The sequence below is a fragment of the Camelus bactrianus genome, chromosome 22, assembly GCF_048773025.1.
Source record: "Camelus bactrianus isolate YW-2024 breed Bactrian camel chromosome 22, ASM4877302v1, whole genome shotgun sequence".
Classification (NCBI taxonomy): domain Eukaryota; kingdom Metazoa; phylum Chordata; class Mammalia; order Artiodactyla; family Camelidae; genus Camelus; species Camelus bactrianus.
Window position 1 is genome coordinate 30,765,475 of NC_133560.1, and position 66,363 is coordinate 30,831,837.

Here is a 66,363-nt window from a genome sequence, read left to right on the forward strand (position 1 = left end):
TACCCTTTGCCCCAGTGACCCTCAGGGGAGTGCCTTGTCACAACCAAGACCCAGCTTGCATACCTGCCCATTCACAAGCTACAGACTTGGTTCCCGGCTCAGCAGAAACGTCCTTTTCTGCCCCAGGATCCACACCAGGAGCCCGCACGGCGTTCAGCCATCGCGCCTCCTTAGCCTCTTAAGTTCCGTGACGCTGCTCCCTGCCCTCCCCTTGTTCTCCACGGCCTTGGCAGCTTGGTAGGGTGTGTTTTGGGGAGGGAGTATTTTGTAAACTGTCCCCTAATCTGGGCTCGTCTGAGGCTTTCTCATGATCAGACCAGGGTTGCAGGTTTGAGAGCACACTGAGGTGAGGTGGTCGCATTCCACTGGGGGCGCTGACACCCTGAGGACATCACCCTGAGGTTGACCTTGACTACCTGGCTAAGGTGGGGTCCCCAGGGTTCCCTACAGGCAGGTTGCTGTCCTCAGCCCAGCCCACACTAGGTGGAGATTTATTTAGAAAATAAATTTTCATACAGAAAAGTAATGAAAGGGCCCACGGCCCATAATTGCACTACCTAAATAGGTGTTAACATTTAAAGAAAATAAAAGTCATAAATACGTGTGGATTTTAAAAAGGTTGAGCTATACAGAAAGCCCTATGAAAACTACTAAAGAGTGAAAGCTTCACTATCTTAAAAAAGGAAAGCTTTGGCCATCCCAGCATGTCTGCACATAGTTCCACACATGCACACCAGCCTCGGTGCTGACTGTGGCCTGACCAGGCCCCCAGGGCGCCCGTGCTGTGGGCACACCCCACTTCATGTCGCCCTCTTCTCACCTGCACCCCGGGAGACTGGCCATATGCTCTCGCCCTGAGCCCACGTCCCTCCCACACCTCTGTCTGTCCCTCCCCAGCTTGGCTCCGTGGGCCCTGTGACCTAGCAAGAGTCTCCCTGAACCCCTTGGTGCTGGAAGGGAAGGGTGGAGATGGGCCCCCACTTACAGGTGAGGAAACTGGGCTCTGGAGACAAGGGACTGACCACCATGGGGGGACCCAGCTGGGACAGCTCAGGCCCCCAGACCCTCTGCTGTCTTGCAGCTGTGCACACGGGCCGCTTCTGGGTCCTCTCCCAGCATTGATTTCCTCATCTAGGAAACGGGAGTGACAACTGAAGGGCTGTGATGAGGACAGGGTGGCAAGACACAAGGCAGAGGTGAGCAGGGGGTCACCCAGGCACCTCTGGGGCTAAGGTGTGAACAGAAACACCGTGGGTGGGGTGTGGGCCCCCGACATGGGGTCTCCTGCCTGCAGGTTGGCCAGCATGACCCCTAGATAGAAGCACAGATCCAAGGCCCTGATGGTCTCTGGGAGGGGGCACACCTGAGGCTCTAAGGGAGTGTTTTGTCTGGGGTCATGAGGCTTGTCCGGCACAGCCAAAACAGTGTCCTGACCTCTACTTTGCCACGGCTCCGCCTCTCCTCAATTATCACCCCATCTCCCTGCGGCTGCCCCCTTGAACTTCAGGCCCCAGGTGAAGCCACCTGTAGGATGCAGCCCCCACTTCCTCCACTTGCCAGGCCTGTGCTCACCCTCCTGTGCCACTCTGACTCCCAGCTGCCTTGCCCTAGCCTGTGAGCCCCTGCAGGTCAGGGCCACTGCCAGGATCTTGCTCTGGGCCCAGTAACATCAGTGGAAGGACTGTACAAAGGGTCCTGCCCTCTCTCTTGCCCTGCTTCTTCCTCATGTGTTGGAGGTGAGCTGGGGGTCTGTGGGGGGCTGCCTGCAAAGCACTTCCTGCCTTGTCCAGACTTGGGAGAGGCCAGGCACAGGGGCAAGCCCTGTGGGTGGAGATTCTGAGGCCCTTGTGAGCTGCTGAGATGGTGGAGGTTGGGGCCCTGTCCGGGTGGTCCAACCTCCCAGATCTACTTTCAAAGGCACTAGGGGCCTGGGGCGGCAGGTATGCTGACCACCAGTGCCCACCTTAATAGTGGTTGTCCCAGGTGGGCTCATCTATTAAGGGTCGGCGCTGCATTTCATCTCCGCAGCTTGAAGTCAGTACTCAAGCTCCCCTCTCCCTCACTCTGTCCAGCCACGTGGAAGGGAGGGACCCCAGATGGGGCTGGCACAAGCGAGAACCAAGGATGGTCAGGCCTAGACCAAGGGGACCCATGGGATAGTGGCAGTGGCCAGCTTGGGGACAGAGGAGCCGAACCAGGTCATATCAGCGGAGGCGTGGCAAGTGGGGAGGGTGAGTATAGAGTCCCGCAATGGGGTCTGGGCTAGAGTCACGGTCGCTGTCTACACCTAGCCCAGGGCAGGTCACTGAGCAGCCTGGAACCCGTGCAGAAAGCCCCCTGGAGGCCGCTCCGGCCACTGCAGGGCCCGGTGGCCCGCCTAGGAAGGGGCGGGGGCGTGGTCGCAATGGAGGAGCCACCCCATCGCCCCACATCCGCGCGCCCGCCACCTCAGGCCTGCGAGTTGGGCAGACCCCGCGCATCTGCGTCCCCGGCGTCATCGACATTAAACAACGTGGCCTGGACGTCCTCGGGGGCTTGGCAAGGCCCCACTTTCCCCCTTCGGGCCCCAAAGATCCCTAGTCGGCGCTGAGCATTGGTGTCCCCGACTCCCGGGTCCTGGAAGGACCGGGATACTCTGCCTCGCCAAAGCACCCCGAGCACGCGCTTTGTGACCCAAGTCCTCCTCACCTAGGGACTCCCGAGTGGGACGCAGAAAGAGGAACGAGCGCAGGCTCGTTCGACTCCGCCAGAGGGTTAGGCTCCCTGTGTCTCCGGGAGAGCGAAGGGGATCCTTACAAAAAGGAATGCAGGGGCGTGCGGTCAAGCAAGGCCCCAGGCTCGGGAAGAGGAGAGGGGGAAGGGTCGCGCACGTGGCCGGGGGGCGGGGCTGGCCACTTCCGCACCCCCACCGGGCCACGTGGGGAGCGGAGCCCTCCCCCACCGAGAACTGGGGCGCGCCCGGGCCAGGGTGGAAGCGTCCGGGGAAGGGGCGGGCTCCCGCCGGCCGCGCGCCCTAGCGTGGGGTGGGCGAGCCCGCGAGGAGGCGGGACGCGCGCCGAACAGGGAGGGGCGCGCCAGGGGGCGGAGACGTCCAAGGAGGGAGGGGCGTGTCGGGATGGGGCGGGGCGAGCTCCGGGGGCGGGGCGCTACCGGGGCGGGGCGGGGCTTCATGGCGTGAAGAGAGGGTGCTGCAAGAAAGGGACCGGGAGCCAAGTTGCAGGGGGAGGGGCGCGCCAGTGAGGTGGGCTTTCCGGCCTGGCACCCCGCAAAGAGGCGCGCTCCGGGAAGGAGGCGGGGGCGTGCTCTGGGACCAGAGTGGGCGCGCCAGGCGGGGCGGCTCCTTGGGCCCGGGATCGGGCCCCGCCCCCGGCGGCCGCGCGCGGCGGGCAGGGTGGTGGAGGGCGCGCCGGGCGGGGGGCGTGGCCGCGCGCCCCGAGGGGGAGTCCTCCGGGCGGGGCGGGCCGCGGCCACCCCCGCGGGCTCCGGTGCGTCAGGGCGCGTCAGGCGGGGCGGGGCGGGCCGAGCGCGGGCGGCGGCGGCGGCGGCGCGCGCCGGCCTCCTCCTCCTCCTCCTCCTCCTCCCGCACTCTAGCAGCCGCCGCCGGCCGGACGGGCGCTTCTCCCGCCGCCTCTGCTCCGCCCGCTCGGCCTGCGCCGCGTGCCCCTGCCTGGCATGTCGGCAGCCGTGGCGTGTGTGGATTACTTCGCCGCCGACGTGCTCATGGCCATCTCTTCGGGCGCCGTGGTGCACCGCGGGCGGCCGGGCCCCGAGGGCGCGGGCCCGGCCGCCGGCCTGGATGTGCGCGCGCCGCGGCGCGAGGCCGCCCCGCCCGGGCCCCCGGGGCCGCCAACGGCGGCCCCCGCCGTCCCGGGCCTGGGCTCCGGCGCCGCCGCGCCCCACCTGCTGGCCGCCAGCATCCTGGCCGACCTGCGTGGAGGGCCCGGCGCCGCTCCGGGGGGCGCCTCGCCTGCCTCCTCTTCTTCGGCCGCCTCGTCCCCGTCCTCCAGCCGCGCCCCCGGCGCCGCGCCCGCCGCCGCCAAGAGTCACCGCTGTCCCTTCCCAGGCTGCGCCAAGGCGTACTACAAATCCTCCCACCTCAAGTCGCACCTGCGGACGCACACAGGTGAGTCCGACCACGCGCCTGGCTCGCGCGGGGGAGGCCTCCCGCGCCCCCTCCCCCGCTGGGACCCCGAAACTGCGTGGCGCTTCGGGGGCGGGGAGGGGGGCGCGCCCGGGCTGCCGCCGCGCCGGCCGGGAGGGCGGGGCCTTGGTGGGTGGGGCGCGCGCGGGGGGCGTGGCGGCCACGCGGTCGGGTGGCGAGCGGATGGATGGCGGGCGCGGAGGCAGCAACAGGGGCCCGGAGCGCGGTGGGGTCCGCGTGCGGGATCCGCGTGCAGGATCCGCGTGCGGGATGGGGCTCCTGGGCAGTTCCCTTCCCCCTCGGCCTCATTTCCCTTCTTTTCTATCGGTTTCGGACCTGGGTGGTGGGCACCGTGTTTGAAGCGTGCAGCTTTGAGGTTTTGGTCTTCCCTTGGTTTAGTTTCCTGATCTGTGTGTAGAAAGGCAGGAGGAACCGCAGAGCCGCCTCCGAGGTGGCCGCAAGGATTCACCCGAGAAGGCAGCGGAGCGCCTGGTGTGGGGCCAGCTTGTGGGGGTGCCCTGCACGTTTTCCCCCTCTTTTTCTGTATTTTAATAAGGCGGAGGGCGGGGTTGGGAGTGCGGGTTAGAGCCTGAGTCTGGAGAGGAGGGGAACCCCTGAGGGTGTCACGCTCTCACCGTCTTTCCCTGCGTGCTGCTCCCCTCAACCTGCAGCGGGAGACAGGAAAGCTGGGGGAGCGGTTCGGCGACACGGTTGCGTCTCATCTCAGCCGGGGGTGGGGGTGGGGGCGCCAGGGGAGCCTGGAAGCAGGGAGCGCCGGCCGCCCTCTCACTGTCACCGCCTCTTTTTCCTCCTGTGGGTCCTCCCTCGTTTTCCTCATGGGGTCCCCCCGTGAGTCCTGGGAATTCTCTCTTGGAGTGGGGATAGGGCAGGAGAGGGTGGGCCTTGGTTGAGAGGCCAGGGGAGGAGGGTGGGCTGACACTTGGACTTTGTGGTTCTGCTACTTTGTAGCCCACGACCTACTCTCAGGGTTTTTTTCTCTGTATAAAGGGCCCAGCGGCCGCTTTCCCCTGAGGGGTCACATTGGGCAACAGGGCGTCTCAGCGTGGCTCCGTGGACCTGCTCCTGCTGTCGGAACAGGGGGAGAGGGTGGGGGAAAAGAAGAGTTGACCCTGGTGGTGTGGCGGAGACACGGGTGGTCTGACCCCTGAGAGCGGTTTGGACCCCGCAGTGCTGTGCTTTGTTTTGGGGTTTTTCACACTCTGTCCAACTTCTTGGGGCCAGTGAAGCCACTTGCCTCTATGGCTCCCAAAGGACACCTCCCCAGGGTATCCTGGGGTCCTTCAGAACTTTCGCAGGCCCCCAGGCAGTGTTGGCTGACCCCCTAAGTCCTTGAGAGAGAAAGAACTCCCTGAACATAGATGTCAGTGTTACTGTCTGTTTCTATGGGAAACTGAGGCCCAGGGGCTGAGTTGGGGTGTCCCAGTGATGACTGGGGGAGGGCAGGGCGCCATGCCCTGATGCCTTGCCCCCCAAGAGACCTATGGTTTTGGATGTGCTGTCCCGAAGCCCCCTTGATAATAACGATGCCGGGCCCTGGGGGGCATGTGGCTGCTCCTGGGAGTGGGAGTCCTGGACCCAGGCGCCCTTGGTGCTGTTTCTGGAGGGTTTGGGGCGCTTTCATGCTTAATGCTTGCTAATTCAGCATCTCTCTGTCCCCGAGGATCACCAAGCCCTGCCCAGGGTCAGTGGCAAGATCTTTTGGTTTTTCCAACCCCCAGGAGTGGGGGCAGCTGCTCTCATGCCCGTTTTGGGGGTGGGGAAGCCAAGGTTGGCTTGGGCCTCTCAAGGTTAAAGTAGTGTTGCCCACTGCTGGGGGCAGGCCTGGGGACAGATCTGAAGAGGTGTCTTAATTAGATGCTAGCTGTCTGCTGAGCCATTGTCCCCTGAGGGCCTTTGGTTGGGAGTTCTGTCACACATACTTCTACCCGAACTCCCATCCTGGCCTGGCCCCATTTTACAGATGAGCAAACAGGTACAGCAGGAGCCAGGCTGAGTGTGGTCCCCCATCATCCCTGCTCCATTTGGCACAGAGGTTGGTGTCGGGAGGCCAGGAGGGGCAATGGGGTCTCTTCACAGGGCCACCCAGCTGCAGCAGAGCAGGGCGGGCTGTCTTCTAGTCCCCTGTGTCTGGCCCACAGCCCCTGGCCCAGAATGAGCTCTCCTGCCTCCAGCGTGGGGCCGGGAAAGACTTGGAAGCTGCAGGAGATGTTGACGCGGTTGCCTTGGATACCGAGAGGGAGAGGGAGGGAGGTGGGGCGGGGGTGGAGGAGAGGCTGGCTGTCTACTTGCTCTCCCAACCTCCTTCATCTCCGGACTGTTCCCCCGCCCCAAAGCCCCCAGTGCCCAGCACCTTCTAGGGGGCTCAGGCCTCCTCCCTGAAGAAGCTCAGATCTGGAGGTGGAGCTGCTAGTCTAGGGTCTCCCCCTAGACTTTGAGGCTGGGTCATTCTTGGTGTGGGGCCTCCTGACCACTGTGGGGTGTTGAGCAGCCTCCCTGACTCCCACCCAATGCCAGGAGCACCCCCAGTTGTGACAATGACAGATGTCCTCAGACATCACGTAGTGCCCCCTGGAGAGTCGTGGGATCACTGTCAGTTGAGATGCCCTGTAAAACCTTGCCTAACCGTTTACTGTGTGGGAGGCACTTTGGGGATGACCGAGTCCCTGTCCCCTGGGACTCCCAGAATATTGCAGGGGGTGGTGACAGTAGCGGGATGGAGGAAAAGGCTTCCTGGAGGAAGAGGCATCTCAGCTTACACCATGGTGTCAGGTGGAACAGGGAAGGGTGTGTCCTGGGAGAGGGGACAGCACCCTGGCTGCAGGGGGTGGGGACAGGGCCTCGGGGTGTGGATTTGGAGGACCAGGCTGTCATATGAGGTGGGGAGGGGGCCGAGTAGGTGTCTGTTCTATTTAATCCCAAGGGCAGGGTAGGGGTGGGCGGGGAGGCAGGCCCAGCTTTGCAGAGGAAAATCCGTTTATGAGGAAGGGATTAGGGTCCAGGAGAGGGGTTGGAGGGGGAGCCCTGTGTGGGAGGGAGAGAGGTGGGCCAGTCCCCGAATTGGGTGGGAGAAGCCCCAGGACCTAGGGACAGGAGGGGGTGAGGGCGACCCCTGTTTGCTGATTGGGCAGCCCAAGGGGGCGGCTGGTGGTAGTGGTAGTTCTCTGCTGAACAGGCCTCTAGGAGGAGGGCAGATGGGGAAACTGAGGCCTAGAGGGGAAGTCGCCCCTGCACCCCCAGGGCTGTCTGAGTGAACAGACCCCGCCCCCCACCCCAGGCAGAGCTGTGAGCTCCCCTGAGGCCAGGTGGGGCTCTGGAGACTGGTGGCTTATCTGGGGGGCCAGAGTGGGCCAGTGCCAGGCCAGGACTGCCTCCCCACCTAACCCCCTCCTCCAGCAGTGGGGTGCAGCGCCTGAGCCCCAGCTGGAGGTGGGGGGCAGTGCCCTAACATTGTAGGGGGTGATAACCAGCCCCCTCCCAGGCTCCCTGATAAAGGTGGCCCAGATGGCCCTGGAGGTGGCAAATGATACCAGCTTGAGGAGCTGGCCTCAGGGGGGCGCGGAGCCTGCCCTCCCTCAGTCCTGTTTCTAGAATAGCCAGTCTCTGGAGGAACACACATGCTCGGGGGGCCTGTGAAAGCTGTGCGCCCCTCACCCCCAGCGCCGTCCTTGCGGAGGATGTGGTCTGGGTGGGGAAGTAAGCCAGGGCAGCTTGGGTTCTCCGGGAGGGAGGAGTGGTGGGGCGGCCGGTGGCCTGCTTTTTAAATAAACGGGGAAGCCCTAGCTCCCACCTGTGGGGGGGGGGGTAGGTTGTAAACCCGATGACGTACCAGCAGGCTAGCTAGCTAGCGGCTTCGAGCCACGACCTGCGTTCCCTCCCGGGGGCCGGTAGCCTCCCCAACGGGTGCACTCAGCACCCCGCAGGCCAGGCCTGGGCCCTCAGCTTTGTGGTCGAGCTGGGTACATCACACCCAGGAGAGGCCGCGTGCCCGGATAGGAAGGTCTAGAGCAGGGTCTGTGGCCGGGTGCGGGGGAGGGGGAGCCGTATACCAGCAGGGTAAGGAGCTGGCTCTGCAGGGAAGTCAAGGCCAAGGAAAAGACTTCAGCTTTGACCCTCAGCCCCGGGGGGCAGCTCGGGAGCAGGACACAGACGGGGCGGCCCAGGCACGAGTTGCTGGGCTACCCTACCTGTCCAGGCCTGAGCTGGGACCTGGAGCTAGGGGGATGTGAGCTGGAGATATTTTGAAGGGGGTACTGATCGGGTTTGCTGCCAGGTACCACGCGGGGAGGTGAGGGCTGTGGAGACGTCTGCCAAAGCTTTTGGTGGCAACAGTAGAGGGGTTGAAATGGAAAACCTACAGGAGGAGTAAGGACTGGGAGGGAGCTAGGTTGTAAGTCTTGGGTTTAGGGGGTAGCAATGACTAGGGGGTATTTAAGATCACAGAGCAGACAAACCTCCCACAGGCTGGTCCTTGTAAAGCCATCAGGATGGCTGGTCACAGGGGGACCCCCTGCCCTGCCCTGCCCTTGGGACCTCACCATCAATTTTCCATCTTTTCTTGGCTGCGTTTCTGTACTGTCTTTGGAGTTCTTTGCAGCCTGCTCAGGCCCATCTTCTTTGGGGAGCCCCCTGCCGTCCCCACCCGCATCTGCCACATGCAGCCCAGCCTTCCCCCAGCTCTCCTGGGGTGCTCCCGTACCTAGACCCTGCCCCTTGTGCTGCCCACCTGGTAGCTGGGCATTTGTGCAAGGCTTGGCTGCAGGCCATTCCTCCCTCCCCACTCCTTAGGTTAGGGGTGATCTTAGGAGATCACATCTGATCTTTGGCCCCAACTGCAACCCCCAGTCTAGGGAGGTGGTGCATTCTCCCACATGAAGGCCCAGCAGGCTGAGCCAGGCCTGGTGCACGGTACCACCTCCAGGCTCACCTCTGCCTGGTCTCCTGGCGTCCATTTTCTGGCTGTCCTGAGCTCACCTCCAGGCCCAGCCTAAGTCAGAGGGTCAAGTCCACTGAAGCCCCGCCCACCACACCCTCCTTAAGCGCTCCGTCCAGCCTGGTAGCCTGACTAGGGGCCGCACCTGGGCGTGCCGGGTCTAAGCCTCCGAAAGTTACCCCCACCCTCCCACACCCCATCCCGGCCAGTGGACTGTGAGAGGGTGGCAGGGCCTGGTATCTTGCAGGCATTCGCTTAACCTTGTGGGGGCAGGAGGCCTGTGCGCCCTGGTACCTGCCACTCACGTGTGCACGTGCGCTACCCAGCAACGGGGTGTGGGGCGGGGCTGGCAGGCGTCCAGCCCGGGAGGCGACCCCGGCCCGGCGGGAGCCGGACCACGTGAGCCGGGCCGTCTGGGGCTGCGGATGTCCCTGCCGCCCGCCGAGCTACGTGCGGCAGCTGTGTTCCCAGCGGCTGCAGGCGTCCAGCCCTTGCGGGCACTGGCTCCGCTCTGGCAACCTGCTGGTTGCAAAGTAGAGCTGCGGGGCCGAGGGGAGGGGAGGGGAGGGGAGGGGAGGGGAGGGGACGGTGGGAGGCGGGACCTCCCGGCTGCCCTAAATGGGGAAGTGAGCCAACTGCGGGGCGCACCAGCGGCGGGATGCCGTCCCCCTTTCAGCTTCTCCCCCGCCTGCGCCCTGCAAGATGGCGACAGGACTGCGTGCCCCTCCAAGAGGCGTCTCGCCCTCAGGCCCTGGGTCTGGTTTAAAGCCAGCAGCCTCGTCCCCGTAACTGGACTCCCCTCCTCCAGACTTGAGCTCTCAGGAGCTGTCGGATCCAAGTAGGGTGGGGTAGGGCTCCCTTCCGGGGCTCTTTTGAGCCCTGTGATTCTTTTGAGGATGCCCCCACTGGGACCCCTCACCCAGTTGCAGGCTCTGCTTTCTGGATTGTTCTAGGGGGGCATGGGGTGGGGAGGGGACAGCCCGAGGGGACTACAGGGACAGCCACCTGTAGTCTTGAGGACAGTCGCTCTCCCCCCAGCAACACAGTTGTGGCCTGTGATCTCCCCCAGAGGTGGCACCAGCACACCTGGGTTCCCAGTCTCCTGGGGCCTGCCCTCCCTCAGTTGTGAGCATAGCCCACAGGCGGCCCACAAGCCGCCTTCTGAGGGCCCGCTGCGCTTTGAGCCCTCTCTTCTGCCACGCTGGGGGTATGTGTGCGGCCAGGAGGAAGGGATGGGGGAGGGGAGGCTTTAGTCCAGCTCTGTCCTGGGTAGCTGGCGATGGCAGAAGCCCCTCTGAAGTCCACTGGTGCTCCTCTGCAGGTGTTATTACTGACACCTCCTCCCTCCCCGCCCTGCAGCCCTTACGGCTGCCGGTCTGTCCCCAAGGTCCCTGCCCCTGGCCCCTGGTCAGGTCTGCAATCCCCACCTCCCCCCGCCAGTGGCAGTGTTCCCTGAGGCAGGGTCAGCCCAGGTCACTGCAGTCCCCAGTACACGGTGTGGCCTCCCAGTGTGTAATTTATGAGGTACCACCCTGACCCCACTGGCTCCCTATCTGGCCGCCCCCCTTCCTCCACTGGGCTCCATGCACTGCCACGAGGGGCGTCGCCCAGACGGCTGGGCGTCCCTGCCCACGTGTCTACATTCTATTCACACCCCCTCCACACACCCTTCAAAACCTCTGGGCAAAACAACGCCAGGGGATTCCAGGGTCCTAGGTACCCGGCGCCGGGTCCGGAAGGGTGCAAAATCTGGGCTGCTCGCGGCCCCTGGGCCTGGGGCATGGCGGGGGTGCCCCCCGGTCGCCTGGGGAGACGTTGACAACACATGCTGTACCCGGCGTGCAGCTGGGTTAGATGAGGGTTTGGGCGGCACTGTTCTGGGGCAGAGACCCCCACGGGACGGGCGGGTGGGGACAGACGGCCCAGGATGGCGGCCGCGGGGGCAGGATGGGCGAGGCCGGCCTGGCGGTGGGAGGGGTCTGCGGAGGAAGTGGCTGGGTGGTGGCCCGCCCCTCCCCTCGCCTTCTGTTCCGCGGGGGCGGGGCGAGTCCGGCACCGCCCCTTCCCGCACCCTGACCGGGGGGTGTACCCGCCATGCCTTGCGTCCTTCTCCACCCTGGGAGCCCGGCCCGGCGTGGGGGTGGAGGTGTCCCTTCACCTGACCCTCTGCTCAAAGGGGGGCCACGAGGGTCAGCGGTGGGATCAGGCACGGGAAACTGCCCAGACGATGCTCCTGCCTGCGCCCCCGAGTGGTCATTTCCAGTAAGGGAGGGGGTTCACTGGGGTCATGAGCACCCAGGAGGCTCCAGAATGCCCCACAGAAGGGTAGAAGGGAGTTTCGCAGGGGTGGGGACAGCAGGATACCTTTTGCCTAAGAAATCTCTCCGAAAACTCAGCGTGCTTTCGTTCGGAGCGGGCACGTGTGTGGCCAGTACCGTAGGAGATACAGGTCATTGAGGTGGCGCCGTCCTGGGGGTGGGGCGGGAGGCGGACCTGGTAGAACTCGGTCTCTGTAAGTTCTTTTAACCCACGGAAGCTGCTACCAGTCTGTAATTACGATCAGTTGTAGGAAATGGAAGGGGAGAATATTCACAGGGCTTCACAAAATGAGTTGGGGTCGTTTTCTTTCCCCATTTACACGTTTAAATTCACACCCAGAATTTGGTTTCTGTAACGAGGTGTAGGGGCCTTTGAGACAAATGACCGGGACCCTTTGGGATCTGATGAGATGTCCCTGTCTCTCCCTACACTGATGGCTGTCTGTCTGTTCTCTGCCTCCTCCGCACAGGTGAGCGCCCCTTTGCCTGCGACTGGCCAGGCTGCGACAAGAAGTTCGCGCGCTCCGACGAGCTGGCCCGCCACCATCGGACGCACACGGGCGAGAAGCGCTTCCCCTGCCCGCTCTGCTCCAAGCGCTTCACCCGCAGTGACCACCTGACCAAGCACGCGCGCCGCCACCCCGGCTTCCGCCCGGAGCTGCTCCGGCGCCCAGGCGCCCGCAGCACCTCTCCCAGCGACTCGCTGCCCTGCAGCCTGGCGGGCAGCCCTGCACCCAGCCCGGTGCCCAGCCCGGCCCCCGCTGGCCTGTAGAGCCCTGGTCCCACCGCCCCGCTGGGCCTGGGCCTGGAGCACCAGCAACATGCCTGCTGTCCGGGGGCGGGGCTCGGACTGACCGCCAGCCCCGCCCCTTCCAGTGTACCCCCCCGAGGGCCCCCAAGATGTCCCTGCCTCTCTCAAGAAAACAAGGAGGGGGTCTGAGACTGGACCAGGTCATCAGGGCCTTGGAGGTTGCTCTCGGGAGGGGTAGCGGCCGTGTCTGTATATAGCCATGATCGAGAACTCTTCCCAGCCTTTCACCAGTGACCCCAGGTGGGTGGTGGCCAGAAGGCATTCCCCTCCCCCCTTCGCCACCTCCTTCCTTTGGGGGAGGTGTGGGCCTTGGGGGGAGGTAGCCCAGGAAAGACACCCCCTAACCAGTGTTCAGACTTGGTCCTCCCAGTCTCTCTCTCTGGGTTGGGATGAAGTGTGGAATGGGCCATAGGTGAACCAGGGGGTTCCTGTGGGCTTTCTCCTGTCCCGCCTGCCCCCTGGAACCCCTCACCCCCACAGAAAGCCATTGGAGACGTTCAGGGAAACGGGTGCGGCCTGGCCGCCCCCATTCGGGTACTCAATCTCAGGTGTCCATAGGTTCTGCCCCACTGCCCCTGGGAGGGGCCACGCAGCTTCTCAGCCGCGCGGGGGAAGGGGGGTGAGTGTGGAAGGGGGGAGGCGGTAGGGTTTCCATAGAGGTCCTGGTTTTGCTTCTGAGAGGGGAGGGGCAGAACAGGGGTTCTTCCAAAGAGCAATTTGATTCACTTGGGGGGATATTAGGAGATGGGAATGAATGCAGGTTTATTTATTTTCCTCTGTCTCTGCTGGTGGGGGGCTCTACTGCCCCACTCTGGGTGGGTGTGCGAGTGTATGAGTGAGAGACTGGGGGGAGCTGGCGCCACAGCGGCCCCCCGTGCAGGGGCAGAGCCCCCGACTTCGGCCTTGTGCAGTACCACGTGACAATCATTCCCTCTGATTTGGGACTTGGGACCACGACAGCCATTGGGCGAGGTGCACCCCTTCCCCTCTTCCAGGTGGGGGTAAGGAGGCCGGGAACCCTGGCTCCATCGCGCCGGGGCCCTTCTCCCCCACATGACCCCCGTGCAGCAGGGCCCCTGGACCGGTGGTCGAGGTCCTGTCCACACGGGCCGGAAGCAGGAGGGCTGATCCCCGAACCCCCTGGGATAGCTCAGTTTTTTTGGACCGGGTAGAATATTTTTTCAGGCGCCAATCCCTTCCTTGACCTGGGCCCCAGTGGGTGGTCTGTTGTCCTCAGGGGTTGTGGGTGTGGGGGAAGGGTCTCTGATCTGAACTTAGGATGGGGAAGGGTAAATGCCGTTTTGTACAGAGGGACTGAAGACGACCTCACCCTGGAACAGGAAGGGACCCAGGCTCCCTGTCTGAGACCCTGGGAGGGCCTACTCCATGCCCCACCCCTCCGGCCTCTGGCTGCAGGAGGTCTGTGGTATCCCCATTTGTTCTAGAACCTTGCACTCTCCCACCTGGGAGCTGGGGGGCTTGGATGGCACTGGCTCGGACCCGGACCGGCCCTGGCAGGATCCAGGGACGGCTTCCTGGGGTTCTGGGGAGGGAGGCAGAGAAGCTCTTTGGGAGCTGGGCTGGCCCATCTGTCCTTCAGTGGGCCGGTGGTGAGATGCCTTAGTTTGGGGATAAGGATGGGGTGCAGGGGGCCAGCCAGGGCCTTTTTTCCCTTTGTGTCTGCCCTCTTGATTGTCCCAGCCCTGGCCGGTGCCTGTCTGCAGGAGGTGGACTGCAGTCTAAGGGCCCAACTGAGAACTTGTCCCTGGCTCCTCTCCAGTGTCCAGGGGCCTGGAGGGACTGGTGGTCACTGGGACCTAGTTCAGCCATTTAGCTGGGGCCTCTCAAGGAGGGGGGTGCATGGCCCCAAGGGACTTGTGCTTCAGGGTGACCCCCTGCCCTACCTGGCCTCATCCTTGTATTTAATTAATTAAACAAGCCTTTTTTAAACCCGATTCCAGAGCCTGTGTGGTTTTTCCTCTCGCGGATCCAAGCCGGTGGGCCCTCTGAGCCCCTCTGTCCCCCTTGCCGATGTGGTCCTCAGCCTTCTCCTGGGGAAACTGAGGCAGGGGGCCAATGAATCCGGGGACCTGTTGTAGGTTTTGGCAAGGCCCCGCTGTCTGGGACGCAAAATAACGCCTCCCAGCCCTAAAGCCCAGGGAGGGGGCAGCAGCAGCGCGCGCCACAGTCCGGCGTCACCCACGCCTCGCGCAGCTGCGCCCCCAGCCCGCCTTCCAGCTCCGTTACCCGGCAACCGAGGCGCGGTGACACGGCGCCCGGGGGCGTTTACTGTCCGCCCCCTTCCGGCGGTGGGGGGGATCCCGCGCTCCTCCGGCCACTCGCGGGTGCCACAGGGCTTCTCCCCGGAGGGTCCCCGGACGCCTGGCCACCTCACACCCCCGCTATCCGAGCCCCGCAAGGCTCCGGTGCCCAGTCGTCCGGCTGTATACCAGCTCACAATAGGAAGGGGGCTAGGAGGGGAAGGGGCCTCGGGAGCATTGAGAAGCTAGTGAGGACCCTGAACCCCTTCTTAGGAAAAGTGCATCCCAGATTCTAGCGGTCTCTAGAGCCGGGAAGGCCGCTGGGGCTGCGGTGGGGGGACCGCAGACCCTCCCCACGGGTTTCCCTGCTTCTTGCGCCCGGGAACGCACCGGTCCCGCCACCTGGTGGTCGCTGCTGGTATTGCACCACCGGCTCCGGCCAGCCCCTCCCCAGGGTCCTGCCTGCCCTTGGGGCCAACAAGGTCGCCCTAACCTGGGCACGGGGCCCTCGCCTTAACTCGAGAATAGCTCCCATCTGGCACCCTCCTCTTGCTCCTGTTTCACCCATGTCCCCATTCTACTGGATTCTGGCCCGAAAGTCTGGAGATACTGCTCCCTAAACCCCGCCCCCCTCCAGCTCTGGCAGGCTTCTGTGCCCCTTTGTGGCAGAGTTCCTGGAATTCTGGGTCGACGCGTGCAGCCCCTCCCTTCAGTCCCTCTTGCACGCACTCGCATGTGCCCCGGAAATAGCTCCAAGATTTCCCCTCGGCTTCGTGGGCCTCCATTGACAGGCAGCCTCCAGGACCTCTGCCACTCCCTACTAGGTGCAGGTCCCCTTGTGTGCTGAGGACACCCCTGGTCCCTGCCAGCCGGCCTCGTCCTCAGCTCCAGACCTGAGGTGTTCTTACCCCCATCCCCAGTCTGCCCTGGCCGGCTTCCCTTCAGTCACTGGCAGCTCCATCTTTCCACGTGTGCAGGCCAAAATCTTCGGGGGGGTTCACCCTTGACTCCCTTTTTGTCTCACCACCCACATCCAGTCCATCTGAAAATCTCCCTTAAGTTCTGCCTTCAAAACATATCCAGAATCCACCCCCTTCTCCCTGCTCTACCGCCACCTGGTCCAACCTCATCATGGCCCACCTGGAACACACAGGCTTCTTCGCTGTTCCTCCCACACACCTGGTGCGGTCCTGCCCCGCGGCCTTTGTACATATTTTGCCCTCTGCCTGGAGTGCCCTTCCCCCAGATCCCTGTATGCTTTCCTCATTCCTTTCTTCAAAACAGCTCAAATCCCACCTTCCCCCAGGACTACGTAGACCACCCCTTTTCCCAGCCCCCTACCCTGTTCTACTTCCCCCCACAGTATTTTTCGCCTTGTATCGAGATACCTCATTTGATCGTTTCCTGTTGTTTGTCTCCATCTAGAACACTGCCCCCCTCCCCGGGTGGGGTTCGTTACTTTGTTCACTGATGTTTCTATTGCTGTGTCTGGCACATACATAGTAGGTCCTTGGTAAATGTTGAATAAATGACCAAGGTGTGCAAGCATAGATGGACCACCTACTAAATGCAAGTTCAGGGGTGACCTCACTTCACTTCACTACCATCGTCAGGGCATGGTCAGGCGTCCACCCTCCTGTTGGCAGTGGAGGAGAGACATCAGGACGCCCTGGGGTAAGGGGTTTCAAGCCCAAATGTCCACGGGGCCAGGGGCCTGAGGTCTTACCTCCAAGAGAGGTGGGCTGGGAGAGGGGACAGGTGACCTGCACAGACCACTCCCTGTTCACAGGGAGATCTTTGGCAATTGCCAGCTGGTGGACAGGCTGGGAATTGTAATTTTATGTGGCATCTCCCCAAATTAAAAAAATGGGCGTCAAACAAATTTACATCATTTTAAAAACTAGTACTGAAGCAAAAGTGGTTGGTACTCAGATACACGTACGCATATGTTCACAACCGCACAATTCACAATAGACAGAAGGCGGGAACTACCTGAATGTCCGTCAGCTAATGAATGGATAAAATACGGTTTAGGGCAGGAACTTTGTATACAGTAGGTGCTCAATATTTGGTGGACAAATGAGTAAATCGAAACAGGACTCCGCTGGTGGACCCGGGGATTAGACTGCTGGCAAGAGTCCAGGTTGGGGAAATTGAGCACTTACTGAGAATCAAGCAGGCGGAGTGGAGTTTCAAACCTGAACCGGGTAACAGGTGTGAGTTCCCGAGTACAGGTGAGAAGAGCCCGCAGAACTCGCATCGACAGGCAGAGGGCGCTTTGGGGAAATATGCTAATAAACAAAAATTAAATGCAAATAAGCCATAATCGGGACTTTGAGGGGCTTTTGTTTTGATCAGGCGCGCCTTGGACAGCCCGGGAGAAACCGGGGCCTGGGGCTTAAGATGGCGTTGCTGCCGCCACCAAGGGCCGGGCGGCGGCGTCGCCGAGGCTTCTGCAGGCCTCAGGCAGGGCAGCCCGCTCCCACCATCCCTCCCGCCGCGGCCGCCTGTCCCGGACCATGGTTCCGCGACCCGCCTCGGTCCCGCAGGAGCAGGCGTTTCTGATCAGGCGCACTTGGGGCAGCCGCTCCCGGGGTCCCTTGCGGCGGCGTCATGGGGGCCTCTGGGGACCTCGGAGCAAGATGGCGGCGGCGGCGGCGGGGTCCGTGAGGCGCGGGCGGCGGCGACCGCGGCGCCTTTGAGGGGCCCGGGGGCCCGGGCGGCTCCCGGCCGGGGCCCCGCCGCGGGACGGACCATGCTACGCTCCACCGGCTTTTTCCGGGCCATAGACTGCCCCTACTGGGCTGGGGCTCCCGGGGGGCCCTGCCGGCGGCCCTACTGTCACTTCCGGCACCGCGGGGCCCGGGGCCCCGGCGCTCCCGGCGGAGGCGGAGCGGCGCCCCCAGCAGCAGGTACTGCCCGCCCCCAGGCTCGGCTCTCCGCCCGGGCTTCCTTAGCCCCCCGTACCCCGCCCGGCCCTCTCCTCACACGCTCGCGAGCGAACGTCCCCCAAGCCGGGACCACCCACCCCGGGGCCCAGTGCAAGTCTCAGGACATATGTGAACCTCCGTTTCCACAAATGTAAAACGTAAGCATTGAGAGGACCTGCCTCCTAGAGGTGTCGCGAGGGTGGAGCTCGGTAACGCGGGCCGAGCGCGGCCGACCCTGGTTGGCAGGCCCAGGGCTTCTGCCTGGGGAACCGTTCCCGCCGCTTCCCCGGCCCCGAGTGCTGGTGGTAGCCCTTGCTTATTTCCACGCTCCTTCCCCCGCCGCGCCTCTGGTACTGGTCACCCCTGTTTACAATAATGGTATCAGTAGTGTCTGACTTAGGAGCACTACTGTATGTTGAGTCCCGTGCCAGACACGACCCGTCGCGGAGTAAGTCAGGCCCACTTGGCGGGGCGGGGCTTGGGGGGCTTCCAAGGAATGCCCTGCTTTTGGTTGGGCAGAGACCGACCGTTCATGGACCACACATCGCATCATTGGGGTGATGATCCGTGTCGTGGTAGTTTGGTGAGAGCCGTCCCGGATCAGGCAGTGCTGCTTGTAGGGATTGTGGGACTTGAGACATTAAGAACGGGGGAAAAGAGGGACATCACAAGGAACGGTTTGGAGGGAGGATTCAGTGTGGTGGTATTCCTGCTGAGTGGAACTCGGGCTCCTGCTGTGGCCTCTGTCCTTCTGGACTGGTTCTCCCTTCCCATCAGGCCTGAGTTCGCTATCCTATCCTTGTTTCTCCCTGAAACGATGATTTTCATCTTAGAGCCTTCCTGCTTCGAAGGAGGAGCACACTCACTAGGATTAAGTAATAGGACTGTTGGTCCATTTTGCCAGAAAAAAAAAAAGACAGTTTTTGCAAACTTCCACCATAAATTTGCTCAGACCACTGGCACCTGCAGCCAACTGTTTGCAGCGGGCCAGATGCACACATTCATTGTCTGGCTCCACACCTGCGCCGGGCCAGGGGCTCACAGCTGCGTGAGGCGCGGGCCTGGCCTTCAGGAGCCTCTGTGTCTGAAGGGAATACAGATGTGCCCACAGGTGTCTTAGCTTCAGGTGGTGCCTCACCCCTGCTCTGGTGGGGAAGGGAGTGAGCGTGGGAAGCCTTGCAGCAGTTGCAGTGCAGTTTTTTGACTGTTCTGTTTACTTCTGGGCGTGGAGAGTGGTGTTCTGCCGACTTCTGGGCTCCTCACCACCAGGACAGAGAGGGTGGGACTACCTTCCACCACTGTTGTTGGACTTGTCTCCAGGCCCACGTGTCGCCTTCGAGCCTTCTGAACTCTAGAGGTTTGATTTCTCTCCTCACGTGTTCCTCCCACGCCAAGTCAGTCTCTTGGTTCTCGTCTACATCACAGATGGCCAATTAGTTTCCTAAAGGACCCTTCTTGAGAGCCCATTTGGTGGCGTAGCCCTGCCTGCTTGACTTTGCTGCAGGAAAGTCGCAGCTGCCTACCCCTGACCCCAGTGCGTCTGCGTTTTCCTTTTGCAGGTGAGAACAAGCGGCCGCCTGCCCATCCCTGGCGGAGGGGGCTCTGCTTTCTTCTGGTAGAGCGCTGCCCGCCCTGTGGAAAGGCTGGGCCAGACCCCAGCTCAGCCCCTTTCTTGTTGTGGGGCCTCTCCGTCGCTATGTTTCCTCCTCTGGCATGCTCATGGGCCGCCCTCTGAGTAGGCTGGGGGAGAGCGTGTACCTAGGCCTCCCCCTCCCTTTCAGCTACCTCCTGCTGCAGATTTTGACAAGGCCGTTTTGCATCGGGCTTGATGGGACTGCAACAGTCCAGCCTTTGGCTGAGTCCACTTGTGACCAGATGTGCACAGCCTGGGCAGAGGTGCTCTGGCAAGGGTTGGCCAGACAGGGATGCTAAGGTGCTGGGTGATTGGCCGCCTGCAGGTGGGACATGGGGATCCTGTATGGCCCAGCTCCTCTGGCCTTGGGTCTCTGGCCTCCAGAGCCTTCCAGCAGGGTCTGGGGCTCGTGTCATGGCTGGGCAGGGATGCCCCTCCTTCTGGCCCTCAGATCCACCTTCCGGTGCTCCAGGATCGCCACCTCCGCACTGGGCTGTGGGAGGGCCCAGTTACTGCAGCACACCCTCAGGCATGCTGTTTTTCCGAGCCTTAAACTGTGGTAGGGATGATTGTCCCGTTTTACAGATGAGGAGACTGGGGCCCAGAGAGGGGAAGCCACGCACCTGTGTCCACATGGCCGGTAAGTGGGGGAGATGGGATTGAGTCTGGGCTGTCAGGCCCTTGCCCCCTCACCACCTTCCTGCTTGTAGGCACTTGTGGGACCCACGAGTCATGTGTTGGACTCGGAGTCCTGCCCTGAGGCTGGGAAAGGTGGTGTTGCCTGACTTGAGCACTGAGATGTACCAGAAGGCAGGAGTGGCCCCAGCTGCATGGCAGTGGTGGCTCCCTGGTCAGCCCTCCCACTGAGGTCTCCGATTAGGCCCTCAGCAGCCTTTTTGGTCTGGAATCCTGAAAACAGGCCTGCTTCTCCAGGGTAGCGCTAAGCCAGGGAAGGGGGTGGAGCCAGAGAGACCAGCGCTTCCCAGCAGAGGGTGGGCTTCAATTTATTTTCTCTGAGCTGACTTGGAACAGGAGGGTGCGGCGGCGTTAAGAGGCAGCCCCTGAGGAGTCCACTGGCTCTGCTGCCCTTAGCTGTCTTCCCTGTGTGCTGCACGCCCGCGGGTTTCACGTGGGGTGACTTCCCACTGCCCTGTTGAGTGTGCCTGCAGAGACCAGACTAAGTGTGCTTTCTTGGGTCTGACATGTGCTCTCTGGGGTGAGCTGCTGTGTCCCTTTCCCTCTGCCTCGGGCAGAGCTGGCACGGGGAGAAAACCCCAGTGGAGAGCGGTACTGCCTTTGGTGTCTGAAAACCCCAGTGGAGAGCGGTACTGCCTTTGGTGTCTGGAGGCCTTTGGTGCCCCGGGTGCTCGAGGGCCCTGGAGTGCTTTTGCTTGCTGGCTGTCAGCATGGTCTTCCGTCAGGCCAGCCGGGGTCTCTCACTTTGGCTGGGTTGGGAGCTCTAGGGCTGGTAGGAGGAACAGCAGAAGCCATGGACACAGGTCACTCTCAGCGGGGGTGTCCTGGGTGCTGGAGGGGTGTGGAGCAGCGTCCCGGGCCCCAGCCCCAGTGGATGCCAGGAGCCCCCCAGGTGTAACAACCACAGATGTCCCCAGACATTGCCAAGTGTCCCTGGGGGCAGGGTCACCCTGATAAGACCCCCGGTTGTAGGCTGCTTCTTGCTGAGGCCACTTTCTCTTTAAGTGTCAGCTCCCTGCCCCCGGGGAGCTGTGTGCCCAGGTGCAATGCCAGCCCCAGGGGGCTGGGGCCACCGAGCTTGGGACTGAAGCTTGCAGCCTCCTGGAGGACCCTTCACTGCCATTGGGTGGGGGGCGGTTCTGTTGTTCTTGACTTTTCTGTAAAGATGGGATGGTGGGGAATTACTGTAGACTTTCAGGACAGTGCTCTCTGTGAACATTATCAGCGCTAAATTTATCTCTTACACCAGGATGAGAAGAACCCAGGTTCTGGTGGTGGTGCAGTCTGGCCCAGACCCCTTGTCTTCAGGGGCAGCGTCCCAGGTGGCAGCAGCCCGGACAGGTTGTCTCCGTTCAGAGCCCTTTTTTTCTGGACTTGGAGTAATGGTCATTTTAAAAACATTGGTGAATACCAGAAAGTCAGGAGGAAAATGTGTACGTTGCCCCAAGTCCCACCTGCATCTGCCAGCTTGCTGTGCTCCCTCCCCGCCTTGGAGAAGAAGGGCCTCGTGTCTTTTTACCATAGTTGTGCTCCTGCCGCACTGATTGAGTTGAATGTTTTTGCTGAGACTCCACAAGCCCCAGCGAGGTGCGAGCCCTCCCCAGGCCTGTGGTTCCTACACCTCGTGGGCCCTCTTTAAGCACCTGGGGAGCTTTAAATCCCTGCCCTCTTGCCCACATCCAGGCTTGGGCCGTCCGACTAAGTGTGTACCTGCACGTAAAGCTGATTTTGGTACTTTAGGATTCTCTGCTTAGTGTCAGTCAGTAAAAAAGTGTCTCCCACCTTGGGAGCACAGAGTGCTACCTGGGCCATCTGTGGCTCTCACGACTTGGGGGTGCACCTGGCAGTGAGAGCGTGGGGGCCAGGAGTGCTGCTCAGTGCCCTCCAGTGCCCAGGATGACCCCTTCCCCTGCACACAGTTCATCCAGCCCCAAGTGTCAGTGGTGCCAAGCAAGACTGGGGAGCCTGATCAGTGTCCCAGCACCTGGCCTGCATCTGTATTTGGGAGCTGGGGAGAGAGCTGGCCAAGGCCTGTAGGGACGGGAAAAACCCTGAAAATCCCCTCTGGGTCTGGAGAGGCAGAGCAGCCCAAGTGCCCAGGTCGGGGTTGGTGGGGACAGCCAGGCCAGCTGGGTGAGCTCAGGGGACCATGCGGGGGCTGAACTGTAGCCCCACCACCACAGTCCTCAGCATCCTTCCGAGAGTACGTGTAGGCGCCACGGCAGCTTTCAGCCCCTGCAGGTGGAGTGGAGCCCAAGGGAATGCGTTTGGGCTTCACTTTCCATTGTGCGAGGAGCCTGGCCTTGGGAGGCCTGGCCTCCTGCTGGTCAGTATAATTGCCTGGGCCTCAGTTGTCTATTCTGTGAAATGGGGTCATAATGTAGACTCTCAACAAAGAGTACTTCTCTCCTGTCTCGCTCAGCTGTGCTGCAGAACATTCCTGCTTTGCCATCCTCCTCCACCCCCAGTCTGCCCTCAGATTCCCCTTTACAAAATGATTCCTAGCGACAGGCAGATGGTTTTTAAGCCTGGCGGTGGGTGCACAGGAACTCGGTTTGTTGTTCTTTCAGGTGTCTGTGTGCGGCAGGTAGACTTCCATTGGTCTGGTCTGATTCACAACAAAAAGCGGACGCCAAGTAGGAAATGCCGAGGGCAGAGGGGACTCTCGGGTCATGGAAGCTGGGAAGTGGTCAGGCCGACTCCAGTCGGAGTGCCACAGAGGTATCTCCCGGCCACCTGTCCGCCTTCACGGTGGCGGGCCCTCATGAGTTCCTGTGGCAGTCAGCCTGCGCCCCTTGAGGAAGCAGGCCCGTGTGCTGGCAGTTTTAGAGCAGTCGGCCCTGTGGTGCCCCGAGTGCTGAGGTTTTCTGTGAAGGGCTGTGTGGGCGGCAGGCAGGGGGCCTGCTCCCAGGCTTGCTGCTTTAGTTTGCTGCAGAACAGGACTGGTGGCTGATGGGGTCGCAGCACCTGGGTACTTGGGGGCAGGGGTGGGGGACTTGGCCGTCTCACAAGCTGTGGCCTTGGCGGGGATGAGCACTCACATGTGGAAATACCTGCGCCTCAGTGTTGACTGTAAACTCAAGAGCCTGCCCTGGGGCCCTCCGAGGGCTCTTCCCAGTCTGTCTGAATCTGGTACTTACCTGTGGTCCGGGCTCTGGAACTCTGGAAGTGAAGGAGAGGTGTCCAACAGCACAGATATGGCCCGGAATCCAGGAGAGAGAGTGGTTGGCACCTGGGGTTGCAGGGGAGTCAGGCAAGTGTCCCCAAGCAAGCAGTGACTGAGCTGGGCTTTAAAGGATGGGTAGAAGTTTGCCTGGTGGCTGGAAGCGTGACGGGGAGAGGGGAGCAGCAGTCCAGAATTCTGGGCAAGGAGATGAGCGCAGAGAAAGGCCCGGGACGGCCTCATGCTCTGCGGTTGTGAGGGGGAAGGAGAGGCTGACCCGCAGCATTGCTGCCACCCGCAGTGGGCCTGGAAGGGCTCCCTTTTTTCACCCCGACTTGTGACTTGTCCTTCTCCAGCACAGTCCCCGAGAGTGCCACCACAAAGACGGGAAGATGGGGGACTCAGGGCCAGTTACCTTTCCTGTGTGGCTGCTGGGAGCTGTCTGTCCAGCAGGGACTGTCCTTTCCGGTCACCACCGAAGCCTGTGTCTGTAGGAGTGCCGGTGCTCAAGGCATTGAGGGGCCCGTGGTTCGAGGTCCATCTTTCATTCATTCCACGAATCTTTGCAGACATTTGTACTGGTCAGCTCGGTTGAGGCTGCGGTGCAGAGAGGCCTCGGGGGGTCAACGTGTTGAGCTGACAGGTGGTGAGGGACAGGAGGAAGCAGCTGGAAGGTGACAGGGGAGGTGTGTCCAAGAGGCAGCGGGACCGGATTCACTTGGCGTATCCTGGTGTTGCTTGTCCCTGTGTGTCCCGAGACTAGATCTGTCCCTGCCCTGTGATAGTCAAACCTCACAGTTGCTTGTCCAGAGCAACCTCCAGAGGCTCTCAGAGACCAAGAGTGTGGGCACTGTTTCAGGAGAGGAGTGGAAGCCTGGGGCCCAGCCAGCTGCCCCCATCCCCGTGTGCCCTGCCCTGGCACTGTGCCGGGCCCCTTGGTGGGGAGCACAGGCCCCTGAGCAGCTCAGGCCCCTGGCTCCGCAGGGAGCATCCGGGAGGGCTGCCTGGAGAGCCACCGTGCCCTCCCACCCTGGCAGGAAGCTCACCCAGGCCTGAGTGAGGGGATAGGGCTGCCTCACCGGGATGGCCAGCGTGCCCTTGCCCTTCCCCAGTCCCTGCCTCTGGGATTGAGTAATAAAAGCCACCTATGGTCCTGTGTGACCCTGTTGCGCGAGCTCTTTCTTAGGGGGCAGGCAGCCTGGCAGCCGTGACCTGTGGCCCAGAGAGAGCCCCCTAGGTGGCAGCGGCTCTGGCTGTGGCCCCCTTCTTGCCTGGATCTGGCGGTGTGGTGCTGCCTGCCCTGACGCCCTGGCCTTGGGCTGCCTCCTGAGTTGGGGGTGGTGTGATGGCAGAGGGAGGCCAGGCCTCTGGGCCCTCTGGTGCAGATGGACCCCACACGTGGGGAGGAGGACTCCAGACCCTGCTTCTCTGGGCACAGCCAGCTGCAGCTGCGGGCGCATCTAGGACGCCCCCTGTGTGCACCCGAGCACCCGCTTGCTTGGCCATCCCAGGTGTCGGGGGTGCCCCGGGCGGTGCCGGGTTCTTCCCTCCAGAATGAGTGAATGGCCAGGTGCTCTCATCCCCGGGCTTGAGGCTACTTGCTGGCCTGTCCAGTGGGGTGCCCGCATGTCCAGGGGTGCGGGGTGAGGGCATCCCACGGCGGGGAGAGGGGATGCTCCAGCGGCAGAGATTCCAGGCCTGGAGGGAGGAGTGGCAGCTGGCCCCTCTGAGGACCTGGGGGCTACTCTGCCCTCTGCCAGGTCCCACTCCCCTAAACGCCCAAGGTACATGCGTTGAGGGATGAGTACCCAGGCCCTGGGAGCGCTGCACCTCCCGCCCTGCACTGGGGCCGAGCGGGGGCTGGCTGTTAACCGCGTCTTTTCTGCCCCGCCACCTTTCAGGAACGTCCTCCCTTCTCTCTCAGCCTTCGAGGCCTCTGCCACCCAGGCAGCTTTCTGGGGCACGGGTGGGTCTAGTTGCTCTGCACTGGCTGGTCCTTGTGTCTGGCTTATCTCTCATGCAGCAGGGATGGTGTCTGTTCCCTCATGGCCCCTCTGCCTACCCCCTGGGACTGTGACAGCCACCTGGGTTGGAGGCATCCCTGCTGGTGTCTGATCGGGCACAGAGTTGGGGCTTGACCACTGTGGCCCTGGGACAAAGGAGGAAGCCGGGTAGGGGGATGGTGAGTCTTCTCTCATCCTTCAGGAGCCAGAGCCGATCAGGCAGCGCTGGGTCTTCCTGTCTGGGTGGGGGAGGACTGACCTCTCACCGGCTGTGTGGGCCTTAGGGAGCTGCTCGACCTGGCTCAGCCCCGTCTCCTCCTCTGTGAGGTGGGCTGGCACAGGCAGGGCAAACCTGGACATTAAATGCAGGGAGGCCTGGGGGTCTCCGAGCCTGCTCTTCAGCTCGTTTTCGCTGCTCTTTAATCCTACGTGCAGCTAGAGCTGGCGGGACTGGCGTCTGTGCAGGTGCAGAAGGGCCCGGGGTGTTCTGTAACCAGGGGTCGTGGTGGGAGCAGAGGGGAGCAGAGGCAGGATGGAGCCCAGGAAAGGGCGGTTCCAGGCAGAGGGAACGTTTAGAGGGCGGGGAGGTGGCTGCCCAAGACTCGGGGGAGACCTTCGACCCGATACGGGCTCCGGGCAGTCCTTTCCCTGAGCACTGTGGCCGCACCGTGTTGTTCTCCCCCCGTGCTGGACGCCTGGCTCAGGAGCTGGCGATCAGAGTGTGTGTCAGGACCGGGTCACTGGGAGAGCTGCCAGCGGCACCAGAGCCCGGACAACTGTCTTTTTCCAGTGGGCGGGGCCGCTGCTCACACAAGGACCGGCACAGGGGTGGGCCTGGGGACGGGCTGAGGGCGCTGGGAAGAGGCCTCTGCCAGACTTCCCCTCCGAGCTGACCAGGGCCTTCCCAAGGGACGGCCCTCAGCTGACGGCTGGGCAGGCCCTTCGCCTTGCAGGTGTCCCTTGAGCTGGGCAGCAGCCAGCCCTTTTCTCCCCTGGGCTGAGGGTCTCTGCTTCTCCTGAGGGTGTCACCCCGGCACCTGGGCCTTCAAGGAGCTTTTCCAGTCATCCTGAGATTGGCTCCCTTTCTGAAAAACAGCCCAATTAACCTTGTTTACCAGAGGCACGCCTACCTGGCACAAACCCCGAAGGAGCACCTATTTGCTTCTATCCAGACTAGTCCCCGGTAGTTGGAAGGTGCTAAGGCACCCCCAGGGCCCTCCCTGGCCTCTCCAGGCTCGCCTGTCGAGTTGCTTGTAAGACATTTTCTTGAGGTGCTCCACCAGTTTCTCTTGGGCCCTTGAGGGACCCGCCCCCTGAGGAAGGGTTGGGCAGGGGCTCGGTGGCTTACAAGTACCTTCTCCATTGCCCCTTCCCCCCAAAAGCCTCTGGGGGCCTTGGCGGGGGCTCCAGGGGCTGCTGCTTCAGGGCCCGAGCTCTGGGCCTGATGCACTCACTTCTAAGCCTCGGGGGGTAGGGCCCGTGCCCCTCTGGCAGCTGTGTGCTTGATGTTTCTAGATCAGTCTGGAGCCCCCCAGCTGGTGACGTGGCCTTACAGTGCCTTGGGGAAATGGAGGCCCAGAGGGGGTCTTGACCTAGACCATCCCAGGGCCACCTAGGGCTGTTCCTTTTGCTTTTCGGTGCAGCTGGGTAGAGTGCGGGAGGCAGCCTCCCCCAGGACTGAAAATGTCACATGTTGGTGGGGCTCCTGGATGCTTAGCTCAAGGGGGCTGGAGCTGAGCCTGGTGGGAGCTGCACCCCCTTGAGAGTCTGAGGGCGCCTGGAAGGAGCGGAGCAGGCGAAAGTGCCCTTAGTCAGGCTCACCGGTGCCAGTCAGGCTCTTAGTTAGGCAGCAAGAGCACCTCTCCCCGCCAAGATGCCTGGCTGACCCCCCAAACATCAGCCTCTGCCTCTGGTCCCCCTTGGGGCCTTGGCAGCCCGCCCCCCCTTCCTTCCGTGGGGCTGGACCCTAGGGTGCCTCCGCACCGTGCTTCCAAAGCACAGGCTCGTTTGTGGGGGGATCCCATCCTTTCAGAATCTGAAGTGCAAGGTCTGAACTCGGCCATTACTTGAGCGGGGTTGGAGGCACTCCCGGATGACTTGTCTGTCGCCTTGGAATCTCTGTGAGCTGTTCCAGAGCAGGCAGTGGGTGGGAAAGGACCTCTGTCCATTAGCTCCCCACTGTGCCCTGTCCACCTCTCTTGGGAGCAGAGCGTTCCTTGCTGCTGTCCCCGACCTGGGGCAGTGGGATGGGGCAGGAGGGAGGCTGGGGAGTGACGTGAGTCGGGCTAGAGGCCCCTGGAGACCAGCAGGACCCCACCAGCCCCTCACTGGGCATGCCCCTTAAGTGCTCCCAACTTGCTGGCCTGGGCCTCTCCACTCTGCTCGGCAGCCAGGACTTGGAGGGGGCCGCTGGCTCCCCTGTTCATCCAGACAGGTGGGGGTTAGGGGTGGGTTTGCTGTTAGCGCCTTTGGACCCGTTGTGGCTCAGGGTGGGCTGGGAGGGGGGCCCTAGATCTTGCTGTTGGGGTTTCTAGCCTTCCCTCTGGACCTCTGCATGGTCTGTTCATCTTGAACCTTGCCGGGGCCGGGGGGCCGGTGACCATGTGTCCTGACCTGGGCCCCTGGCCTGACACCCTCAGCTGGGAGGTGGGGACATGAAGTGACTGCTCCCCAGCACCCAGTCCTGCTGGGCCCCCGTGGCCTTCATTGCTTAGCTTTACCTCCTCATCTGTAACTCACAGCCCTGGCGTGTCCTTGGTGGCACAGATACACACAGCCTTTCTAAGTATCACTTGAAAAAGAAGTTCCAAGTTAGAAGCCAGACAACAGGCCTGCAGTGGCCTTGCCCTCCCTCGGGCCGCCAGGCAGCCGGCTGAGCCCCGGCCCTGCAGCGCCCTGTTCTCGGTGCGCTCCCTTGTTCGCTGGGGCTTCTGCAGCTAGATGCCGCACGCTGGGTGCCTGGAAGCAGCACAGGTGTTTCCTCTGGTGGTTTTGGGGGTCAGAGGTCCAAATGGGGCTCCCTGGGCTACAGTCCACGTGTGGGCGTGGCTGGTTCCCTCTGGAGGCTCCTGGGAGACCTGGCTGCTACTCTGCAGCCACAGGGCACCAGGACAGAGTCACTTGTTCTGCACAGGTTTCACGGGAGTGTGCCCGGTAGGCCACGAATGATGAGCTGCGTTCAAGTTCTGGGGCGTTTGGCTATGGAGTGTTGTTTTTCTCTCGGAATGCTGGGCTTTATTTGCTCACTTTTTACTGAGAATTTCTGCGTTTCGGTCTGTAAGTGACAGTCTCCTGTGAGTTTTGTGGCAACTCTGGTGGTATCTGGGTTGCGCTAGTCTTGTGGAATTTACCCCAGAAACAGGCAGATCACATGAGCTACCTGTCCGCTGGGCGCCCCCTTGGGGCTGGTGTGAACGTTGGTGCTCACACTCTGTGGGCCACCACGCTGTGTCCTGAACACGGTACATTGTTTGGCCATCTTTTGCAGCCGTGGCATGGTACCTAGGCGGCCTTCTGCCTTGTCGCCTTGTAAAATGTGTCCTGTGCTGTGGATGTGCTGTCCCGTGTCCTCAGCAGTGGGTAGTCAGTGGTTTATGCTCTCCCGCTGGTACCTGCCCAGCCGGTGGGCTTTTCTGTGGGCGAGAAAGCGAGTGGGACAGAGTGCAGAGGGCACTACCCCAGACAGGGCTGCACACGCGTTCCCCGCTGTTCCGAGCAGGCTGTGTGGGGCCCAGCCTTCTGCTCGCCTCCCACCCCCGCCTCCTGAGCTTGGGAAGCTCTGCGCACCTCCCCCCGTACGCCCTGTGGCCACCCCCACCCCGGCTGGGCATCTGGACTTCCAAGGGTATCCCCCCACCGCCCCCGGCTGCAGGTGCGGCGTCACTGTGGGCCGGCTCTGTGGGCACCCCTCTGCCTCGCCCTGTTCCGCACCTCACGTCCCATTTCACAGTGGCTAAAGTCCCCGGGCTCCTGCGGCCTTCTCTGGGGCCCGAGTTCTGTGCCCCTCACTCCTGGCAGCCTCAGCGGGGCAGGGCCTACGTGGAGGGGCCCCCTGGAAACCTTGACTTGCAGGTAGAGCCTCGGTGGGGGTTGGCCGGAGGCCTGGCCCCTGGATGTTCTGCAAGGCTGGTTCTCCCCTCTCTGCTCTGGGCTTAGCCCGTGGGCTCAAGGCCCGGGATGAGGCAGTGGCTGGTCGCTGGCTCACGTGGCTGCTGCCTTAGGGCCTGCTCACTGCTGTTTTCTCCCTCTTCCTGTTTTAGGGCTTGGTTATGACCCGTACAACCCAGAGCTGCCCAAGCCCCCGGCGCAGAGGGAGAATGGCGCCCTGGGTAGAGGGGACGAGCCCCGCTCAGACATTCTGGAGCTGGAGCTGGTCAACCAGGCCATTGAGGCTGTGCGCTCCGAGGTGGAGCTTGAGCAGAGGCGGTACCAGGAGCTCCTGGAGACGACCCGGGAGCACGGCTCGACTGAGGCCCCCGCGCTGGCGCCCCGCGGCCCCATTGCCTGCCCCGCTGACGGCCTGGATGAGGATGCTTTCCCGCTGTCCTTCAGTTACAACCCTGGCGGCCGTGGCCTGTTCAGCCCCGATGCCAGCTACCAGCCCACGCCACTGGCTGCCTCTGCCGAGCCCAGCAGCAAGTACTCGCTGGCCTCTCTGGACCAGGGTCAGGGCCATGGTGGAGGGGGTGGCAATGCCCTGGAGTACGTCCCCAAGGCTGTGAGCCAGCCCCGGCGATACAGCCGCCCTGTCCACAGCAGCAAGTACGTGGTGGACAACTCCAAGCCCTCTACAGACCTGGAATACGACCCACTGTCCAACTTCTCTGCCCGCCTGCTCAGCAGAGCCAGCGCCAAGGACGACAGGGCCCCCAAGCGACCCAGGGGCTCCCTTAGCAGTGAGCCCTACACGCCCGCACCCAAGAAGACCTGCGACCCTTTCGGTGGCTGTGACGCAAGGTTCTCGGACTCAGAGGATGATGCTGCCGCAGCCCCGGGTGATAAGCCCACCACCGCCAGCCCCCCGAGAGCCCAGGTGGGTTCTGGGAGCAAGGCCCTGGGGAAGCCTGGCTCCAGGGCGGGTGCAGAGCCTGAGGAGGGCAGCCTGCGGGAGACCAAGGAGATTGCCGTGCAGTACGACGTGGGGGACCTCGGGCAGCCTCCCAAAGGCCCAGGTGGGCCGCCACCTGCCAAGCCCAGCTCCCCGGCCAGGGTCTCACAGGAGCACGGCAGCTCCAAGGAGGGGAGACCCAAGAAGAAGAAAAGTGGGGTGCTTCCGGCAGCCAGCCCCAAGGACAGTGTCCGGAAGACAGACAAGGATAAGGATGGAGCGCGTGGGAGGCTGGCCGAGAAGCCCGGTGTGGACAGGAGGGGCCCGCAGGCCAGCAGCCCCCGGCACAGGGCAGAGCGGTCCCAAGGGACCAAGAAAAAGCCATCTTCAGCCACTCTGGTGGCCAGCTCAGGGAAAGGCCGGCCTGACCAGCCGGGACCGAAACCAAGCCCCACACAGGGGGGCGCCCGCCAGCTGCCGGACAGGACAGTTAGTGAGACCCCATCAGGGAAGCTGGCAGAGCGGAAGACCCGCTCACTGGACGAGGGCACCCCCCGGGACACCCCCAAGCTGCAGAGGCGGGCCCTGAGCCACGCCGACCTCTTCGGGGATGAGAGCGAGGACGAGGACCCCGGGCCCAAGGTGCCTGGACTCCGGCCGCCTGCCCTCCCCAGCCTCAGCTCCAGCTCCGATTCGGACTCTGACTCAGACACGGACTCCAGCCTGGGCCTCTCTGCTGCACGGGGGCTGCCCAAACGCCTCAAGGCCTCCCCGCCCCCCTCGGCTGGCCAGTCCTCTTCCTCCTCCTCCCCCTCGTCCTCGTCCTCGATGGGGGCGGGTTCTGACGTGGACTACTCAGCCCTGGAGAAGGAGGTCGACTTTGACTCCGACCCCATGGAGGAGTGCCTGCGCATTTTCAACGAGTCCACCGCGGTCAAGACGGAGGACAAGGGCCGGCTGGCCCGGCAGGTGAGGGTCTTGCTGGGCTCCTCCCCGACTTTGCCTATGACTGGAGTCTCGTGTCTGCCTCTTAACTCGTTCAGAACTCAGGGACCCTCACTGGCTGCCTGCTGCCCCCTGCACCCCATCCAGAAAGAGGACGCCGGCTTACAACCCACCCCCACCATGGGGTTCTGCAGCCCCCTTCTGAGAGCACTCCCGTGAAGGGGTAGCGGCCTTCCTCAGCCCGCTCCCTTCCCCCCGCTGCTGCCCTCTGCCTCCTCCCTGTGGCCTCCTCCCCATCCTCCCCATCCTGGTCCCTCCTCTCCCCATGCAGCCCCCCTCCCCCCTCTCTCCTTTCCTCCCTCCAGCCCCCCCCCCCAAAAGCCCCCCAAGAACTCAGCCAGCCTCAACCTTTCTGGTCTCCTGCGCCAGTGTCCCCACCTCCGCCGGCAGAGGGAGCTCGCTGTAAACAGCACGCTGTGCCAGCTCCTGCACTGAGCCTGCAGCTTCTGAGGGTTCAGATCACAGGCTTGCCGCGGCCCTGCCCCTGGGTCCCTCCCTTAGTGCCCCACCCTGTTCCTGGCCCTTTGCTTTTCAGTTTCATCCCCTTCATTCTCATGATTCTGAGCCCTTCCCTGTGCCAGGCGGGTGGTATGTGGGCTGGGCCAAGCCTGCAGAACTCACTCTCAGTGGGGCCTGGAGATGAGCTCAGGGCTCAGGCAGTGCTGGGGGGAGACTTGGCTCCAGAGCGCTAAATCTCACCTGCGAGGAAGGCCTGGCACACCTCCTGGGAAGTCGGTGAGAGCCTCAAGTCACATGTCTGGACACGGCAGCCTGACCTTCAAGCCTGTTACTGTCTTCCCGCCCACTCCCGGCTTGGCCTGGGAGTCACATCCTCTGTGTGCCCCAGCGTTGGCATGGGGAGCTGAGGCCCCAGGAGGGAGCCTCGTTGACGGATGAACGTGTGTTTCAGCCTCCCAAGGAAGAGAAGATGGAGGACCAGGGGCATTCAGGGCTGACCACTCTGTTCCCTGGGCAGAAGAGGAGGATTTCTCATCTTTCCAAGCAAGGCAAGGAGGTGAGGTCCTCCTCTGGGGTCCTGGGTAGAGGCTGGCAGGAGGGAGAAGGGCTCCCATCTGCAGAAGCAAAGGCCCCATGTTCCTTTACTGATGGGTCCCTTTGGTGCTGCCCGTGTCCTGCAGAGACGTGCCTGGGACCCACAACCAGCCACCAAGTTGCGCTTAGTGGTGCGGGGAGCGTGGCCCGGGGCAGGGAGAGTGAGGGAGGGACGGCTCTCCAGCAGATACACTGCTAGATCCCAGCTCCAGAGTACACTGTGTGATCTTGCACAAGTGAGGTGTCCTCTCTGAGCCTTGGTTTTGTCCCTCGTGGCCTGAAGACAGGAGCAGTTGTCAGTCACTGGTCGGGGGTGGGTTGGTTAGTGTGCTAGCGCAGGAAAGGCTGGGGCAGAAGACAGAGCTCCAAGCTGAAGAACTGCAGGTGATCCAGTCATTCTCCCTCCGCCTGAGGGGGTTCTGGAAATGAGGTCTAGAGAAGATTGGATCAGCAGGATCTAATCTAGGGGCTGGGGATTTCCATTCACTCTGTGCCTACATCAGGGCTGAGGGCATTTGTGCTGTGTGATCTCAAGCAAGTGGTGCAACCTCTCTGAGCCTTGGCTTTCTCCTTTGTGGCCCAGAGACAGGAACAGTCTTCCATCACTGGGGTGGTCAGTGTACTAATGCAGGGAAGGCTAGGGCAGAAGACAGGGCTCCAAGCTAGAGAACTACAGGTAATCCAATCACCAGACCCCGCCCCCACAAAGGAGATCCTGCAAGATCTATCTAGAGAAGATTGAATCAAGCAGGATCTAATCCAGGGGTTGCGGGTGCCCACCCACCCTGTGCCTATATAGGGGCTGAGGGCCCAGCCTGGGTAGTCAGAAGCCAGAAGTCTGGAGAGCAGGGCCAGGAGGGAGGCCTGGGGTAGTGAAGCAGCATGATGAATTTGAGAGCCGACGCACCAAGCTGGTTCCCTGCAGGATACGTGCAGACTCAGGAGATGGTGCCCGTGCTGGGGGTGGCCTGCCCCTTCCTGGACCTGGGGTCCCTGCTGTCTGTGCAGCAGTTCCCCTGTCCTGCTGCCCCGGGTGGCCTGCTCTGGGTGCCCTTGATGTGCACCCTGCACTTGGAATTTGCCATCTCCCAGGCGGAGCCAACGAGGAAAGGCCCCACGCTCCCCACCCGGCCCCCGACTGCCCAGGAGGTGTGCTACCGGCGGGCCCAGCAGGCGCAGAGGGAGTCAGCCAGCTGGTTCCAGGCTGCCCAGCAGCCGGCCGAGAGGCCATCCTCTGTCCACATCTCGGCCCCAGGCGAAAAGAGAAGGATCGCCCATGTCCCCAACCCGCTCCTGGCTGCAGGTAAGGCCCATGGTCCAGCAGAAGGAGCCTGACCGTGGCAGTGGCTGTGAGCCCGGCCTGGCTGGGTCTCAGGGTGCTTATCTTTAAGATGAGGGTGGAAGTCTCCTGATTGCCAGCAGGAGGCGGGAGCAGGCCTGACAGCTCTGGGCCTCTGTGGGCTTGGGTGGCAGTGGTGGGGCTGGCTGTAGGGAGCCTGACAGGTGTCCTCCTCCCTCCCCCAGCTTGTTAGGCAGACCGGGGCCGCCCCACCTGCCTGGTCTTCGGGAGGCTCCTACCCAGGTGTGGTTTGCAGCCGGCAGGGTGTCAGTGGGGCTTGGGGGCTGTTTTTCTTCTTTGTCCCACCCCGAGGGCCAATTCCTGCCGGCTTGGGCTTGTCTGGAAGCTGGGCTGCACCTCAGCAGTTGGATGGGCGAGCCGCTCAGGGGTGTGTCTAGGGCTGAGGACTTACGTGTCTGGAGGGCTGGTTCACGTCTAGAGCCATCTGGCTTCTCTCTGGCGGGGTGGACCCTGCTGTCTGACCCGCTCCCCAGGGCCACCCTTGCTGCTGGTTCAAAGGCCCCTTTGAGGAACTGGCCCCGAAGTGGCGGCTGCACACTCTGGTCCTGCGAATACAGGCTTCCACTGACCTCCCTGGTTTTCCCTGGTGCCTAGAGCCTCCTTTAGGAAAAATTCTCCAGGTTCTGATCCTTCCCCTTCCCCAGAGTGCCTGAGGTAGAGCTCAGAGCCAGGGGTTGGTCAGCCAGGGGTTTCCTCGTGGATTTTGGCACAGGTTTGGCCCTGGGGTCCTGCATGGAGATAGCCCTGAACTGTGGACCAGGGACACACTCTCCAAAACCTCTCGAGTTGTCTGGTCGTCGCTGATGGCTTTGGACAGTCCTGTCACTGTCATCACTGCCCTCAGGTGGTGTGGCTGCTCTCCTGAGCCCTGGGGGGCTCACCTGAGCCCAGGGCCTTGTGCTCTAAATGACCCTAAAGCTCTCGTTCCATCCCTGGAAAGTGCACGTCCTTAGAGAGGACAGCAGTCGGCAGCTTGCTTCCCTCGTGGCCCGCGAGGCTGGCCCTGGCCCCGCCGCTCCGGGCCTCGGTCCCCTCGGCTCCTGTCCTTCCTCAGGGCTAGCCACCCCAGCACCCCTGCCCCGGAAGGGGGAACAGCCCTGCTGGTGGGCACCCTCCTCCCTGGGGCAGGAGACTGTTGGGTTTGTGACCTCATCAAAGGGAGAGGCAGAACCCAGGCAGCTGTGGGCAGGTCGGCTGCTCAGTGACCGGGCTGGGCCATCCCACAGCCTCTGGTCCTTAGCCCAGGAGCCAGGGCCTTTCTTCCCTCACACTTCAATGCCTCGGAGTCGGGGGCCGGAACATGTGGCAGAGGCTCCCCATGCCCTCTGTGACTCACTGGACCACCCCGGCGGCAGCCTTGCCTGAGCCGGCCTCTGCAGCCCTGTTTTCGTCTCCCCCATCTCGATGGACTTGCCGGAAAGCAGATAGAGCCTAATGTCCTTCCACAGCCCGCGGGCCAGGCCCCGGCCCTTCCCCCTGTGCTCTGAGATGCACGTCCTGCTGACGCTGAACAGCCGCGGCCGCTTGGTGCTCTGCAGCTCAGTGATGGGTGTGCTCTCCTCCTGCACTCACAGTCCCTGCCCCCTGCCAGCCCCCACAGGTGCCAAAAGGACCCTCTCGGCCAGCAGCAGCCAGCCTCCCAATGGCCCCGAGCCCGGCAGCCAGCCCCTGAAGACGCGCACGCTGTCAGGCATGGCGTCCAAGACCACCACCACCATCACCCCCAAGCGTGTGGCCCACAGCCCGTCCTTACAGGTACCGCGGCCCCCCACTCCCGCCCCCCAGCAGCTCCAGCATTTCTCCTGTCCTCCCGCTTGTTTTCTCTTTAACTGTAGGTTTGTTTCTTAGAGCCATTTCGGTTCACAGACACACCGAGCAGGGGGCCGCATGCCCCTCCCCTGCCCGCAGTTTCTCCCCTCCTGTCAGCACTGGCTGGTCCTCTGTCGGCGCCATGAGCCACTAAGGCCCAGAGCTTCCGGCAGGGTCTGCCTGGGGTGTGGGATGCCCGAGGGCTGGAGGGGCTGGAGGTGCCGGTGGGCGCACCAGCCTCTGCTCTCTGTGTTTCTCTAGAGTTTAAAGAAGCCCATTATCCCGAAAGAGTTCGGGGGCAAAGTCCCCACCGTCATCCGGCAGCGCTATCTCAACCTGTTTATTGAAGAGTGCCTCAAATTTTGCTCTTCTAACCAGGAAGCCATAGAGAAGGTGCGAGGCCCGGGGTGCGGCTGCCGGCTGGGGCGGGCGGGGCTGGGTGGGGCTGAGCCCGGTGTCTGCCCACAGGCGCTCAGCGAAGAGAAGGCGGCCTATGACCGCAGCCCCAGCAAGAACGTCTACCTGAACGTCGCCGTGAACACGCTCAAGAAGCTGCGTGGCCTGGTCCCCAGCGCCGGGCCCGGCGTCAGCAGTAAGTCACGCCCGGAAGGCCCGGGCCCGGGCCCGACGCAGAGCCCCACCCCACTCCGGGCCACCCCTGGGCTACAGGAGCCTCTCTGCAGCTCTGAGCCTGGTGGGCTCCTCAGACAAGGGCTCTGCGTCCCCGCTCCGGCTTCTCTTGGCCCCGTGCCCTCAGAACGGCCTCCCCTGGTCATTAACCACCCTCCTCAGTGAGCTCAGGGCCACCGCTAATGGGGGCCTCTTCAAAGCGCGAGGCTGGGGCGGCTGGCTCTGCGCCAAGTGTGGGTGGTCGCTTCATTAGTCCTCTCGGAGGATGCATTAGCGCTGCGGCCCGCTCTGCCCCGCACGCTCCTCCGTGCTTTCCTGCTCTCGCCTTGCCAGCTCCCTCCGCTCCCCCACCCCCGTGGGCCTCACGCAGAGCCCGAGAAGGCCGTCAGATCTTGTGTTAAGTTCTTCCCTTCCCCTCCAGGGGGTGAGGACCCCGGGCAGATCCAGGGGAGGTGGAGGGGCTTCCAGGCAGCCTACTGGTCTCCAGAGAGTTAAGGTGGGGGCGATTGACTGCCCCAAGTTGGCCAGAGATCAGGCTGCAGGGGGCAGCCTCAGGAGGAGGGTCGGGGAGCCCTTGGGAGGGAGAAAGGGGTCTGAACCTGGTTACCCTTCCCTCCCCTCTTCCAGAAACCAGTGGCCGGAGGGTTGTGTCCCATGAAGTGGTTCTGGGGGGCAAGTTGGCTGCCAAGACCAGCTTTTCGTTCAGTCGCCCCAGCAGCCCCCGAGTGGAGGATCTGAAAGGTGAGCCTGGCGGCCCTCCTACCCTCCCTGCCCACTGCTCCCCGTGGAAGAAGAGAGGCCCTGGCCCCAGCCCCACAGGCCGACCGCCCCTCCCGTTGTCCCCAGGGGCCGCCCTGTACGGCCGCCTCAAGGAGTACCTGCTAAGCGAGGACCAGCTCAAGGAGAATGGCTATCCCTTCCCGCACCCCGAGCGGCCGGGCGGCGCCGTCATCTTCACGGCTGAGGAGAAGAAGCCCAAGGACTGTGAGTACCTCCCTCACCGCTGCTGTGGTGGAGGCTGGGCTGGCAGGGGGCGCCGTCCAGGGAAAGGGAACAGCACAGCCCCGGGGGTTCAGACAGAGCTCTGGGCCAGGCGGGGGGTGCAGGGCCAGCCTGACACCTTGCCCTGCCCCCTGCCCCGTCCACACCCGCAGCCTCCTGCAGGATCTGCTGCCGCTGCGGCGCCGAGTACCTCGTGTCCTCCTCGGGCCGCTGTGTGCGGGATGAGGAGTGTTGCTACCACTGGGGGCGGCTGCGCCGGAACCGAGGTGAGGCTGGGCTGGGCCGCTGCTGGGCTGGGCCACCTGCTCTGATCACTTGTAGTTTTCTTTCCATTGTTCTTCGTGACAAATCATGCAAAGACCTTCCTGTGACAGTGCTCACACTCAAAAGGAAGGCCTCCCGCTGCCCCACCAGCAAGTTCCCACTCACGGGAACACTCACAGCCCCTTGAGCTCCCCGCTGGCTGCCTGTGGACTGTCCCTGGGTCCAGGGCCTGCCCGCTGTCCTGAGTCCTCCTGCCTAGTAGGAAGGGCGTGGGGAAGGTGCCCCTGCCCGGGCAGACTGGGTGTCAGGAACCCCCTGTGGGAGGGCGGGGTCGGGTGGTGACATGGAACTCTGCTGACTGCCGCCTCCCCTCAGTGGCCGGTGGCTGGGAGACTCAGTACACGTGCTGCTCGGCCGCCATTGGCTCCGCCGGCTGTCAAGTTGCCAAGGTGAGTGTCTGGGAGAGCCCTCCATGGTCCCCCCGGGCCAGAGCCCTAGCCCCTCCTTGATTCATCTGCGTGGTCTGGGGGCCTTGGGAAGAGGGGGACAGTCCCTGAAAGTCGCCCAGCAGCAGCTGGGCCTTCTGAGGTGCCACCCTCACATTCCTTAACCCCCTACCCTCAGCAACACGTGCAGGACGGCCGGAAGGAGAACCTCGAAGGGTTTGTGAAGACCTTTGAGAAAGAATTTTCAGGAGACTCGCACCCAGGAATCTACGCCCTCGACTGTGAAATGGTGAGTCAGCCTGGCTGCCTGTGGCCTCCCGAGTCCTCAGGAGCTGTGGTACTGTGGTGGTGTTGCCACCCGAGGGGTGTCCCTGCTCCTCTGCCAGAGCCTGGAGGGTGCGGGTGTTCAGATGAGAGAGTGACCAGCAGCCGGGCACACCTCCCCGAGCACAGGAACCCAGCATGTCCCCCAGCGCCCAGTGCACACACAGGGCCCCCTCTGTGCTCGGAGGCTACCTGGATATCGGGAGCACAACTCTGGCTTTGGGGAAGGGCCCCCAGGTTCACGCCCTCTCTGACTCCGAGAGGAGCCCAGGGGGCCTCTGGCTCAGGTCTCATAACTGAACGCCAGTGAAGGTGGGGCCTGAGCCTCTGCCTGCAGGGCTCAGGGACCAGGGGTGGCCTTATGACGTGGTGTGTGGGAGGGGCTGCCAGGACGCTGTCTCTGAGGCGTGTCCTTTGACCTCGCAGTCCTACACCACGTACGGCCTGGAGCTGACGCGTGTCACAGTGGTGGACACGGACCTGCAGGTTGTGTATGACACCTTTGTCAGGCCAGACAACGAGATCGTCGACTATAACACCAGGTGCGCCCCATCCCAACCTCCCAGAAGCTGAGAGCCTGTGCAGGACCCCTGTTCCTGTCTGGGGCCCAGCTTCCCTGCCTGCAGCCCGGCTCCTACCCGGCCTCTGTGCTGGGGGCCCCCGAGCCCTCCCCAGCCCCTCCAAGGCCTCTGTCCTCCCGCCTCCAGGTTTTCAGGGGTGACCGAGGCCGACCTGGCAGACACGAGCATCTCCCTCCGGGACGTCCAGGCCGTCCTGCTGAGCATGTTCAGTGCAGACACCATCCTCATTGGCCACAGTCTGGAGAGCGACCTGCTGGCCTTGAAGGTATCCCCAGCCCACCCTCAGCCCAGGGAGGGAGCTGTGGGGTCCGCGACTGGGCATTTCGAGTCTCCCTCCCCAGCATGCCCTCTGGAACCCTACGGAGTCCCAGGCACCTTTCCACCCCAGTCCTCCTGGGGCCCTGAGCCCTGAGGTCCCTGACCGGCTGTCCGCCTGCAGGTCATCCACAGCACCGTGGTGGACACGTCTGTGCTCTTCCCGCACCGCCTGGGCCTCCCCTACAAGCGCTCCCTGCGGAATCTCATGGCCGACTACCTCAGACAGATCATCCAGGACAACGGTGAGGGGCTGGGCCGGGGGGTGGGACGGCCCCACAGGCTCCCCTCCCTGACGCATCTGTCCCCCAACAGTGGACGGGCACAGCTCCAGTGAGGACGCCAGTGCTTGTATGCACCTGGTGATCTGGAAGATCCGAGAAGACGCCAAGACCAAGCGGTGACCGCCGCCTGCCTGCCCGCCTCTCCCACAGCCCCGGCCCGCCCTCTACCCCAGGCCTCTTCCAAAACAGTGCAATAAATCTCGAGAGCTAACCCTGTCCACGTCACCAAGACACGGAAAACCGAGAGAACGGGACGAGCTGGCGGCAGAGAGCCCAATGCCAAGAGCGACCCTGGAGCCCTGCGCCCCCGCCGCGCCCCCTCACGCCCGTCCCTGCCTCTCTGCCCCCAGACCTCTGTCCTCTGGAGACTGCTGCTGACTCGATGGGCCGAGGCCGGGCCCATGCTGCCCGCACCCCAGCCAGGCCCTGCTCCCACCGCTTCTCTTGGGTGGTGGGTGGGAGGCGGCCAGGCAGGCTTGTCGAGGGTGTGTTTGAGACAGGGGTTGTCTTTTTATTTTGTATTGTTATTTTTATTATTTTTAATTTAAAGCTGATGACTTGCACAGTTGTCTTCCTCTACCCAGAAGAGCGAGACCCTGGTGCTGCCTTCCCTCCTGAGGGGTGGGGCGGGGCTGGGAGCAGCCAGCTGGCGCCCCAGCAGCCACTGGGACCCGGGAGTTCAGCCCCCAGCCCACCTGGGCCCTGTGACTTCTGGGAACCGAGCCAGCCCCTCTGTCAGCCCCCAGGGCCTCGCCTTCCGGACGCCCCGGGGCCTGTCTGCCTCTGGACACTGTCTTCCCGCCAGAGCCCCACCCTCCTCAGGGAGGCTGTCTAAAGCCCTGCAGCCCCCAGGTTCCCCAGCCCCTCTCCCCCACCCCCAGGCAGGGACAGAATAAATGTTTGTATTGATTTTAGAGCTCGTGGCGTCTGGAGGTGTTTATTTTGGTGTCAGATGTGGCCCTCCATGCAAGGCGGAGGACACAGCCTCAGTGGCCAGGACCCACCCCCTAACGGGGGCTCAGGAATGGGGCCTTGCTCCACTTCATGAAAACCAACCTGGTGCCCTTGGACAACTGTTCCAGAGCAGATCCAGGGCCCTGGAAGGCCTTGATCCAGGGGCTGTCATGCTTCTGGCCCCCTGGGGTGCTGTGACAGTGGAGCCAGCGGCCACCTCCTGTGAGCTGGGGGCCGGGGAACCCGGACGGCCGCTGCATGTTGCATGTCTGAGAAGCTAACTTGGGAAGGGGAGGCTGCGGAGGAGAACCAGGTTCCTTCCCTCTTGAGGTCCTGGGGGGTGGCGACTGAGGAAAAACCACACGACCTAGAAGTTGTGAGTTATGTTTTACTTCAGGAACTCACTGAGAACTATAGCCGGGGAGACAGCCTCTCAGATAGCTCTGAGGAACTGTTCTGAAGAGGGAAGGGAGGAGCCAGGATATGCAGGAGTCTCTGCTGAAAAGAAGACAAAAAAAGTAACCCGTGTAGTTGAACACAGGAAGATTGCTGCTAATCACAACAAAAGTCAGACATCTCAAGTGAATGATTCTAGTGCTTTTGTGTGTGTGGAAAGTTCCAAGAGTCCGGGCCCATGGAAGTGACTCCTTTCACATGTACCTCAGCTGTCTGGGGCCAGTGTCCTGTTTTTCTCCATCCTGAACCCCCCTCAGGGCGCACCTTTGGGGGGCGCCGCTGCCATGGCTGGACGGCTGCAGCAATGGCGGTGAGCTGGAATGGCAGGCAACATCCTCTGTCCACTAGGGCTCTGAGGGAGGGTTCTCGTCTGAGTCAGACCCCTGCCACCGGCATGGGCACGTCCCTCTGGGGGTCCTTGGGACCAGGTGACTTTCCCCCCCTTCTGTAAGTTGGGAGTGGCTTTCTAAATAAAGGGTGCAGGCAGCATCCTGGAAGCCCTGTTTGTGTGTGGTGTCTTTCCCCCTCCCCAGAGCATGAGTCCTCTCCCCTCGGTCACCATGGGGTGGGGGACGGGGTTCCCTGACCCCACTCCTGACAGCCACCTCCGGGGAAGCTATCTCCTGAAGACTGTTAGGGCAGTCTGTCCCAGCCCCTCTCCACCGGGGTCTTCCTCGGTCAGGGCTGAGGAGGGCTGGGTGGACGTTTCTTGGGTGACTGAAGAAAATGAGAGGTTTCCTTGGCACCCCCAGCAGCTGCCGGGTGCGCAGGACTTCCCAGGAAACGTGGGGAGGGGGCTGCTGCTCTGCTGTGGGAGGTCAGCTGCTGTGTCTTTGGTCACTGATTCACTCAGCATCATCAGCTCAGAGGTGATGCCTGGGCCCCTGGCAGGGCAAGAGGACTGGGGCACAGAGTCAGACAGGCACCCTGGTCTGGGGTCAGGGCTGGGCCAGTGGGAGGCACTGACCTCAAGGCTGGGGGGAAAGGACAGTGGAGTTGCCCAGCAAGTATCTTCCCAATTTCCGTGCTTCAGGGGATTCTAAAAAGAATATGAAAACCAGCTTAATCCTTCCCTGTTCCCCGCCAGTTTGCCCCTCCTAGGGGGACCCTCCCATACAGCCACCCACCCTGGCTCAGGTCCCCCATTTCCAGCCTGGATGCTGTCCCAGCCTCATGGCTGACTTCCACCCCTGTCACCTCCTTTAGGAAGACCCCCAGAGCCTCGGTCCTGCACTGGGTGGGCACACACTGGGCCAGAACCCTGGCAGGCTTCTTCCACGCACAATGATGTCGGTGGTTTTAACAGCCTCCCCAGCCTGGCGCCCAACAGTGCACCTGCGCATAGGAGATGCCCACTGAACGGGTATGGGATGAACAAGAACCCAGAAAGCCAGCTCAGACTCACGCCCCGCCTACCTGCGATTACCTGCATGTCCTTCCTCCGCCCCTAGTCACGAACCATTGGCCCTGCCCAGGCTCAGCCAGATCCAACCCACCCCACCTAGTGCATGCTTCACAAGGTTCCGCCCCTAAATGACTGGCTCCTTAATACCTTGGCCCTTTCTTTTCACTCTGCTCTCCAAGTTCCCGCCCACTGACCCAGCAGGTCCATGCCCTGACACACCTCATCCTCTGCAAGGCCCCAACCCTGGGTCTTGGCCGCAGGTAGACAGGCACCAGTCGGCTCCGCCCACAAACCCCACCCTGCCCCACCCCTCCTCTGGCCCTCTCTGCAAGGCCTGGCGTAACCTAGTCCTGCTCCCTGAGGCCCCACCCATCTCTGCAAGGCCCCGCCTCCTGCCCTGCACCCTCCGGCCCGTTTCCTCCAGGCCTCCCTTGCTCGGCCCCGCCTTCCGCCCCCAACCCCGCCCCCATCTGGCCTTGTTCTCCACGGCCTCCCAAGCTCGGCCCCACCTTATACCCTGACCGCCCCCCTAGGCCCCGCCTTCTGCCTGGAGCCCCGCCTTCGGTCTTGGCCCCGCCTCCTGGGGTCCCGCCCCGCCCCATCTCTACCCTGGCCTCGCCCTCGACCCCGGTATTCTGCCCGGCCCCGCCCCTAGGCCCCGCCCTTCCGCCCCGCCCAGCGCCCGCGCCGCCCGTTTCAGGCCCGTTGGCCCCGGGCTAACAGCCCCACCACGTCCGTCGCCCTGGACACCCGCGGACTGCCCCAGGCAGCCCGGCCCCACCTGCCCCGGGCCGCGCAGGTGAGCGGCGGCGATCCCGCAGCTGTACGTCCCCGGGCGCCCGTGCACTCTGAGCTGTACCCGGCCAAGGGGCCGGAGGTCGCGGAGGCGGCGGAGAGGGAGCCCTCTAGAGGTTCGCGCCGGGCAGGGTCCGGACTGGCGCCGGAGTGCCCGGTGTCCTGTGGACCTGAATCTCCCGTCCAGGGAGGCCCCCGGGACTAGGCATCGAACCCTGCGCAGCTTCGCTGCGGGAGTGCTCGGGGTTTCCCTGGGGTTAGTGGGCGTTCTGGTGAGCTGAGAGTGGGAGTGGGGGGAAGCAAGCCCGGAGGCGGGGAGGTGTGTCGGCGTGTCCTGCCCTCAGGTGAACTTTGTGTAGATCCTGGCCATCTCAGCATCCCTCCAACTCCATCTGTACCCCACTCTGGGCTCCCGCCACTACAGGTCGCACTGGCTGAGCCTCATTCACCCTGAGCCTCACTTTACCTCATCTGGTGAATGGGCGCTGGCCTTGCTCAGGCTCCCAGGAGCTTCAGAGCTGGTCCTGAGCCAGGCCCTACCCCCGGGCCCCAGGGACACCAATGACTTAGACGCCAGCAGTCCATGCCTGGGGAGGTTCCAGTTTCAGCCGGCAGCCCAGACAGTGAAAGCAGAGGAGAGTGGGTGGTCAGAACTGAGATGGGGGACAACCCAGGCAGAGAGGGAGCCCAGAGGAGGAGGCGCCAGAAGCCTGGACGGTCTGAGAAGTATGAGCTGAGAGCAGAAGGGTGAGGAGGTTCTGGCCAGGCGTGCAGGACGGGTGCTCCTGGCAGAGGGAACAGCAGGGCAAAGGCATGGAGAGAGGGGCTGCTGAGCGCTGGGGTGGGGTCATCTGGGGAGCTGCCGAGGGCATTGAAGGACTAGGAGTGACCGTGAACCAGCAGTGGGAAGGTTCCGGGTTCTGTGTAAGTCGGGTGTCACCATCTCCTCCATCTCAGTTAGCTCCCCAAGATCACACTCAGACCTCCCAGAGCCCTTTAGCCATACACACACTTGGAGATGTGGCGTAGAAACCCCAGGGCCCCACTTAGTCGGTCAACAAACACTGATTGAGCACCTGACCAGGCTGGACATTGTGTCCCGAGTGGGGCAGGAAGGGGAGCAGGGAGGCTTAGGAGGACCTGGGTGCAGTCATCCCAGGGGAGGAGATGGAGGCCTGGACTGTGAGTGGCCATGGGGGTGGGGAGCAGTGGCCAGGTGACTGTAATGGGGAAGGACACACAGCCGGCGACTGGACCTTCAGAGCCTGGTGAGGGGACAGCAGATAGATGTGGGAAGTGACATCTCAAAGAGGGCAGAGTAAAGAGCTCTTTCCAGCAAGGGTGTGACCTCAGGCTCCTCTTCCCGACAGCCCCACCAACATGGGCAGTCTCGAGGACCGAGAAGACCTTGAGGAGGAGACGAACTCAGGTGCACCTCCGGGCTGAGCTCAGACACGGGCAGGGGCTGGGGGAGGGGGCCTGCAGTGGACCAAGCCAAGGGATGTTCAAGTGTAGCGGCTGAAGTGGGGAGACAGAAGGCCCAGCGTGGAGTTCTTGGCGGGTTACAAATAGTTCAAAACCCTATGACTGAAAGGTGGGCTCGGAACTGGGGCTACTATGTGGGCTGGACATGGAAACTCGGACACCTCGCAGCCCGTCGGGGGACCGCATTTACCTCTCTGTAGAAGAAGTGGGAGTGAATGGGTCTCCCAGGCCTAGGGACCAGCGCAGGGTGGCTGGTGGGCGAGGGGCTGCTCCTCAGATCCACCTGGGCTCCTCCAGCGCCTACTGTTGGGCCCTCTCATCTGTTTACCGGCTCCCACAGCCCTGGGTCCCCCAGGCCCCATTAGCCCTCCTCTGGGGTGTCGTTAGCCCATGTTTGTCCCTGGCCCTGAGCGGTGCCCGCCCTCTCCGGCTGCAGCATTCACCTGGGAGGTGCAGGCCAACAACCGGGCCTACAACCGCCAGTTCAAGGAGAAGGTCTTCCTGTGCTGGCAGAGGAGGAAGTACAAGGTGCGCAGGCCCGGCCGTGCCCCCGCACCCCTGCCCTGCCGGCCTGTTGGGGTCTCCCCGCAGGGTTAGTTTGGTGGCCACCCGAGCTCCGCCTCCGCCTGCACCTGCTTCGTGTTTGTCCTCATGGAATCGCTGGTTTGGTACTGGAGTTTCGAGGGTCTACTCTGCCCCACCCTAGTTCAGGTTCAAATACGTTAACAGGAAGCTTTTGAAACTTTCATGGTGCAGTGTGTCCCTCAGGCTCTACCTAAACCTCCCGCATACGGCTCGCTCTGGGAAGTCCTGGGGTCGCGCGCTGGGAGTCTGCACCTAGTAGGGGCTTGGTTGATGCTGGTCGAGGCCGGAGGGCGGGGTCGGACAGGGTGGGCGGTGGGGCCCCCTGGCCTGGGCAGCACCCCCACGCTGGCTCTTGTTCCAGAGGAATGTCATCCACACAGCCAAGTACAACATCTTCTCCTTCCTGCCGTTGAACCTGTACGAGCAGTTCCACCGCACGTCCAACCTCTACTTCCTTCTTATCATCATCCTCCAGGTGGTGCTGGTGGGGGCAGCCCCAGGGGGTCAGTGCCTGTGCCCACGCCGCTCCTTCCCCCTGCTCAGGCCGCCTCCCCCAGGAAGCTCTCCCTTCCCACCCTCCTGCGTGGCTCTGCAGACAGACCCAGGTGGTTTTGCTGCATGATCGTCTGTGTATTTTCTGGGTCAACGTCCGGCTCCCCACACACTGGGAGTGCCCTCGGGGCCAGTTCCCCGCGGCCTGGTGCCTGCTGCCCGGCCCAGGGCCTGGCACACAGGAGGCGCTCAATGTATGTTGAATGATGAGGGCGCAGGGGTGGCTCCTACCGATCTGAGGAGGAGGCCACATGACCCCTTTGGCCCCAGCAGGCGGAGCTGACCGCAGAGGGCGAGGAGGAAAGACCAGGTTCTTGGGACCCGCCGGGTCATTTCCTGGCATCGGGCTGGTCATGGGTGAAGAGGGTGAGGTGGAGGGTGGAGGTGGGCCCTGTGTGGGGTGGGCTGTTCCCAGAACACTCCAGCCCCCACCTAGTGTCTCATTCAGTTCTGAGTAAAGTGAGACACTCCGCTTTTATCCATCGATCCGATAAATATTTATTGAGCACCTACTGAAGGCAGGTCCTGTTCTGGGCACTGGGGGCCTGGTGGTGGCCCTCACGCCTGTCTTCGGGTGGCTCAGGGACTGGTGAGGTTGACTGTCATCAAACCACGTGGTAGGGACCAGTGATGGGGACGGGAACCCCTGCCCAGACCGGTCTGGGGGCCACTTAGAGCTCAGATCCGAGGGTTACAAGGAGGGGAGACAGTGAGAGCTAGGTCCCCAAGGAGGGAACCAGCTTGGGGATGGGAGGGCTTCCTGGAGGAGAAGACATGGGAGCTGGGCATGGAAGAGAGAGGAGGCAGCCCTGGAGAGAAGTTCCAGGCAGGGGGCAGGTCTGGAGCGCAGTTGCCCTGAGCTTTGCAGGGGGAGGTGGCCGGGCTTGGGCCCTGGCAGTCAGCAGGGGGCACACAGGTGGGACACAGGATGCCAGGCTGTGGGGCTGGATGCGCTGGGCAGGAGGGCGGCGGGCAGTTGCGGGTGCCCTGGTTGAGGGGCCAGCGTGACCCACCCTCCATGCCAGGGCGTCCCCGAGATCTCCACGCTGCCCTGGTTCACTCTCTTCGCCCCGCTTGTCTGTCTCCTCATCATCCGGGCCACCCGAGACCTGGTGGACGACATTGTGAGTGGGGCAGGGAGGGGCGGGGGGGCACAGAGGACAGGTAGGGGCCTCAGGACCGTGAGCTTGCTGGGGAGATGGCGGGTCATGCACAGTCAGCTCGGGCGGCAAGTAGAACCTGCCCTCCCGCGGCTGCTCCCTGAGGGCAGGGTCGCTGGACAGATAGCAGGGTGAGGGCTAGCCAGCAGGCACCTGTGTCTGCACCCTCCCCTGGGCTGCACGGGGGGAGTGTCATCCTCTGACTGCCCCCGTTGGCCCAGGGGCGACACATGAGCGACAGGATCATTAACAACAGGCCGTGCCAGGTGCTGATGGGGAAAAGGTGAGGCTCTGCCGCTGGCTACGGGGTGTTGGGTGCTGGGTGCTGGGTGCCAGGTGCAGGCCGTTCTGGGGCAAGCCAGGGCCCCCAGCACAGCCGAGGTCGGGCACCACAGGGAGGGTGCCCCGAAGATCATCCAGCACCTCCCACGCTCCCTGACATCCTGGCTGCGTCTGACAGTGGGGGTACCCAGGCCAGCACGTATGAGGCACCTGCTGTCTACCAGGCCTGGGATGGGCCCTGTGATGAGGCAGAGTTGAGTTCAGCCGAAGGGGAAGGCAGGAAGGTCTGGACTTGGAATGTGGGAGGAGGGGGCGGGCAGGGAATAATGGGCCTGCAGCCCTGCCCTGTGGGCTGAGGCCCCCGGGTGGGGGCAGCAGGAGCAGAGGCTGGGTGTTGGCACCCCCCCTTGCTCCTCCAGCTCCACCAGGGCAGGCCGGTGGGTGGAGGGTGGGACTTCCAAGGCTGGGAAGGGGCCCCCACACCTGCTGCCCCCTGCTTCCGCCCCGCGCAGCTTCCTGTGGAGGAAATGGAAGAACCTGTGTGTGGGAGACGTGGTCTGTCTGCACAAGGACAGCATCGTGCCGGTGAGCTGGTGGGCTGGAGGGCAGGGCCGCCGCCCACTCAACTCCCTACGCCCATGCAATGCCCTCTCCTCCCACCCCCGCCGCTGCCTCCCCCCGCAGGCTGACTTGGTCCTGCTGGCCAGCACGGAGCCCAGCAGCCTGTGCTACGTGGAGACAGCTGACATTGACGGGTGAGGCCGGTGATCACTGGGCCTTGGGGGTGAGGCCTTCCCCAGTGGCCAGAGAGCTGCTTGCCAAGCCCACTGGGAGGCTGTGGTCCTGGGAGCCTGGATGAGGCGCTCGTGAACCAGCAGGGGCAATAAGATGAAACCACAGGAAGGGGACACCCCTTCCTTGTACATTTCTGGAAGCTCCACAGTGTGCCAGGGGCCACTGCCCTCAGAGCACAGAGGCCTAGGGTCTGGCCTCGGCCCTTTCGCAAATGCCCTGTGTGACCTGGGGCAAGGTACTCTCCCTCTCTGGGCCTCAGCCTCCTGCTTGGCAGCCAGCGCACCCGTAGGTGCTCAGGGAAGATGTCGGGGGGGCCAGGGACACCTTGCTTGGGCGCTGTCTGCCCCAGCTTTCGCCTGGCTCCCCTTCTGGTCACCAGGGAAACCAATCTGAAGTTCAGGCAGGCCCTGCCGATCACCCACCACGAGCTGACCAGCATAAAGAAGATGGCAGCCTTCCAAGGTGAGAGCCGACCCACCCATCTCCCCACTCCGGGTCCCCATGGCGGCCCCCTGTGTGGTGGGTGCAAAGGCTCCCCAGCTTACTGGGTTGGAGGTGGTAGTGGGGTGTGCTGGGGGTTGAGGAGGCTTCCAGTTGTCTCCCATTGTCATCGGTGTTGTTTATTCCTAGGCCCTTGGGGCTGGGATAGCTTTTAATGGGCGGGCTTATTCCAGGCCTATAGCATATCCCTCAGATCAACGTGACAGTGGAGGCAGTGTCCAGCCTTATTACAAAACAACCATGAGGAAGGGGTTCGGTGGGGGGCACCTGATCTGGCAGGAGGACCAAGGAGGGCTTCCCTGAGGAGGTGTAAGTGTGGGAACAGGGAACAGCACACACAAAGGCCCTGAGGCCAGAAAGGGCCAGCTTTGGAGCCTCCAGGAGGAGGCTGTGCGTGGGAGTGGAGGTGCCAATGGGGCTGGTTTGGGGCCATGCAGGGCCCTGACTGGGGGTGATGGGAATATGCCCTGAGTCCCCCACTGGGGAGGGATGTCTGGGCCCAGCCGTGCCCTTGGCTCCCTGACCGCCAGGTTGCCCACAGGCAAAGTGGTGTGTGAAGAACCCAACAGCCGGATGCACCACTTCGTGGGCTGCCTAGAGTGGAAGGGCAAGAAGCACCCCCTGGACAGTGGCAACATCCTCCTGCGGGGCTGCAGGGTCCGCAACACGGACACCTGCTATGGACTGGTCATCTATGCCGGTACAGCCACTTTGGGCCCGCCCCTGTGGTGTCCTGCGTGGCCCCGGGTCGGGGGTGGGTGGTGAGAACCCTGCAGTCATCGGCAAGAATTCACAAGGCCAGGCCGCTGTGTGATGAGGGGCTCCTGGCGTGGTTTCTCTGGACCCTCAGTTCCGAAACTGTGCAAATGGACATGTTGAGCCAGGACCTTTATTTTGACTGGAAAAAACGGGGTGCTTGTATGTAGATGGAAGGATGGGTGGCAGGTGGATGGATGGGTTGGGTGACAGAGGGGTGGAGAATGGGGTGGATGGATGGGTGGGTGGATGGACTGATGGAGGGAGGGAGGGAGGGATGGATGGATGGACAGACGGATGGATGAAAACCCTGCAGGTTTTGATACAAAGATCATGAAGAACTGCGGCAAGATCCATCTGAAGAGAACCAAGCTAGACTTTCTGATGAACAGACTGGTGGTCCTGGTGAGCTCCCCCAAGCCCCTGCCCTGGGAGGGGGGGCACAGAGGAGGGGAGGAAAAGGGCCCCACCCTGTAGACAGATGCCCTGGCCGTCCTCTTCCCAGCCTCGGTTTTCCTGCTCTGCAGAATATGCAGCCTGATCCTAAGGACAAGTTTGTGGGCCAGATAATGTTTTTTGAAAATGGCAATTTAAAAAAATGTTTTCATAAAACAGAATTTGATTCAGATGTCTTCCGAACCCACAGGAGATAAAGTGCTCACATGTCCTCCTCTACTGACATTTAACAATCCTTAACTTTTTGCCTAATCAACCTTATCTTTCGAAGAGTTTTTGAAATAGCGGGGGGCGGGGTACGCTCAGCGGTAGAGCGCGTGGTTAGCATGCACAAGGTCCTGGGTTCAATCTCCAGTACCTCCATTAAAAAAAATTTTTTTAAGAAATTTTAAAAGTTATTAAAATAATAATAATAAAAAAAAAGCAGCCACGAAGCCCAGCAAAACCGCAGCCCCCCCCCACTGCCCCTCCCCCCCGTCCCGCCGCCTGTCTGGATGCGGAGTTGGGGGCACCCCATCGCTGGGCTCGTCCTTCCACGCTGAGCGCAGGAGTCCCGGGTGGCGCGTCCCTGGGGGGTCTTGGTGCCTCCCAGGCGCTCCCTTCACGCTGTGCCCCATTCCCATCCACTGTGCAGATCTTTCTGTCCCTCGTGCTGATCTCTGGGGCCCTGACATTGGGCTTCTGGTTCAAGGTGAGGGAGTTCAAGGCCAAGCATCACTATGTGTCTGCCAAGCACGTGCGTAGTGTGGCCACGGAGACTTTCTTCAACTTCTGGGGCTTCCTCATCCTGCTCAGCGTCATGGTGCCCATGGCCATGTTTATCATGTGAGCCCCCGGGGCCTCCGACCCGCCCCTCCGCAGCCCTCTGCTAGGGAGGGAGGGAGGAGCCGGAGAGCCTGCCCGCTGGCCAGGCTGGGGCGTGACCCCCGGCGTGCCTTGTGCGTCGGCAGGGCTGAGTTCATCTACCTGGGGAACAGCATCTTCATCAACTGGGACGTGCATATGTACTACGAGCCCCAGGACATGCCCGCCAAAGCGCGAAGCACCAGCCTCAACGACCAGCTGGGCCAGGTGGAGTACGTCTTCTCCGACAAGACTGGCACGCTCACCCAGAATGTCATGGCCTTCAGGAAGTGCTGCATCAGTGGCGTTGTCTACGGTGAGGCCCCAGCCCGGCACCCCTTCCCCACCGGGGCCGCCCGGCCCGGCCCCTTCCAGCTCGCCCGCGGCAAGGACCGCCCCGCCCCGCCCCGCCCCGGGGGCCGCCGCGACTGCCCTGGGGCCTCAGTGGGCCTCACTGACGTCCTCTGGCCTGCCGAGCACGCGGCCCCACCCCCAGAATCCCACCCAGATTTGTGCCACAGAACTGTCCCCAAACAGCATCCTCTCATTTGGGGATCGGCAAACTCCTCCTGTAAAGGACCCACAAGTCAGAATTTCTAGCCGCTCAGGCTGCCCAGTCTTTGTTGAGAACGCAGTGCGCCAACCCCTGGCCTAGTTTATCACTAGTGGATGTGGTCTAGATGAGGAGACGACAGAGGACCCAACTGAGTAGTAACTGGGCGTGGTGGGCAGCCACCAGTGTGAGAGGCAGGCCTGGCCTCGGGGTGATGTGGGGCAGTGGGGTCTGTGTTGAGCGGCATCAGCCCCCAGCCAGGTCCTCTGATGTGTACAGAAGGGCTCTGGAGCCCGGTTTTTATGTGAAGTCACGTAGTGTTTCAAAGCAGGTGGCTGAGTCCAGATTTTAAAAAGCCCACGAGGAGATGCAACCAACATGTTCCGCGGGGCTGAGCCCCACTGCGGGCCACCCTCCCGGGTCCGCAGGGACACGTCTGCCTCTTACTCCTCCTCCGAGCAGAAAGTGAAGCTGGGGCTGGGGGCTGGGGCCCAGGCCCGCCGGCCCCGCTGCCTCCGGTGGCCCCAGGCGGCCTGACCTGGGTTGCGGAGGTGTGGGCTGTAGGGCTCCCAGCGAGTCCTGGGATCTGAGGCCTGAAACAAGGTCTTTCCCTAGGCCCGGAGAAGGAGGCCCCATGCAAGGTGAGCCCTGGCTGCCTTGGAGCACTGGATGGTCGAGGGCGCGGACAGTGACCCACTCAAAGCTGGCCTGTCCCCCCACCGTCCCCCAGGAGGACCCCTACCTCTGGAACAAGTTTGCTGACAGGAAGTTTCTCTTCCGCAACGCCGAGCTCCTGCAGGCCGTGCAGGCCAATGAGGACCAGAGGGTGCGCGAGTTCTGGCGCCTGCTGGCCATTTGCCACACGGTGATGGTGCAGGAGAAGAACAGTGAGCCTGCTTAGAGGGTGCTCGGGCCCTGGGCTCTAGAGACGCTCGCCAGGCCTTAGAGGTTGTCCCGCCCAGCTCCCAGGGCTACTCTCATCCCGTTCAGAGGGTACTCAGGCCCAGGTCCCAAGCCCCAGCCTCTTCCAGACACAGAGGCCATCCAGGTCTGTCATCACACCAGGAGGGGGAAGTCATGCAGACTGAGACCCAAATGCCCACCTTCTTTTATTGGACTTAGAGGTTGTGCGGCCCCAAGAGACTGGCCATAACTATGCAAATACCTGTGGGCACCTACTGTGTCCCTTTCTTCCCTGTGCTAAGGAGATGGAAGCCGGCCCTTCTGCAAGTGGGTGACGGATCCCCGACAAGGGCAGGCTCTCAGACCCTGCCCCCTCCTCCACCCTTGTCCCCTCCCGGCCAGACCAGCTGTTGTACCAGGCAGCTTCCCCGGACGAGGAGGCACTGGTCACTGCGGCCCGAAACTTTGGCTACGTTTTCCTGGCACGCACACAGGACAGTATCACTGTGATGGAGCTGGGAGAGGTGCGGGTGTACCAGGTCCTGGCCATGATGGACTTCAACAGCGTGCGCAAGCGGATGTCAGTGCTGGGTGAGCGCCTGCAGCCCCGGGTTGGGGTGGGGCAGGTGGGCAGGGGAGCGTGTGTGGGTAGCCAGGCCTGTTCCTCTGCAGTCCGCACCCCCGAAGGCTCCATCCACCTCTACACCAAAGGTGCCGACACAGTCATCTATGAACGCCTGGGCAAGAAAGGCATGACAGAGTGGACCACAGAGGCGGCCTTGGCCGTGAGTCTCTGTGGGAAGGGAGGGTGGAGGGGCAGGGTCAAGGGCACAGGAGAAGGGCAGGGGAGGCCAGTGTGCAGAGAAATTGGCTCAAGTACCCAAAGTGGCCATGTACAGTTGGTCAGGTTGTGCACTGTTCTGCCCAACACACACACACACACACACACACACACCCCTGCCCAGAGGGGACATCTTTTTCTGAGTCACACAAGAACATCCTGTGGTTGAACTTCTGCCCTGGATGCTACCCCTCCTCCCAACCAGGCCTAGGTTCCAGGACCTGCTCAGCTCTCTCTGCCCTAAAACTTTCATCTCCCAGGGTGAAGCCCAGATGCCTTGGTCCAACTTCCCAGGCTGTGTCTTTCTGTCTCCTGTTGACCTCTCTAGCTTGGTCTCTCCTTGCCCTGGTTAGGTTGCCCGAAACCCCTGTTTCTAGCTTTCAGTTTCCTCCATGCTCAGGTGTTGCCTCAGGACCTTTGCACATGCTATCTCCTCTGCTTGGGATGCCTTCCTCCACTCTGGTGCTCAGGATCCTTTGGTCCTCAAGGTTCAGCCATAGATCCCCACCGCCAGGGAGCTGTTCCTGTCCTGACCCTAACATGGGGCTGTCCTGTCATGCCAGCCGAGCCCTGACCCTGTGGGTCCCCAGTGTCCCCCAGCACCTCAGGGGATGTTTGTGGAAAGACTCTCCTGTGTCCCTCCACTTGGAGCCTCCCAGAATGTCCTGCTCTGTGGGAAGAGAGGAGTAGGGGGCTGGCGTCTGGTTTCGGACCCAGAACAGAGGAGGTGCAGTCAGAATAATGACCTGGAGCCCAGGAGCCTGGCAGGATGGCTTATGTAATGGACAAATAAACTGAGGCACAAGAGTTGCAAAGGCCTGTCGGGAGCTCCTGATGACCAGGGAGCCCCTGCCACGTCCAAGCTCAACCTCTCAAGTCCATTCCAGTCAGGAATGGAAGCGAGACCGGGGGCCACTTGTTGGGGCAGGGCTGGGGGGTGAGTGGATGTAAGGAGCCATGATGGGTACTTTTCTCAGGGCCATCCGGCCCCCAGAGCACCCCTGGGTCCTCCCTGGGGTCTGGAGACATAGTCTCACCAGATCTTTCCTGTCCCCCAACCCCAGAGGCCTCACTCAGACCCTTGAAAAACGAGGCGCAGTGTGGGGTGCAGACGTTTTTGAGCTGAGGGGTCAGAGGGAGGGGTCCAGGGCTGGGGGAGCCCTGACTGGGGAGGGGTCCGGCAGGGCTGCACCCAGGGTCTTGAGGAATCGTTAGCATCTACCACCCAAAGTGTAGGGAGGGTGTTTCTGGCAGGGGGCATAGCAGAGGCAAGGTCTGGAGGCAAAACAGAGCAGGGCATCTGGAGGCTGAGGCAGAGCAGGTGTGTGCAGAGTGCCCGTGATCCCTGCCTTCTCTGGGGAGGACGGACTGTGGGTAGGGGGCAGGTTGGGTGAGCGCAGGCAGAGGGAGAGGGGCCGAGGGGTGCCTGGGGAGTCCGGTGGTGCTGAGAGGGTGCCGGTGCCCTCCTGCCTGCCTGGTGCCCAGTCCTTTGCTGAGCAGACCCTGCGGACGCTGTGCCTGGCCTACAAGGAGGTGGACAAGGACGTGTACGAGGCATGGCACCAGCGGCACCAGGAGGCCAGCATCCTGCTGCAGAACCGGGCCCACGCCCTGCACCAGGTGTATGAGGAGATGGAGCAGAACCTCCAGGTGGGTGGTGCACCGGGGGGAGGGGTGCCATCACCCGGCGCCAGCTCCCTGGCCCTGCCAGGGAGCCAGGTCCCTGCTCAGTCTGTCCCTGTTCCCCTAGCTGCTGGGAGCCACGGCCATCGAGGACAGGCTCCAGGACGGTGTCTGCGACACCATCCGTTGTCTCAAGCAGGGGAACATCAAAGTGTGGGTACTCACAGGGGACAAGCAAGGTGGGTCCTGGAGCGGCTGCCCCAGCACCAGGAGAAGGGACGCGGGCAGGAGAGCTCGTCCCTGCCCAGGCGCCATCGCCAGCCCGTTCCCCTTGTCTGGCTTCAGCATTGCCTTCCACCTTGTCCCTGGGAAGAGAGGACTGGGAGCAACAGAAAATGCTGGGGTCCCCTGGGCACCTCCCTCGGTTGGGCTGGGGCTGTTCTAAGCACCACCGAGAGGTGCAGCCCTCATCACCCTTGTGTGATGGTGGCCCATAGTGCTCAGAGAGCTCGGGCACCTACGAAGTTTGCCCAGCCACCGAGGGCCCAAGATAGCCTGGAATCTCAGGAACCCTGACTCCCCCACCCCTCGAGGCTTCCCTAGGACCGGGGGCATGGGCACCAGCAGGGCTGCCTTAGGACTTCTGTGGGCAGGAGGCACGTACACACCAAATGTTTACAGCAGTACTGGTATAAAGACCAATATCCAGGCTGGGTTCTTAGGTTCAGTTTTTTCCTCTTTTTTTTTTTTTTTAAAGAAATTTAGTCATTTTTCTGAGTTCCTTAGAGTGCCCTGGGGCCCTAGGCATGATGTGATGGTCCTTTGGCCCTCGCCCTGGACTCATCTCCCTCAGACAGGCCATCAGGGCCCCCTGTGCCCCAAGCTGCAACCAAAGTCACAGAGCTGGCTCTTACTGGCTGACCTTGCCACATGCCCGCCTTGGAACCAGTTGCTGTGGCTAGGGGGAGGGGCACAGTGCTGTGATGGGCAGGGTGGGCGTGGCCCCCAGGCAGGCGCTGTGGAGGGGCTGAGTGTGCTGGTTTGCAGAGACAGCGGTGAACATCGGCTTTGCCTGCCAGCTGCTCTCAGAGAACATGATCATTCTGGAAGAGAAGGAGATAATGTAAGAAGTGGGGGTTAGGCAGATGTACCCGAGTTGGGGGGGTCGGTGGGGGCGGGGCAACCACTGCCCCTGCGTGGCCCTGGGGTCTCTGCCTGGCTGAACTCCCAGAGTGGGAAACCAAGGCCAGCAGGGGAGTGGGTGGAAGGAAGCCTGTGTGGCCGGCGTGGCTGAGCCCCGGCCGGGCCCCTGCAGGCGGATCCTGGAGGCCTACTGGGAGAGCAACAACAACCTGAAGGGCGACAAGAAGGACCATCGGAGGAGCCAGCTCCTGCCACAGGTCAAGATGGCCTTGGTCATTAACGGGGAGTTCCTGGTCAGTGTCAGCTCCTGGCACACGGCAGGGCCCTGGCACCCGGGAAGAGGCCGGGAGGAACTGTGGGCTGGGGCTGGGGCTGGGGCCCCTAGAAGCGCTACCGGACAAGCAGAGGGGAAGGGTCTCACTTGCCACACCAAGAGTTGAGGGGGTGGGGTCAAGTCCAGCCCGGGAGGAGGGTCCGGGGCAGTGTTCACCGAGGGGAGGGGTGCAGCAGAGTGATGTGCCCCCGCCCCCTGCGGGCCAGGATCAGCTGCTGCTGTCCCTGCGCAAGGAGCCCCGGGCCCTGGCCCAGAAGGTGACCTTGGACACAGAGGAGTCCTGGCAGGGGCCGGGCGAGGGGAGGATGGACTTCCTGCAGGCCAGGCGCCTGTCCCTGCTGTGGCGGACGCTTGGGACCCAGCGGAAGACCCCCGGGCTGGCGTCGGAAGACAAAGACTCCAGTAGCCACGAGAGCCCCGAGGCGCGGCGGGAGCAGGCTTTCGTCGAGCTGGCCTCTCAGTGTCAGGCAGTCATCTGCTGCCGGGTGACGCCCAAGCAGAAGGCCTTGATTGTGGCGCTGGTCAAGAAATACCAGAATGTGGTGACCCTGGCCATCGGGGACGGCGCCAACGACGTGAACATGATCAAGAGTGGGTGGTGGGCAGCAGGGATGGGGGGGGGTGGGTGAGGCCCGCGGCCCGCAGCAGGTGGGGGCGGTGAGTCGGGGGCCCGGGGCTGACAGGCTGGTGTTCCCCCGCAGCTGCGGACATCGGTGTGGGGCTGGCGGGGCAGGAGGGCATGCAGGCGGTGCAGAACAGCGACTACGTGCTGGCCCAGTTCTGCTTCCTGAAGCGGCTGCTGCTGGTGCACGGACGCTGGTCCTACGTGCGCGTCTGCAAGTTCCTGCGCTACTTCATCTACAAGACGCTGGCCAGCACGATGGCCCAGATCTGGTTCGCCTTCTACAGCGGCTTTACCGCCCAGGTGTGCAGGAGGGCACTCCCTTCTGGGGGTGCTGTTCCCCTCCTGTAGCCTCCAGGACGGCAGCAGGCACACTCACCCCCTGGGGGCCTCACGGGGGGGGGGCGGGCGGGGGGCACGCTGAGCTTGCCTGAAGTCACAGGGTAGCTCAGCCTCTTGTTTGGCTGCATTCCTGCAAGTACAGATTCCAGACAAAGGGAGAGGCTGGTTCCTGCCGAGCTCTGTGCTAAGCATTTTCAGGGCTATTTGGCAAATTTGAGCTTTGAGGCAAGGGCAGGACAGGTGCTCCAAATGTATGTACATCCTTCAAGGGGAGAGAATGAGAGGGTTTGAACCCCAGAGAAGAAAAGGCTGTAGGGGCTGGGTCCCTGCCTTCAAGAGTGTTGACGGTGCCGAGGAGAGCACCAGAGGTGCTCTCCGGAGCGTCGAGGAGCTGCGGCGCGTGGGTCCCCTGCATGGAAGGAAGCTGTCTGAAGACAGGCTGCCGTGAGGGGATGCGCCTCCGCCACTGACACCCGGGCATCTGAGAGGGAGCCTCCTGGCGGCACCCTTCGGAAGCAGTGTGTTTTTGTTTTGCTTTTTGTTTCTGGGTATCTCATGCTTTTAGGTGCTGCTCTACGTGGGAATGTTTTCTAAGTCCCCTTTCGTGAGTGTTTATTGCTGACATAGAGACACACAAGTCTTCTGTGAGTTGATCTGGGCCCTGACACTTTGCTGAATTTGTTTGTTGGCTCGAGTAGCTTTCCTGTGAATCCTTTGGGACCTTCTGCATATAGGATCATGTCCTCTGCAAACAGAGAGTTTTACTTCTTCCTTTCCAATTTGGATGCTTTTTGTTTCTTTCTCTTGTCTAATTGCTCCGGCTAAGACTTCCAGCGCGGTTGACCAGCCATGGTGAAAGCAGGCATCCTCGTCTAGTCCCTGGTCTTAGAGCGGATGGCGTCTAGTCTTTTTACATTTGTCAATTGGAATTCTTCTTTAGGAAGAACTGTTCCTTCTCCCCCATTTAATTATTCAACCATTTATTCCTATCAGTATGCACTTACGGGTGTTGATTTTATTCTATGCTGTGTTGCTCAGATTGTCCCTTATCTGTCCCTTTGACATGTGCCTGCTTTTCGCTGAACACACCCCCACCTTCTGGTGCTACAAGCGGTTCTCATAAAAGAATGAGACTGTGCCTTTTCTCTTCCAGCCTTTTTTTTTTTTTTTTATGAGGGGGAGATAATTAGGTTTATTCATTGATTTCTACCTGGAGGAAGTACTGAGGATTGAACCCAGGACCTTGTTCATGCTAACCATGTGCTCTTCCACTTGAGCTGTACCCTCCCCCCTCTTCCAGTCCTTATCGCTGAGTGCATTCCTGGTCTCAGCCCCAACCCTGATTATAACCTGACTGTCTAACCCACCAGGAATCCTCTCCAGGTGCCGAGCTAGCTTGGGTGGCTCTCTGCAGGTGAAGACGCTTGTTTCTGGCCTTTGACCCTGAAGGCTCACTGTGCTCTCCCTCCCCTCTCCCCCTCTCCACACTCCCCTCCCCCAGCCTCTCTATGAAGGCTGGTTCCTGGCGTTCTTCAACCTGCTGTACAGCACCCTCCCGGTTCTCTACATTGGGCTCTTTGAGCAGGTGAGCATCTGTGGGTCTTGTCGCCTCCCTCCCTGCAGACGCTCCTGTCTCTGCCCCACCTCCTCCTCCTGGGGGACCCGGGTGGGGTGGGGGTTGTCCCCACTTGGCCCCAAGAGCCGGCCCCCACGACGCCTGAGCCTCCAGGACGTGAGCGCTGAGCGGAGCTTGGAGCTGCCCGAGCTGTACGTGGCGGGTCAGAAGGACGAGCTCTTCAACTGCTGGGTCTTCCTTCAAGCCGTCGCCCACGGCATGGCCACCTCCCTTGTCAACTTCTTCGTGACCCTGTGGGCCACCTGGGACTCGGCCGGGCCTGTCAGCTTCAGCGACTACCAGTCCTTCTCGGTGGTCGTGGCCCTATCGGGGCTGGTGTCCATCACCACGGAGGTGCGTGTGGCTGCCCGCCTGCCTGACCCCCGGGGCCTCGTCGGCCACTGAGTTCTCCCCGCCTGGTGACCTGCCCCTTCTTGGACCCTGGAGGCTGGGCCACCCCCTCCCCATGAGCCCCACTCCGGGTTCGTGCCCCCCCCGTCTTAACGCCCCTCCGTGTTCAGGTCATCCTCATCATCAAGTACTGGACAGTCCTGTCCGTGCTGTCCATCTTCTTCAGCCTCTGCTTCTACACGGTCATGACCTGGGCCACCCAGAGCTCCTGGCTCTTCACAATCTCCCCCAAGACCTTCCCATTTCAGTGTGAGCCCCCAGCGGGGAGGGGGTGGGGGGCCTAAGTCAGAGCCCCGTTCTGCCCCTCTCTGAGCCTCGGTCTCCGTGGCCATGCAGGTTGGAGGGGTGGCCATATAGAGGGGGTGTCCGTGTCTTTCGGGAATTTGCGTCACGGTGTCTACGGTGAAGGGAGGGGAGGGAGATGGAGTGTTGAGGGAGGGGCACTGAGCAGGCTCTGAGGAGGCTCCACCCCAGGCTGGCCATGACCCTTCTCTGTCACCAGACGCTGACCTCAACGTGCTATCCCAGCCCCCCGTCCTGCTGGTGATCCTGCTGAATGTGTCAGTGAGCACCCTGCCCGTGCTAGCTTTCCGCGTCATCTACCAAGCCCTCAAGAAGCCGCGGCCCAAGGTGAGGGACAGTGGTCCCCACCTCACATGCGGGACCCCAAGGAGACTCTGGGCCTGGGGTGCAAGGGATGGAGACCCAGACACACCCCCAGTGCCCCCAGGGAACCAAATGACAGGTCCCAGGACCCCAGAGGGGAAGCCACACTTCCTGGGGCTGAGGCAGCAGGAGCACTCAAAGGGCCAGTGCTGATGTGTCTGGACCCTGCCGTGAAGTCACTAGGGCTTGGGGTCCCCGTGACAGAAGCAACTTGGAAACGGTGTCAACAAAAAGGAAATTTAGGAGTAACCCCAGTGTTCATTGGTGGGTGATGGGTGAACAAAATGGTACATACACGGAGTGGAGTATTACTCAGCCTTAAAAAGGAGGGAAATTTTGACACTCACTACCATGTGGATGAACCTTTAGGACATGATACTCAGTGAGAGAACCAGACACAGAAGGACAAATACTGTCTGATTCCACTCACAGGAGGTCCCTGGAGGAGTCAAATCCATAGAGACAGGAAGTAGACAGTGGTGGCTGGGGGAGGGGAGGGGGAGTGAGTGTTTAATGGGGGCAAAATTTCAGTTTGGGAAGATGAGAAGGTTCTGGAGAAGGGTGGTGGGGATGGTGGCACAACAACGTGAATGTGCTTAATGCCACCGAGCTGTGCAGTTTAAAGTGGTTAAGATGGTGCATTTTATGCTATGTGTGTTTTACCACAATGGAAAGTTGGGAGAGAGGACTTAGTGGTTCATGGAACCAAAACCTTGAAGGATGAGGGGCAGCTGGGATGGGCCCCAGAAGTGACTGGAGTGGTGGATTAGCACAGGGCCACCAACCTGCCATCTTCAGGCACACAGGTTGGACATGGGGCTGCCCCAGGCTCTCCTCTCTTGGCTTTGCCAACAGAAGGTGCCCAAGGTGCTTGGTGACTGGTGCAAAGTTAAGTCCCAGGGAAGGATTCTGATTGGCTGGTGCAAAGTCAGGCCCCAGGGAGGACTCTATTGGGTCGACTTGGGAGGAAAAGAGCCTGGCCAGAGACTGGTGGCCAAGGGTTCTGAATGGCCCGCACTGGGTGGGGGGTGGGGGGACAGGTGACCCAAAAGCGATGGACGTAGCTTGGGAGCCTGATGACTCTCGCTCTCCCTTTTGCCCTGAGGAGGAGGAGGAGGAGGCGGCCCCAAGTGAGGAGATCATCACCGTGGAGCCCATGGCCTTCATTCACCGGGAGTCTCGGGCCCGGCGATCCAGCTATGCCTTCTCCCACCGGGAGGGCTACGCGGACCTCATCACGCAGGGCACAATTCTGAGGAGGTCACCAGGAGTCAACAGCGACATGCTGGTTGACCACACGATGCCATCTGATGAACTGTCCACGAGCACCAAGGAGTCACCCTGGTGCCCCAGGAAGATGTCGTTCCTGGGGAGGAAGAAGCACCAGCACTGGGGGCAGGTGCCCTCCGCGGAGGTGCAGCCTGCCTCCGAGGCGAGCTCGTCCACGACTGTGGACAGGCAGCCCTTTTCTCAGGAGAACCAGTCCTCTCCCACTGAAAGCTCGGCCCTCACCCTGAACCGCCAATCTGGGTCTTTCCAGGAGAAGTTGCTGAAGAGGCAGGAGGGGTCACTATCATATGAGCAGTGGCCACATTCTCCTCCTGAGAGTCTGCCACCAACCAAGGAGAGGCCACCTTCCCTTCAGGAGAAGCCACTGTCCCCCAGGGAGAGCCAGGTGACAGCTGAGAACTAGTCACTGCCTTCCAGCCAGCCGTCTTTGAAGAGCCAGTCAATACCCCTGCAGAGAAGACATCCGTCTGGATGTTCCCGAAGCTGTCCTGGAAGGCCCGGGCACACAGCTGGCAGGAGCAGCCCAGGCTCCCCGAGGAGGGGACGGTGCCAGTTCCCAACTCGACCTTCACTGCTCTGGTGGAAACGCTGCCACCAAACGTGGGAGAATCATCCACAAATGAGCAGCCGATGAAAGCGGAGCCCTCGCCGGTGGAGAGGCAGCCGTCACCCAGGGAGGGGCTGCCCGGGCTGGTGGGGAGCCAGGTTCTACCTGATCCGGCAGGACAGCCGCCCTCGCCTGAGGAGGAGCAGTGACTGCCCAGGCCTAGCAAGTGTCACCCAGCGAGCATGAGGCCTCCGCCCGAAGATGGGACTCCACACGCTTTTCTCTGTCTAATAAACCAGGGTCCGTCTGACCCCAGGGCTCCTCGAGGTTCCCTCTTTTCCTGTACTTTTTGTGATGCCTCACCAGATAGTCTTTCCTGGTTTTAAAAATCAAAACACTGACCTCTAGTGGCCTGATGAGGGATTTGCAGGGAAAGCTGGGTTTTTACTTGAGATTTTTCTTCACCCTGGGGTCAATAACATGCTCTCAGAAGGGAGAAAGGTGCTAAGCAGATTCTGCCTGCCATCTCTGGTTTCTGGCTGCTGCCTGCTGGCTGCTCCCGGGGCAGTTTATGAGGTCCACTTCCGGCACTGCCCAGCCTCTTCCTCCACCGGGCTGCCCTGGTTTCTTGTGCTCAAACCACCTTCTACTTTAGACTCCAGAAAGAGATAGGATCCGAGTCCTGGGCTGGGGGACTCCAAGGCCCTGTGGAAGGTGGATTCCTGTGGGGGTGGGGGCTCCGGGAGGCCCTCGTGGGAGAGGCCCACATCCTCTTTCCCTGCCCCCTTTGTTGGGGGGTGAGCACCATGCCTCCCGCTCCTGCACAGGCTCCCACCCCACTCCCAGCCCCAACTCCCCTCCCCCCACCCATCAGCCAATGCACGAGCCCAGATGAGTGACTAGAAAATAATTTATTGGAGAAAAACAAAACAACAAATCCAGCATAGCAATGGTTAACAATGATGATTTTTTTTTTTTTTTTTTTACTTTTAAGCCTGTCGCCTGAGGGTGGGGTGGAGAGGGCCTCTGTTCCCTCTAGCTCTGGGGGCTGCGAAGGAGGACTTTGGATGACCCAAATAGTGTCTCCTCTAAAAGCAGCCCTGGTGTCCAGTTGTGATCACACACTCAGGGCCACGTGGCCTCTTGGCTGAGAGAATCCCCCCAAAGACCTGGGAGCAGGTGTCTGCCTGGGCCTCAGGAGGAGCCCAGGGAGCTGGAACTGCTTTGGGCATAGACCTTGAAGTGGCCCGAGTGCGGGACCATGGAACACGTCCCTCCCCCACCCTCATTTCCGGTGGGATGGACCTGCGCCCCAGGCCCAGCCCTCCAGTGGGGCCTCCTGCCCCTCAGGGTATGAGGGGCCACCTTCGGCTACCCTAGTCCCCCCTATCTGGCCCCCGTCCTGGAAAGTGGGCTCTCCCCTGGTGGGAGTGTGGGGCCTCTGGCAGAACTGGTGTCACAGGCTGGGAGGCTGTCCCCGGGCCCCCTTTCATGGTGTTTTGGGGGCCCCTCTATTCCCTAAGGTCCCAGCGTGGGCTAGGAGGGAGGACTCCACAGGCAGGCACCCCTCACCTCCCGGGCCAGACGGGAAGGTGAAGTGGGGCCCTGCCAGGGCGGAGGAGGCTGGGGTGTCTGGGTGGGGCCTGGGCAGGTGCCTGCCAAGAGAGTGTCTCAGGAGGGCCCTTCAGATCTTGGGAAGCTAGGGACACCACGCCCCCCACCCCCCACCCCGGGCGACAAGACTCGAATTGGCTGATTGTCTCTCTCCTCTGAACAAGACACTTGGGAATTCATGCTAAGGTGAAGCCGACCAGGTCGGGGGGCCCAGGTGGCAGTGACACTCACTAGTGCCCAAAGACCAGGAACAGGAGGCCTGGGTCCCCGCCCACCGGCACAGGGAGGTGGAGCCTGGGGTGTGGGCGGTCAGGCCCCAGGGCTGTCGCCTTCCTCCTCTGCCCACTGACGGCGGCGGGACACAGATCCCTGGGAATGGGAACGGAACAGAGCAGCGACAAGGAGCACCGAACAGCACCCGCTGGGGCATGAAACACAAGATGCGACAGAGAATCCGGGGCTCCGGCCCCACGGCCCCGTCCCCACCCCCCACCCTTCCCACGTAGCACATTATCTTCAAGAAAAAGTACATCAGTCATGCATCAAATCAAATTCCATTGCGTCTTTTTTTTCATTTTTCTTCCTTTTTTTTCTTAAATTACATCTGAACACAGAACACATAGAATAATAAATACTTTTGTAAGACATGACTCCAAAAAACGAGAAACAGAACACGCCAGAGAACAGAAAGGTCTCCCTCTTGCTCTCCCTTCTCTCTTTCCTAAAGGACTCATTGAAATAAGGTCTGTAAACGCCGCTGGTCCTTCCTGGTGCTCAGTGTCTCTCTCTCTCCCTCTCTCCTCTCTCTCTCCCTCTCTCTTTCCCTCTCTCCCTCTCTCTTTCCCTCTCCCCTCTCTCTCTCTCTCTCTCCCTCTCCTTTTGCCTCTGACCACTGGCCACCCAGATCCCGCTGCCCTGACATTCAATATGTCTCCCACGGAACTCATCACAGAAACGACATACCATCGTCTGCAAAATTATAATTTAACGGTATAAAGCTTCAAGTCACGTATTCCAAAAACTAGCTAAGGATTTTTTTTAAATCACATAAACTATACATTAAATATCTTGAGGTATTTCAGAGAAAACTGTCAAAGGCTCGAAGGAGCTGTGCTGGAGGTGTCATTCCCCGTGCGGAGATGGTCTTTGGTATGTGGCAACCAGCCGGGTGTGAGGCGACTGGGCGAGGCGCCTGGGGGCTGGGGGGCAGGTGGGGGGCTGGTGTGCGCGCGCATGCGTGTACCCGTGCCCACGTGCGTGCGTGTGTAATCCGAGGGTGTCTGATAAGGATGCTTCTGTGACTGGTGTCAGTCCGGCCCGACGACCCCACCGCTGTTCACCATAAAGTGAAGGACCCCAAGTCACTTCCTGACTTTCCAGCAGGGGACAGACCTTGGACTCGGGGGCCCGGCAGAGGGCGTCGGGGAAGCTCTGTCCCCTGCAAGCAGGTGTTCTGTCCAGTGGGGCCAGGTGTTAGTGGGAGGTGGAGGGAGGGGCGGCGTCCACCCGGACCCCAGCGCCCGGAGCCCGGTGACGCCGCGGAAAGGCCGGCGGCCGGCGAGCGCGCGCGCGCATGCGCGTGTGTCTGAGGGAGGGGTGGCTGCTGAGCGGGAACGGGGACCCTTAGCACTCTGCCCCAACACCCAAAGGTTCTAGAAGCATCACTCAGATCCAGCTGCTTGAAAATCGGGGAGAATAGCGAGTCGATAAGGACAAGAGAGCATCACACACACGTCTTTGGTTCAAGAAAAAGGCACTCATCGACCTCGCTGCCCTCTCCCTCTCCCTCTCGCTCGCGCTCTCTCTTCTCTCTTTCTCTCGCTCTCGCACTCTCTCTGCTCTCTCTGGTGGGTGGCGGGGGCACCTGGGGGGAAGGGCCCAAAGCAGACCCTCACGCACTCCGAAGCCAGGGAATCCTAGCATCCAGCACAAGTCCTTGGGGGAAATCTTTGGTATCAGGCGTGATTTTTCCAATCACCGACGTGAACATTTGAGTGAGGTAGCCTTTACCTGGGGAGGGGGAGGGGCACTTCACTAGAGATGTCTCTTGCATTCTCAAAGGGGGAGGGGTGGCCACCTCCCAGGGAGGCAGCGGTCCGGGCGGGTTTTGGGGGGGGAGAGGTTCCTTCTAGTCTCCAGCCCCTGAGCCCTGGGCGACGGGCTTTTGGGATCCAGCTGCCGGCCAGTCCTGGAGGTCACCCGGACAAGGCGAGCAGGGAGGAGGGAGGGGGAGGTGCTCTAATTCATTTCTGATCCTTCCTTACCCTTTGTCTTTTTTTTTTTTTTTTTTTTTGGCAAAAATGGAGCAAGCAGATTCCACCTCGTTTATCACCTTCTTTCTCTCTTTGGAGAGAAAGCAGCGAGCACAGGTCCACCCCTGCGCCCCTGCAGGCCCAGCGCGGTCCTCCCGGCGCGAAGAGGTCGGCGTGAGTTCGAGGGTCCGGAGCAGACAGCGACGCCGCGACACGCAGGGGCTCAGGTGCGCTCCCGCTCTCCCTGGGCCCGTTTCTCCGTGGAATCTGGGTGTTTTCTTCTGTTTCCTGGGGTCGGTCTCTTCCTGTGTGTCATTCATCAAGGTGCCTAGGCGGTAAAGTGAATGGGCAGAAGGTGCGGGGAGGGAGGCGTCTCGAATTACCCGCTTGTTTGAGCTGCCGTCCCCTCCGGTCTGGGACAGGGTGGGGCAGGGGGCTCGCCTGTGGGTGCTGGGCGGTCTCCGCGGCAGGCCCCTCCCCAGACGTTAAGGCAGGCAATTCTTGGCACAAGGAATCCTGGCCGCCGGGAGGGGCGGCTGGGTTCTTGCCGGCGGATCAGGGTCGTCTCGGTGCGGGTGGGGGCACTGCGAAGATCCAGCTCGACGTGGGCTTTGGCGACTTTGGAGAGGCTGGGTTCTCGAGGAAGGGTCTGCGGAGGACCGCTCCGTGGGGGCGGGGACTGGCGAAGGAGGGGTTATTCCTTAAATTCATTTTTTTAAATACCCGGTTTATGTTTCTAGTATGTGCTTCCTGACCCGCTTTCGGGACGACACGTGAGCCCTGGTTTTCCTCGAGGCCCCCCTGAGCGTCCTGAATGGAAAGGGAGCTGGGGAACTCCTTTTCTGTCACCCCCTTCCCTCCGGGGTGGGTGGAGGGCTTCCTTTGGCCTTAAGGGGATTGGGATGGAGGGAGGAGGGGGCCCTTTTTGTGCACTGGGGCTGGGGGTGTGCTGCGTCCCTTCCCTGGGTGCGGGGGGCTCGGACGGCACCCCCTCCAGGCGCCCCCTGAGGCGGGTCTCCGGGCCGACAGGGTAGGGGTTGGGGGGACGTGGGAGGGCAGCGCCCAGGCCGTCGAGGCGGAGAGGGCGCAGGGCCGGGGGCGGGGCGGGGCTCAGGCCTTGGAGAAGGTGGCGGAGGCGCCGCCAGGGCCCCCGGGGGCCGCACCGGGCTCCTCCGCCCACCGGTTCATGCAGCGGCGCCGCGCGTTCATGAAGAAATTGCTGACGGTGTTGAGCTCCAGGCCGAGCTGCTGGGAGATGGTGACCTGCATTTCCTTCGACGGCCGCTTGTTTTCCTTGAAGATGGCGATCAGCGTGCGCCGCTGCAGGTCGGTGAACACCAGGCGCTGCTTCTTGGGCTGCAGCGCGCGCTCCTTCTGCTGCTCCTGCTCCTTCCGCTTGCAGGCTGCGGGCGGGCGAGAGGGACGCAGCGCCACCGCGCGGCCGGACGGAAGAAGACAGGCGACACAGGAAAGACGGACACATCCCAAAGCAGAGAGGGACAGAGGGAGACGCCAGGAAAAAAAAGAAATACGGGGAAACCCGAGAGGTGGAGGG

General features: G+C 62.1%; 4 protein-coding genes and 1 long non-coding RNA gene across 8 annotated transcripts in view; 4 read left to right on the plus strand and 1 right to left on the minus strand.

The window, feature by feature from the left end:
- The first annotated feature begins 3,240 nt into the window (after positions 1-3,240).
- Positions 3,241-14,176, plus strand: KLF16 (KLF transcription factor 16). The gene is made up of 2 exons (XM_074351238.1): positions 3,241-4,123; positions 11,881-14,176. The coding sequence occupies exons 1-2, from the start codon at positions 3,673-3,675 to the stop codon at positions 12,180-12,182; spliced, it is 753 nt and encodes a 250-aa protein (XP_074207339.1). The 5' UTR covers positions 3,241-3,672; the 3' UTR covers positions 12,183-14,176.
- A 2,930-nt stretch (positions 14,177-17,106) lies between these two features.
- REXO1 (RNA exonuclease 1 homolog) lies at positions 17,107-39,943 on the plus strand. Its single transcript, XM_074351240.1, has 16 exons — positions 17,107-17,394; positions 29,167-30,923; positions 31,870-31,974; positions 33,105-33,315; positions 34,964-35,127; positions 35,443-35,574; positions 35,650-35,773; positions 36,439-36,552; positions 36,658-36,795; positions 36,966-37,079; positions 37,453-37,526; positions 37,702-37,812; positions 38,274-38,389; positions 38,555-38,693; positions 38,868-38,988; positions 39,059-39,943. Exons 1-16 carry the CDS (start codon positions 17,238-17,240, stop codon positions 39,145-39,147), a joined length of 3,666 nt encoding a protein of 1,221 aa, XP_074207341.1. The 5' UTR covers positions 17,107-17,237; the 3' UTR covers positions 39,148-39,943.
- A 2,563-nt stretch (positions 39,944-42,506) lies between these two features.
- On the plus strand, positions 42,507-61,268 carry ATP8B3 (ATPase phospholipid transporting 8B3). 4 transcript variants are annotated; one of them, XM_074351239.1, is made up of 27 exons: positions 42,507-42,641; positions 44,008-44,066; positions 44,559-44,650; positions 45,069-45,182; positions 46,285-46,383; positions 46,641-46,702; positions 47,214-47,286; positions 47,386-47,456; positions 47,876-47,958; positions 48,539-48,697; positions 49,070-49,158; positions 49,844-50,034; positions 50,160-50,368; positions 51,221-51,246; positions 51,336-51,492; positions 51,911-52,099; positions 52,181-52,293; positions 53,835-53,999; positions 54,100-54,211; positions 55,020-55,095; positions 55,288-55,408; positions 55,656-56,040; positions 56,151-56,374; positions 57,915-58,382; positions 58,550-58,688; positions 58,942-59,069; positions 60,211-61,268. In XM_074351239.1, the coding sequence occupies exons 2-27, from the start codon at positions 44,018-44,020 to the stop codon at positions 60,796-60,798; spliced, it is 4,182 nt and encodes a 1,393-aa protein (XP_074207340.1). In that variant the 5' UTR covers positions 42,507-42,641; positions 44,008-44,017; the 3' UTR covers positions 60,799-61,268. The 4 variants fall into 4 exon arrangements, 1 of the variants encoding a protein (XP_074207340.1); XR_012501702.1 differs by lacking the exon at positions 58,550-58,688 and having other exon boundaries at positions 60,214-60,352; XR_012501701.1 differs by lacking the exon at positions 58,550-58,688 and having other exon boundaries at positions 60,211-60,349.
- A 4,640-nt stretch (positions 61,269-65,908) lies between these two features.
- Positions 65,909-66,363, minus strand: part of ONECUT3 (one cut homeobox 3) — a 17,253-nt gene continuing 16,798 nt past the window's right edge. Inside the window, exon 2 of the mRNA XM_010966910.3 lies at positions 65,909-66,211. Coding sequence (XP_010965212.3) covers positions 65,919-66,211 — 293 coding nt within the window. The 3' untranslated portion in view covers positions 65,909-65,918. The remainder of the gene's footprint in view (positions 66,212-66,363) is intronic.
- LOC141574690 (uncharacterized) overlaps positions 66,000-66,363 on the plus strand; it is a 6,648-nt gene continuing 6,284 nt past the window's right edge. Inside the window, exon 1 of the long non-coding RNA XR_012501704.1 lies at positions 66,000-66,134. This is a non-coding gene — a long non-coding RNA (uncharacterized LOC141574690). The remainder of the gene's footprint in view (positions 66,135-66,363) is intronic.

Coding starts and splice junctions, on each gene's coding strand:
- ATP8B3 (XM_074351239.1), top strand. CDS start 44,018: ATGGGCAGTCTCGAGGACCGAGAAGACCTTGAGGAGGAGACGAACTCA. Junction 56,375..57,914: donor ACAGCGGCTTTACCGCCCAG/GTGTGCAGGAGG, acceptor CCCCTCCCCCAG/CCTCTCTATGAAGGCTGGTT. Junction 58,383..58,549: donor TGGTGTCCATCACCACGGAG/GTGCGTGTGGCT, acceptor CTCCGTGTTCAG/GTCATCCTCATCATCAAGTA.
- KLF16 (XM_074351238.1), top strand. CDS start 3,673: ATGTCGGCAGCCGTGGCGTGTGTGGATTACTTCGCCGCCGACGTGCTC. Junction 4,124..11,880: donor GCACCTGCGGACGCACACAG/GTGAGTCCGACC, acceptor TCCTCCGCACAG/GTGAGCGCCCCTTTGCCTGC.
- REXO1 (XM_074351240.1), top strand. CDS start 17,238: ATGCTACGCTCCACCGGCTTTTTCCGGGCCATAGACTGCCCCTACTGG. Junction 30,924..31,869: donor AGGGCCGGCTGGCCCGGCAG/GTGAGGGTCTTG, acceptor CGTGTGTTTCAG/CCTCCCAAGGAAGAGAAGAT. Junction 38,694..38,867: donor GCGACCTGCTGGCCTTGAAG/GTATCCCCAGCC, acceptor GTCCGCCTGCAG/GTCATCCACAGCACCGTGGT.